This window comes from Hordeum vulgare, chromosome 6H (genome assembly GCF_904849725.1).
Source record: "Hordeum vulgare subsp. vulgare chromosome 6H, MorexV3_pseudomolecules_assembly, whole genome shotgun sequence".
In the NCBI taxonomy this organism is placed as follows: domain Eukaryota; kingdom Viridiplantae; phylum Streptophyta; class Magnoliopsida; order Poales; family Poaceae; genus Hordeum; species Hordeum vulgare.
Genome location: NC_058523.1, coordinates 54,460,527 through 54,532,615, shown reverse-complemented (window position 1 = coordinate 54,532,615; position 72,089 = coordinate 54,460,527).

The window sequence follows — 72,089 nt, the reverse complement described above, 5'->3', positions numbered from 1 at the left end:
GCCAAAACCAAGCACTTCTCCCATTGCAAGAAGCATAGATCAAGCTGGCCAAACAAAACCCACAACTCGAAGAGAATTACAAGTATATGAAATCATGCATAAGAGAGATCAGAAGAAACTCAAATTAGATTCATAGATAATCTGATCATAAATCCACAATTCATCGGATCTCAACAAACACACCGCAAAAGAAGATTACATCGGATAGATCTCCATGAAGAACATGGAGAACTTTGTATTGAAGATCCAAGAGAGAGAAGAAGCCATCTAGCTACTAGCTATGGAACCATAGGTCTATGGTGAACTACTCACGTATCATCGGAGAGGTCATGGTATTGATGAAGAAGCCCTCCGTATCCGAATTCCCCCTCCGGCAGGGCACCAGAACGTGCCCCAGATGGGATCTTGCGGAGACAGAAGCTTGCGGCGGCGGAAAAGTACTTTTGATGATCTCTTGATTTTTTTCTGGAATTGTCGGGAATATATAGGCGAAAGACCTAGGGCATAGGTGGCCTAGGTAGCCCACAAGCCTGGGAGGCGCGGGCCCCCCTGGCCACGGCTAGGGGGCTTGAGGGGTCCTGATGACCCACAAGTATCGGGGATCAATTGTAGTCCTTTTGATAAGTAAGAGTGTAGAACCCAACGAGGAGCATAAGGATCTGACAAGTGGTTTTCAGCAGGGAAATATCTGCAAGCACTGAAATTGTCGCTAACAAGTGATTGTGTGGTGAGGTGATTCGTAGCAAGCAACAAGTAAGAAAAGGAGCAATGGTGTAGCAAAGTGGCCCAATCCCTTTTGTAGCAAGGGACAAGCCTGGACAAAGTCTTATAGGAGGAAAAACGCTCCCGAGGACACACGGGAATTTTTGTCATGCTAGTTTTCATCATGTTCATATGATTCGCTTTCGTTACTTTGATAGTTTGATATGTGGGTGGACTAGCGCTTGGGTACTGCCCTTACTTGGACAAGCATCCCACTTATGATTAACCCCTATCGCAAGCATCCGCAACTACGAAAGAAAAATTAAGACAAAGTCTAACCATATCATTAAACTAGTGGATCCAAATCAGCCCCTTACGAAGCAACACATAAACTAGGGTTTAAGCTCTTGTCACTCTAGCAACCCATCATGTACTTACTACTACCCAATGCCTTCCTCTAGGCCCAAATAATGGTGAAGTGTTATGTAGTCGACGTTCAATAACACCACTAGAGGAAAAACAACATACAACATATCAAATTACCGAACGAATACCAAATTCACATGACTACTATTAGCATGACTTATCCCATGTCCTCAGGAACAAAAGTAACTACTCACAAAGCATAATCATATTCATGACCAGAGAGGTAATGAGTAGCATCAAGGATCTGAACATAAACTCTTCCACCAAATAATCCAACTAGCATCAACTACAAAGAGTAATCAACATAAAAGTACCAATCGGAGTCGTGAGACGGAGATTGGTTACAAGTGATGAACTAGGGTTTGGAGATGAGATGGTGCTGATGAAGATGTTGATGGTGACGAGTCCCCTCCGATGAGAGGAGTGTTGGTGATGACGATGGCGACGATTTCCCCCTCCGGGAGGGAAGTTTCTGGAGCAGGATCGTCCTGCCGGAGCTGTAGATTGGTTCTGCTCAAGTTCCGCCTCGTGGCGGCGGCGAAACCACGAAAAAGATCCTCCTTGATTTTTTCCTGGACGAAACCCTCCATATAGCAAAAGAGGGGGCAAGTGGGCCAGCAGGGTGCCCACAATCCCCCATGGGGCGACCTGGGGGGTGGCCGCACCGCGCAGGCTTGTGGACACCACCTGGCGCCCCTCTGGCACTTCTTTGGCCCAGTATTTTTTATAAATCGGGAAAAAATCCTCGTTGATTTTTACGGCGTTTGGAGATGCGTAGAATAGGTATCTCAAACTTGCTCCACTTTCAGGCCAGAATTCCAGTTGCCGGTATTCTCCTTGCAAAATAAGAGAGAAAAGGCATAAGAATAGTACCGTGGAGTGAAATAACAGCCCAAGAAGCGATAAATAACAACATGAAAACATGATGCAAAATGGATGTATCAACTCCCCCAAGCTTAGACCTCGCTTGTCCTCAAGCGAAAGCCAAGCTCAATAAATATGTCCACATGTTTAGGGAGAGAGGTGTCGACAAAACAAGATACGAACATGCATGCATCATGATCAAGACCAGAACAACAATACCAACATATAATCTCTCATGCTAAAGTGATAATTCCTTCACAAAGTAAAGAATGGATCAAGAACCTTACCGAGAAGTAACAACCGATAGCCTTTAGTCATTGAAGCAATTCCAATTTATCACAACATCAGAAAGAGTCAAATAAGAGCTTGTAAAGCAAATCCACATACTCAATCATTCTTTCGTTCTCTACAATTGCTACAACCCACGTGGTACTCATGAGATCAAAGTTTCAGCTGGACACAGAGAAAGATAGGGGCTTATAGTTTTGCCTCCCAACTGCTTACCTCAAGGGTAATGTCAACAATAATAATTCATGAATGCCTACCTCCAAGTTGACATATGAATATAGATCTTTCCCAAGCATATGACGGTAGCCAAGATAAAGGCGAAATAGGGAATTGGTGAAGATCACCATGACTCTTTCAAGGGCAAAAAGTAAAGGTACAAGATAGGCCCTTCGCAGAGGGAAGCAAAGGTTGTCATGCGCTTTTGAGGTTTGGATGCATGTCCTCTTAGTGCGGAGGAACATCACTTTATATTGCCCCATGTGATAAAAAACTTTATTATGCAGTCTGTCGCTTTTATGTCTTCCTCATCACAGGTTCGTATAAAGATTATTTTCCACACACTAATATATCATACATATTAGAGAGCAATTTTTATTGCTTGCACCGATGAAAACTTACTTGAGGGATCTTATTCAATCCATAGGTAGGTATGGTGGACACTCATGGCAAAACTGGTTCGAAGGTTTATGGATGCACAAGTAGTATCTCTACTTGGTGCGGGAGGTTTTGGCTAGTATGAGGTGGAAGAAATCGTCACATGCTAAGGGATCTCTAGTCATATAACATTGTTCAGAGCCAAGCAAACACAATTCATTATGTTGTCTTCCTTGTCCAACATCTACTTCTAGGCATGTAATAGTTTAGTGAGTGTTCACAATCATAGATGGTGTCAGAGATGATATATTTATATTGAACCTCTACTTCTTTATCACTTCCTATTAATTGCAACAATGACCAATGTCTATGTTTGCCTACCCTCAACAAGTTTCAATCCTCATTCTTTTTATATGTGAAGCCATCACTTCCCATAAGATCATTACATGATCTTTCATGCTTTTGTTCTATTCTCACTCTTTTGATCATGGCAAGAGGCAAAGCCCTTCAACTAAGACACTCTTTATTATATGGCTCACGAGATCGAATACATCGGGGGTGACACAAAGAAAAACTCAAGACTAAAACACTAAGACTTTTAAAATACTAGAGAAAAAGAAAACTGAAAAGGAAAACTAAAACAAAGGTAAAGGCAAAAGATGTGATGGTGATACGATACCGGGGCAACTCCCCCAAGCTTGGCATAAGCCAAGGGGATTGCCCATACCAATGCTCAGTTGTCTTCCTTTGGCGGTGATGGTGGAGTTGTTGCAACTTGAGTTTGATCCTCCGTCTTTCAAGGCATAGGCGCTCCATCATGGAAAGATGAACGAGTCTCCGGAATCCTCAAATCTGCACCCAGCCTTATGGATTTAACTCTATACTCATACTCATAGTTTTGGTTCTGCAGGTCATAGATCTGGGCTTGGAGTTGATCAATCCTGTCATAGAGCCTGGAGAGGTGCTTCCCAATGTCATTAGCATCAATCCTGTGCTTGTTGGTGAACTCCATGATCATCATGTGGTTGGCGTTGAGTCCACGCTCCACCATCCCTTGGCACTTGAAGACTTGTTGCTCCATTGCTTCGAGCCTCGTCTCCACACTTCCGGTCTTCTTAGGCCCCTCAACATCACGAATGTGCAACATCACGGATGTGCAACATCCCCTCACGCATCTCGATAGATTGAGGGTGTTGCAGCACTCCCGTGAGGTAGGGATTGATGACCTTCTCGAAGATCTTGTCCTTCGGAGCTTTTGGGGAAGTCATAGCGATCTCCGTGATGCAAAACGGAAGAAATCTCCCTGATGCAGAGGTCAGACCAAACGGGAGTATATATAATGATTTTTCCAGACCAGAAGGAGTACCCTGCACGAAAACAGAGTCCGGGAGGCGCACGAGGTGGCCACAAGCCCTCACGACGCGGCCAGGGGGTGGGCCCGTGCCGTGCAGGCTTGTCGCCTTCTCGCGCACTTTCCGTACTACTTCCAATTTTTGTATTTTTTTCAAATATTCCAAAATGGAGAAAATTTCCTACTGGAAAAGTTTTGGACTCTGTTTTCTTACCGAATCACATACTTCTTCGTTTTCGGAGTCTAAAACAGGCTGATAAACATCCCTTAGGTATTCCTCCGGAGTTATGGTATTGATGATATTGCTTTCAACATTTATGGGAGTACCTGAGATATAATGCTTGATTCTTTGCCCATTTACAACTCTCAGACAATTACCTTCCGTGTTGTTGATCTTGATAGCACCGGAACTATATACTTCCTCAACAACATAGGGACCTTCCCATTTAGAGAGAAGCTTTCCTGCAAAGAATCTTAAACGAGAGTTATATAGCAAGACATAATCACCTACATTGAGCTCACGCTTTTCTATCCTCTTATCATGCCACCTCTTAACCTTCTCTTTGAACAGCTTGGCATTCTCATATGCCCGAGTTCTCCACTCATCAAGCGAGCTAATATCAAATAACCTCTTCTCACCGGCAAGTTTGAAATCAAAGTTGAGCTCTTTGATTGCCCAATAAGCTTTATGCTCTCGCTCAAGAGGTAAATGACATGCTTTACCGTACACCATTTTGTACGGAGACATGCACATGTGATTCTTATAGGCAGTTCTATAAGCCCATAGTGCATCATCGAGCTTCTTAGACCAATTCTTTCTAGACCTGTTGACAGTCTTTTGCAGAATCAGTTTAATCTCTCTATTGCTTAGCTCTACTTGATCACTAGACTGAGAGTGGTAGGGAGACACAATTCTATGGTTGACATCGTACTTAGCAAGCATTTTACGGAAAGCACCATGAATGAAGTGTGAACCACCGTCGGTCATTAGATATCTAGGGACTCCAAATCTAGGGAAAATAACTTCTTTCAGCATCCTGATAGAGGTGTTGTGATCAGCACTACTAGTGGGGATAGCTTCTATCTACTTAGTGACGTAATCAACATCAACTACGATATGAGTATACCCGTTGGATTTTGGAAAAGGTCCCATATAATCAAAGCCCAGACATCAAATGGTTCAATGACAAGTGAATAGTTCATAGGCATTTCGTGACGTTTGCTAATATTACCCATTCTCTGACATTCGTCACAAGACAAGACAAACTTACGGGCATCCTTGAAGAGAGTGGGCCATTATAAACCTGATTGCAATACCTTGTGTGCAGTTCTATCTCCCGCATGGTGTCCTCCGTAGGCCTCGGAGTGAGACTTCTGTAGGATCTGTCCCTGTTCATGTTCAGGTACACAATGTCTAATAACACCATCTACTCCTTCCTTATAAAGGTGAGGATCATCCCAAAAGTAATGTCTCAAGTCAAAGAAGAATTTCTTCTTTTGCTGGTACGTGAAACTAGGTGGTATGTATTTGGCAACGATATAGTTTGCATAATCAGCATACCATGGTGCACTACGTGAAGCATTGATGACATTCAATTGCTCATCGGGAAAGCTATCATCAATAGGTTGTGGGTCATCAAGAAAGTGTGAATAGTGACTTTGGAATCAACTATGTAAGACCTGAACTTTTCACATGCAAACACGACTGCTAAAAATTCCTTCTCCGTAGTAGCATAGTTTCTCTGGGCACTGTCTAGAGTTTTACTAGCGTAGTGAATAACATTCAGCTTCTTGTCAACTCTTTGCCCTAGAACAGCACCAACAACATAATCACTAGCATCACACATGATCTCAAAAGGTAAGTTCACATCAAGTGGTTGAACAATACGTGCAGTTATCAAGGCCTTCATAAGTATTTCGAAGGCTTCCTCACAATCATCGTCAAAGACAAAAGGAATATCCTTTTGCAAGAGATTGGTAAGAGGCCTAGAAATCTTAGAGAAGTCTTTAATTAACCTTCTATAGAAACCAGCATGACCAAGGAAACTTCTTATACCTTTGATATCTATGGGGTATGGCATTTTCTCGATTGCATCAACCTTAGCCTTATCGACTTCAATACCTATTTCAGAAATTTTATGTCCTAAGACGATGCCTTCATTAACCATAAAGTGGCACTTCTCCCAATTCAAGAGAAGATTGGTGTCTTTACATCTCTGCAAGACTCGATCAAGGTTGCTGAGTGCTGCAGCAACAAAAGTCCTTCCCTGGCGCATAGGAATTCCTCTTGTTACTTCTCTAGTTTGCGTCGGTTTTTCCCTTGAAGAGGAAAGGGTGATGCAGCACAGGAGTAGTAAGTATTTCCCCCAGTTTGAGAACCAAGGTATCGATCCAGGAGGAGGGCCTCGTCAAGTCCAAAGTACCTGCGCAAACACAAACAAGCTTGCACCCAACGCTTCAAAGGGGTTGTCAATCCCTTCAAGATTGTTTGCAAAGTGAGATATGACGGCGGAAAGTGCAACGAAGTAAAAAGTGTAAGGCTGAAAATATGGTGTGGAGTAGACCCTGGGGGCCATAGTGTTAACTAGAGGCTTCTCTCATAATAGCAAATATCACGGTGGGTGAACAAATTACTGTCGAGCAATTGATAGAACCGCGCAAAGTCATGATGATATTTAAGGCAATGATCATACATATAGGCATCACGTCCAAGACAAGTAACATCTACTACTATTACTCCACACATCAACCGCTATCCAGCATGCATCTAGTGTATTGAGTTCAAGACGAACAGAGTAACGCCTTAAGCAAGATGACATGATGTAGAGGGATAATCTCAAACCAATGATGAAAACCCCATCTTTATACCCTTGATGGCAACAACACGATGCGTGCCTCGCTACCCCTTCTGTCACTGGGTGAGGTCACCGCATGGTATGAACCCAAAACCAAGCACTTCTCCCATTGCAAGAATCATAGATCTAGTTGGCTAGACAAAACCCACAACTCGAAGAGAATTACAAGGATACGAAATCATGCATAAGAGAGATCAGAAGAAACTCAAATAAGATTCATAGATAATCTGATCATAAATCCACAATTCATCGGATCTTGACAAACACACCGCAAAAGAAGATTACATCGGATAGATCTCCATGAAGATCATGGAGAACTTTGTATTGAAGATCCAAGAGAGAGAAGAAGCCATCTAGTTACTAGCTATGGACCCGTAGGTCTATGGTGAACTACTCACACATCATCGGAGAGGTCATGGTGTTGATGAAGAAGCCCTCCGTGTCCAAATCCCCCCTCCGACAGGGCACCAGGACGTGCCCGAGATGGGATCTTGCGGAGACAGAAGCTTGCGGCGGCGGAAAAGTACTTTCGATGATCTCCTGATTTTTTGGGATTATTAGGGAATTTATAGGCGCAACCCCTAGGTCAGGGGACGCTCAGGGGGCCCACAAGCCTGGATGGCGCGGCCTCCCCCTGGTCGCGGGGTGGGAGCTTGTGGGGCCCCTGGGGCTCCCCTGCCTTGGCTCCCAAGCTCCCCGATCTTCTTCCATTCCAGAAAAAATCTTTTCGGGAATTTTCTTCCGTTTGGACTCCGTTTCAAAATCTCCTGTGAAAGGGGTCAAAAACATGGAAAAACAGGAACTGGCACTTGGCACTGAGTTAATAAGTTAGTTCCAAAAAAAATATATAAAAGGCATTCAAAACATCCAAAGTTTGACAAGATAATAGCAGGAAACCATCAAAAATTATTGATACGTTGGAGACGTATCAAGCATCCCCAAGCTTAACTCCTGCTCGTCCTCGAGTAGGGAAGTGATAAAGAATGAATTTTTGATGTGGAATGCTACCTAGCATAGTTGTCCTTTGCAACTTCTTTCAAGTGACATGAATGTTAAGATCCGTAAGATTCAAAACAATAGTTTGCTATTGACATAAAAACAGTAATACTTCAAGCAAACTAGCAAAATAATCATGAACTTTTAAAATAACAAGGCCAAAGAAAGTTATCCCTACAAAATCATATAGTCTGGCTATGCTCCATCATCCTCACACAAGTAATGTAAATCATGCACAACCTCGGTATTGGCCAAGTAATTGTTTTCACACTCTTACTTTCTCAAACTTTTTATAACTATCACGCAATACATAAGCGCGAGCCATGGATATAGCACTAAAGGTGTAATAGAGTGTGGTGGTGGTTATGAGACAAAAAGGAGGAGATGGTCACATTGACTCGGCATATCAATAGGCTATGGAGATGCCCATTAATAGATATCAATGTGAATGAGTAGGGATTGCCATACAAATGATGCACCAGAGCTATAAGTATGTGAAAGCTAAAAAGGAAAACAAGTGGGTGTGCATCCAACTTGCTTGCTCACGAAGACCTAGGGCAATTTTGAGGAAGCCCATCATTGGAATATACAAGCCAAGTTATATAATGAAGATTCCCACTAGCATATGGTAGTGACAAAGCAAGAAGCTCTCAATCATGAAGAACATGGTGCTATCATGAAGCACAAGTGTGGAAAAAGATAGTAGCATTGTCCCTTCTCTCTTTTTCTCTCTTTTTTCATTTGGGCTCTTAGGCCTCTTTTTTTTCTTTTCTTTTCTTTTCTCTTTTTTTTTGTTTTTGTTTTTGGGCTCTTTGGCCTCTCTTTTTTCCTCAGATGGGACAATGCTCTAATAATGATGATCATCACACTTTTATTTACTCACATCTCAAAGATCACAATGATGATGACTCCATAGGAAATGCCTCCGGCAGTGTACCGGGATGTGCAACGATCTAGCATGGCGTATGACGTTGAAACATCTCGCTAGCTATCTTACGATCATGCAATGGAAATATGAGAGTGACGGCACAAGTCATGAGACGGAACGGTGGGAGTTGCATGGCAATATATCTCGGAATGGCTATGAAAATGCCATAGTAGGTAGATATGGTGGCTGTTTTGAGGAAGGAATTTGGTGGGTTTGTGCACCGGCGAGAATTGCGCGGCACTAGAGAGGCTAGCAATGGTGAAAGGTGAAAGTGCATCTATACCATGGGTTCACATTAGTCATGAAGAACTCACATACTTCTTGCGAAAGTTTTTATTAGTAATCGAAACAAAGTGCTAAACGCATACTCCGAGGGGAAGGGTTGGTAGGTGTAAACCATCGCGCGATCCCGACCTCAACACAAAGGATGACAATCAATAGATCAATTATGCTCCGACTTCCTAACATAGCGGTTCACCATACGTGCATGCTACTGGAATCACTAACTTCAACACAAGTATTTCTAGATTCAAAACACCCTACTAACATAACTCTTAATATTACCAAATCCATGTCTCAAAACTATTTGAGAGGAATCAAAACTTCTCTTTCTACTCAATGCACATGAAGATGGAGGTTTTTGCATCCTCTTTGGGTATCTATCACTTTTGGGACTACTTTCATAGCATAAGACAACTACCAAATCATGCACCACCGTGCTCTAAAAGAAATAAGTGAAGCACATAGAGCAAAAGTATCTAGCTCAAAAGATATAAGTGAAGCACTATGAGCATTCTAGGAAAAATCATGATGAGTGCATGTCTCTCTCTCTCAAAAAGGTGTGCAGCAAGGATGATTGTGACACAACAAAAATAAAAGACTCCTACGATACAAGACGCTCCAAGCAAAAACACATATCATGTGGTGAATAAAAATATAGCTCCAAGTAATGTTACCGATGGATTGAAGACGAAAGAGGGGATGCCTTCCCGGGGCATCCCCAAGCTTAGGCTTTTTGGTGTCCTTGAATTTGGCTTGGGATGCCTTGGGCATCCCCAAGCTTGAGCTCTTTCCACTCCTTATCTCTTTGTCCATGAGAACATCACCCAAAACTTGAAAACTTCACAACACAAAACTTAAACAGAAACTTGTGATAACATTAGTACAAGAAAACAAACTACCACTTCTTTTGGTACTGTAGAAAACTTTAATTCTATCTATATTGAGGATGGGCTACTGTATTCTCACTTTTCCATGGCTAGTACCCCCCCCCCCCGATACTAACCATAGTTTCATCAAAACAAGCAACCAACTCAACAAAAACAGAATCTATCAAAAACAGAGTAGTGTGTAGCAATCTGTATACTTCGTATACTTCTGGTACCTCAATAAATCTGAAAACTTACGAAGGCCTGGGCAAAAAGCATAAAAACGAGCAGCAAAAAGAATCAACTCAAAATCTATTTTTGAATAAAAATGAAAAATCATCTCGTGAGCGAAAAGTTTCTGTCTTTTTCCAGGAGGATCAAAAACCATTACCAAGACTAGTTATAAAGGTTTTGCTTGGCTCAAGCACAAAAAGAAACACAAAAAGAAACACAAAAAACACAATCACAATAGAATTATCAAAGTGTGGACGCAACAAAACAGAAATAAAAAGATAAATTCATTGGGTTGCCTCCGAACAAGCGCTATTGTTTAACGGCCTTAGCTAGGCATAGAAGCGATAGAATCACGTATCGTCGTCTTTGGTGCTCAAACCATAAGTGGCCCTCATCATGGATTCATAAGGCAATCTTATTTTCTTTCTAGGAAAGTGTTCCATTCCCTTCCTTAAAGGAAATTGAAATCTAATATTCCCTTCCTTCATATCGATGATAGCACCGATAGTCCTTAGGAAAGGTTTACCAAGAATAATGGGGCATGTAGGATTGCAATCAATGTCAAGCACAATGAAATCCACGGGTACATAGTTCCTATTTGCAATAATAAGAACATCATTGATCCTTCCCATGGGTTTCTTGACAATAGAATCAGCAAGATGCAAATTAAGAGAACACTCTTCAATCTCATTAAAACCCAGAACATCACATAAAGACTTTGGAATCGCAGAAACACTAGTACCCAAATCACACAAAGCATTGCACTCATAGTTTTTTATTTGGATTTTGATGGTAGGTTCCCACTCATCATGAAGCTTTCTAGGGATAGAGACTTCCAATTCAAGTTTCTCTTCAAGAGATTTTATCATAGCTTCGACGATATGATCGGTAAAGGCCTTGGTTTGGCTATAAGCGTGTGGAGAGTTTAACATGGATTGCATCAAAGAAATGCATTCAATCAAGGAAAAACTATCGTAATTGAATTCCTTGAAATCCACGGTAGTAATTTCATTACTACTCAAAGTTTTAACATCTTCTACTCCACTTTCAATGCTTTTAGCATCAAGATAGATGGACTCTGAATCATTGGGGAACTTTTCAACCAAAGTGGATTCATATCCAGCGCCACAATCATTCGGTTTGACACAAGAAAACAAAGATTCAATGGGAGTCACACCAAGCACTTGAAGATCTTCGTGATTCTCATCACGAGAACACACCTTTTTAAGCCATTCATGTCTAGCACGAATTTTGACGGTTCTTTCTTGGCTCTCAATCATGGAAACACGCATAACTTTCAAAGTTTCATCCATGTTGATTTTGGGAGGAGCACATCTAACTTTCAAAGCATCAACATCACAAGAAATTCTATCAACGCTCTTAGCCAAGTCGTCAATTTTGAGTAGCTCTTCCTCTATGGACGCATTGAAAATCTTTTGAGAGTTCATGAACTCTTTGATATTACTCTCTAGATCAGAGGGTAATCTATTGTAATTTCCATGAGTATTGTTGTAGGAGTTGCCAAAGTTATTAGAGGAGTTGCTAGGAAAAGGCCTAGGAACATAGTTTCCTCTAAAAGCATTGTTGTTGCCAAAGTTATTCCTACCAACAAAATTAACGTCCAAGCTAGCGCTGCTACTCTCAATCAAAAAAGACAAAGGCATGTCATTAGGATCCGAAGGAGCACTTCTACTAGCAACCAAATTCATTAACTCGTCCATCTTAGCACTCAACGAGTTAATTTCCTCTATAGCGTGTACCTTCTTACTAGTAGGTGACCTTTCAGTGTGCCACTGAGAGTAGTTTGTCATGATGTTGTCTAAGAGCTTTGTGGCTTCTCCTAACGTGATTTCCATGAACGTTCCACCTGAGGCGGAGTCCAAGATATTCCTAGAAGCGAAATTCAAGCCAGCGTAAAAGATTTGAATAATCATCCAAAGGCTCAAGCCATGAGCGGGACAATTTCTAATCATTAATTTCATTCTCTCCCAAGCTTGTGCAACATGTTCATGATCAAGTTGCTTGAAATTCATGATATCATTATTGAGAGAGATGACCTTAGCCGGCGGAAAATACTTGGATATATAAGCATCTTTGTGTTGGGGAACGTTGCATGGGAAACAAAAATTTCCTACGCGCACGAAGACCTATCATGGTGATGTCCATCTACGAGAGGGGATTTCTGATCTACGTACCCTTGTAGATCGCACAGCAGGAAGCGTTAAGAAACGGATTGATGTAGTGGAACATCCTCACGTTCCTCGATCCACCCCGCGAACCGTCCCACGAACCGTCCCGTGATCCGTCCCACGATCTGCTCTGATATAGTGCCAAATGGACGGCACCTCCGCGTTCAGCACACGTACAGCTCGACGATGATATCGGCCTTCTTGATCCAGCAAGAGAGACGGAGAGGTAGATGAGTTCTCGAACAGCGTGACGGCGCTCCGGAGGTTGGTGGTGATCTATCTCAGCAGGGCTCCGCCCGAGCTCCGCAGAAATACGATCTAGAGGAAAAACCGTGGAGGTATGTGGTCGGGCAGCCGTGGCAAAGTTGTGTCTCAAAAACCTTCAATACCTCTAGTATATATAGGAGGGAGGGAGGGGAGGAGGGACCCTCAAAACCTCAAGGTTTGGCCGAAATTGGAGGTGGAGGAGTCCTCCTCCAATCCTACTTGGAGTAGGATTCCACCTTCCCACTTGGAAACTCTTTCCACCTTGTGTTTTTTCCTTCTCAAACCTTATGGGCCTTAGTGGGAACTTATTCCAGCCCACTAGGGGCTAGTTTATCTCTTCCCATAGCCCATGAGACCCCTTGGGGCGTGACACCCCTCCCGATGGTCCTTGGCACCCCTCCCGGCACTCCCGATACACTACCGATGAGCCCGAAACTTTTCTGGTGACCAAAACAGGACTTCCTATATATCAATCTTTACCTCCGGACCATTCCGGAGCTCCTCGTGATGTCCTGGATCTCATCTGGGACTCCAAAAATCTTTAGGTTACCAACACCTATAACTCAACTACGCATAAAACATCGCCGAACCTTAAGTGTGCAAACCTTGCGGGTTCGAGAACTATGTAGACATGACCCGAGAGACTCCTCGGTCAATATCCAATAGTGGGACCTGGATGCCCATATTGGATCCTACATATTCTACGAAGATCTTATCGATTGAACCTCAGTGTCAAGGATTCATATAATCTCGTATGTCATTCCCTTTGTCCTTCGGTATGTTACTTTCCCGAGATTCGATCGTCAGTATCTGCATACCTATTTCAATCTCGTTTACCGGCAAGTCTCTTTACTCATTTTGTAATACAAGATCCCGTGACATACACTAAGTCACATTGCTTGCAAGGCTTGTGTGTGATGTTGTATTACTGAGTGGGCGCCGAGATACCTCTCCGTCACACGGAGTGACAAATCCCAGTCTTGATCCATACTAACTCAACGGACACCTTCGGAGATACCTGCAGAGCATCTTTATAGTCACCCAGTTACGTTGTGACGTTTGATAGACACAAGATATTCCTCCAGTGCCAGTGAGTTTTATGATCTCATGGTCATAGGAACAAATACTTGATACGCAGAAAACTATAGCAATAAAACGACACGAGCAATATGCTACGTTCATAGTTTGGGTCTTGTCCATCACATGATTCTCCCAAACTAATAGACGTAGCATGTTGATCGTGTCATTTTGTTGCTACTGTTTTCTGCGTGTCAAGTATTTATTCCTATGACCATGAGATCATATAACTCACTGACACCGGAGGAATGCTTTGTGTGTATCAAACGTCGCAACGTAACTGGGTGACTATAAAGATGCTCTACAGGTATCTCCGAAGGTGTTAGTTGATTTAGTATGGATCAAGACTGGGATTTGTCACTCCGTGTGACGGAGAGGTATCTCGGGGCCCACTCGGTAATACAACATCACACACAAGCCTTGCAAGCAATGTAACTTAGTGTAAGTTGCGGGATCTTGTATTACGGAACGAGTAAAGAGACTTGCCGGTAAACGAGATTGAAATAGGTATGCGGATACTGACGATCGAATCTCGGGCAAGTAACATACCGAAGGACAAAGGGAATGACATACGGGATTATACGAATCCTTGGCACTGAGGTTCAAACGATAAGATCTTCGTAGAATATGTAGGATCCAATATGGGCATCCAGGTCCCGCTATTGGATATTGACCGAGGAGTCTCTCGGGTCATGTCTACATAGTTCTCGAACCCGCAGGGTCTGCACACTTAAGGTTCGACGTTGTTTTATGCGTATTTGAGTTATATGGTTGGTTACCGAATGTTGTTCGGAGTCCCGGATGAGATCACGGACGTCACGAGGGTTTCGGGAATGGTCCGAAAATGAAGATTGATATATAGGATGACCTCATTTGATTACCGGAAGGTTTTCGGAGTTACCGGGAATGTACCGGGAATGACGAATGGGTTCCGGGAGTTCACCGGGGGGGGGGGGGGGCAACCCACCCCGGGGAAGCCCATAGGCTTTGGGGAGACACACCAGCCCTTAGTGGGCTGGTGGGACATCCCCAAGGGGGCCTATGCGCCAAGAGAAGGAAATCAAAGGAAAAGAAAAAAAAAGAGGGAGGAAGTGGGAAGGGAGGGGGACTCCTCCCACCTAACCAAGTCCAACTCGGTTTGGGGGGGGGGGGGAGTCCTCCCCCCCTTGGCTCGGCCGACCCCTTTAGGGTCCCTTGGACCCCAAGGCAAGGTCTCCCTCCCTCCTCCTATATATATGGGGCTTTTAGGGCAGATTTGAGACGACTTTCTCACGGCTGCCCGACCATATACCTCCATAGTTTTTCCTCTAGATCGCGTTTCTGCGGAGCTCGGGCGGAGCCCTGCTGAGACGAGATCATCACCAACCTCCGGAGCGCCGTCACGCTGCCGGAGAACTATTCTACCTCTCCATCTCTCTTGCTGGATCAAGAAGGCCGAGATCATCGTCGAGCTGTACGTGTGCTGAAAGCAGAGGTGCCGTCCGTTCGGTACTAGATCATGGGACTGATCGCGGGATTGTTCGCGGGGCGGATCGAGGGACGTGAGGACGTTCCACTACATCAACCGCGTTCTCTAACGCTTCTGGTGTACGATCTACAAGGGTACGTAGATCACTCATCCCCTCTCGTAGATGGACATCACCATGATAGGTCTTCGTGCGCGTAGGAAAATTTTTGTTTCCCATGCGACGTTCCCCAACAGTGGCATCATGAGCTAGGTTCATGCGTAGATGTCTTCTCGAGTAGAACACAAAAGGTTTTGTGGGCGGTGATGTGCATTTTGCTGCCCTCCTTAGTCTTTTCTTGATTCCGCGGTATTGTTGGATTGAAGCGGCTTGGACCGACATTACTCGTACGCTTACGAGAGACTGGTTTCATCGTTACGAGTAACCCCCTTTGCTCAAAGATGACTGGCAAGTGACGGTTTCTCCAACTTTAGTTGAATCGGATTTGACCGAGAAGGTCCTTGGATGAGGTTAAATAGCAACTCATATATCTCCGTTGTGGTGTTTGCGTAAGTAATATGCGATCCTACTAGATACCCTTGGTCACCACGTAAAACATGCAACAACAAAATTAGAGGACGTCTAACTTGTTTTTGCAGGGTATGATTGTGATGTGATATGGCCAACGATGTGATGTGATATATTGGATGTATGAGATGATCATGTTGTAATAGAAATATCGACTTGCATGTCGATGGTACGGCAACCGGCAGGAGCCATAGGGTTGTCTTTATACTAACATATGTGCTTGCAGATGCGTTTACTATTTTGCCAGGATGTAGCTTTAGTAGTAATAGCATAAGTAGCACGACAACCTCGATGGCAACACGTTGATGGATGATCATGGTGTGGCACCGGTGACAAGTAGATCGTGCCGGTGCTTTGGTGATGGAGATCAAGAAGCACGTGATGATGGCCATATCATGTCACTTATGAATTGCATGTGATGTTAATCCTTTTATGCACCTTATTTTGCTTAGAACGACGGTAGCATTATGAGGTGATCTCTCACTAAAATTTCAAGACGAAATTGTGTTCTCCCTGACTGTGCACCATTGCTACAGTTCGTCGTTTCGAGACACCACGTGATGATCGGGTGTGATAGACTCAACGTTCACATACAACGGGTGCAAAACAGTTGCGCACGCGGAACACTCGGGTTAAGCTTGACGAGCCTAGCATGTGCAGACATGGCCTCGGAACACATGAGACCGAAAGGTCGATCATGAATCATATAGTTGATATGATTAGCATAGGGATGCTTACCACTGAAACTACTCTCGACTCACGTGATGATCGGACTTGGGATAGTGTAAGTGGATCATGAACCACTCAAATGACTAGAGAGATGTACTTTTTGAGTGGGAGTTTAGCATATAATTTGATTAAGTTGAACTCTAATTATCTTGAACATAGTCTAAGTCCACTTTGAATATATTTGTGTTGTAGATCATGGCTCACGCGACAGTCATCCTGAATTTTAATACGTTCCTAGAGAAAGCTAAGTTTAAAGATGATGGAAGCAACTTTGTAGACTGGGCTCGTAATCTTAAGCTAATCTTACAAGCTGGAAAGAAGGATTATGTCCTTATTGCTGCGCTAGGAGATGAACCACCCGCTACGGCTGATCAGGATGTTAAGAACGCTTGGTTAGCGCGTAAGGAGGACTACTCAATAGTTCAATGTGCAGTCTTGTATGGCTTAGAACCGGGACTTCAACGTCGCTTTGAGCGTCATGGAACATTTGAGATGTTCCAGGAGTTGAAGTTTATCTTTCAGAAGAACACCCGGATCGAGAGGTATGAGACCTCCGATAAATTCTATGCTTGCAAGATGGAGGAAAACTCATCTGTCAGTGAACATGTGCTCAAAATGTCTGGGTACTCAAACCATCTAGCTGAACTGGGGATTGAACTCCCGCAAGAAGCTATCACTGACAGAATCCTTCAATCACTACTGCCAAGCTATAAAGTCTTTGTGTTGAACTACAACATGCAAGGGATGAACAAGTCTCCCGGTGAGTTGTTTGCGATGCTGAAAGTCGCAGAGTCTGAACTCCGTAAAGAGCATCAAGTGTTGATGGTGAGCAAGACCACTAGTTTCAAGAGAAACGGCAAAGGAAAGAAGGGCAATTCGAAGAAGAGCGGCAAGCCTGTTGCCAATCCACCGAAGAAGCCCAAAGCTGGACCTAAGCCTGAAACAGAGTGCTTCTATTGCAAGGGTATGGGTCACTGGAAGCGCAATTGCCCCACGTATCTGGCAGATAAGAAGGCGGGCAAAGAAAAATCAGGTATATTTCATATACATGTTATTGATGTGTACTTAACCGGCTCTCGTAGTAGTGCCTGGGTATTTGATACCGGTTCTGTTGCTCACATTTGCAACTCGAAGCAGGAACTGCGGAATAGACGAAGGCTGGCGAAAGACGAAGTGACGATGCGCGTAGGAAACGGTTCCAAGGTTGATGCAATCGCCGTCGGCACAGTGTCACTTCAACTACCATCGGGATTAGTGATGAACTTAAATCATTGTTATTTAGTGCCTGCGTTGAGCATGAACATTATATCTGGATCTTGTTTATTGCGAGACGGTTACTCTTTTAAATCTGAGAATAATGGTTGTTCTATTTCTATGAGTAACATCTTTTATGGTCATGCACCGAATGTGAGAGGATTGTTCATATTGAATCTTGATAGCGATACGCATATACATAACATTGAGACCAAAAGAGTTAGAGTAAACAATGATAGCGCCATATTTTTGTGGCACTGCCGCTTGGGTCATATTGGTGTAAACCGCATGAAGAAACTCCATGCTGATGGACTTTTGGAGTCACTTGACTTTGATTCACTTGACACGTGCGAACCATGCCTCATGGGCAAGGTGACTAAGACTCCGTTCTCCGGAACAATGGAGCGTGCAAGTGACTTGTTGGAAATCATACATACCGATGTGTGTGGTCCAATGAGCGTGGAGGCACGCGGCGGATATCATTATTTTCTCACCTTCACTGACGACTTAAGTAGATATGGTTATGTCTACTTGATGAAGCACAAGTCTGAAACATTTGAAAAGTTCAAGCAATTTCAGAGTGAAGTGGAAAATCATCGTAACAAGAAGATCAAGTTCCTACGGTCTGATCGTGGGGGTGAATATCTGAGTTTCGAGTTTGGTACTCACTTAAAACAATGTGGAATTGTTTCGCAATTAACAGCGCCTGGAACACCACAGCGTAATGGTGTGTCCGAACGTCGTAATCGTACTTTGTTAGAGATGGTGCAATCTATGATGTCTCTTACTGATTTGCCGTTATCATTTTGGGGTTATGCATTAGAAACAGCTGCATTCACTTTAAATAGGGCACCATCGAAATCCGTTCAGACGACACCATACGAACTGTGGTATGGCAAAAGGCCAAAGTTGTCGTTTCTTAAAGTTTGGGGATGTGATGCTTATGTCAAAAAGCTTCAGCCTGAAAAGCTGGAACCCAAAGCGGAAAAGTGCGTCTTCATAGGTTACCCAAAAGAGACAGTTGGGTACACCTTCTATCTCAAATCCGAGGGCAAAGTGTTTGTTGCTAAGAACGGAACTTTTCTTGAGAAGGAGTTTCTCTCGAGAGAATTGAGTGGGAGGAAGATAGAACTTGACGAGGTTGTCGAACCTCTCATCCCTCTGGATGGTGGCGCAGGGCAAGGGGAAACCTCTGTCGTTGCGACGCCAGTTGAGGAGGAAGTCAATGATGATGATCATGAAACTCCAGTTCAAGTTTCTGTTGAACCACGCAGGTCGACGAGATCACTCGCTGCTCCAGAGTGGTACGGTAATCCCGTCTTATCAATCATGTTGTTAGACAACAATGAACCTGCAAATTATGAAGAAGCAATGGTGGGCCCAGATTCCAACAAATGGCTAGAAGCCATGAAATCCGAGATAGGATCCATGTATGAGAACAAAGTGTGGACTTTGGAGATACTACCTAAGGGCCGCAAGGCTATTCAGAACAAATGGATCTTTAAGAAGAAGACGGACGCTGACGGTAATGTGACCGTTTATAAAGCTCGACTTGTGGCAAAGGGTTTTTCACAAGTTCCAGGAGTTGACTACGATGAGACCTTCTCACCCGTAGCGATGCTTAAGTCCGTCAGAATCATGTTAGCAATAGCTGCATTTTTCGATTATGAAATCTGGCAGATGGATGTCAAAACGGCGTTCCTTAACGGTTTCCTTAAGGAAGAGTTGTATATGATGCAACCCGAAGGTTTTGTCGATCCTAAAAATGCTGACAAGGTGTGCAAGCTCCAGCGATCCATTTATGGACTGGTGCAAGCATGTCGGAGTTGGAACAAACGCTTTGATGAGGTGATCAAAGCATTTGGGTTTATACAAGTGGTTGGAGAATCTTGTATTTACAAGAAAGTGAGTGGGAGCTCTGTGGCGTTTCTGATATTATATGTGGATGACATATTACTGATTGGAAACAACGTAGAGCTTTTGGAAAGCATAAAAGGTTACTTGAATAAAAGTTTCTCTATGAAGGACCTAGGAGAAGCTCCTTACATTCTAGGCATTAAGATCTATAGGGATAGATCAAAGCGCCTGATAGGACTTTCACAAAGCACATACCTTGATAAAGTTTTGAAGAGGTTCAAAATGGAACAGTCCAAGAAAGGGTTCTTGCCAGTGTTACAAGGTACGAGATTGAGTAAGACTCAGTGCCCAGCAACTGATGAAGATAGAGAACATATGCGCTCCGTCCCCAATGCTTCAGCCATAGGCTCTATCATGTATGCAATGCTGTGCACTAGACCGGATATTAGCCTGGCCATAAGTATGGCAGGTAGGTTCCAGAGTAATCCAGGAGTGGATCACTGGACGGCGGTCAAGAATATCCTGATGTACCTGAAAAGGACTAAGGAGATGTTTCTCGTGTATGGAGGTGACGAAGAGCTCGCCGTAAAAGGTTACGTCGATGCAAGCTTTGACACAGATCCGGACGACTCTAAGTCGCAAACCGGATACGTATTTATTCTTAATGGGGGTGCAGTAAGCTGGTGCAGTTCCAAGCAAAGCGTCGTAGCAGATTCTACATGTGAAGCGGAGTACATGGCTGCCTCGGAGGCGGCTAAGGAGGGTGTCTGGATGAAGCAGTTCATGACGGATCTTGGAGTAGTGCCAAGTGCACTGGATCCAATAACCTTGTTCTGTGACAACACTGGTGCCATTGCCTTAGCAAAGGAACCAAGGTTTCACAAGAAGACCAGACACATCAAACGACGCTTCAACCTCATCCGCGACTACGTCGAGGAGGAGGATGTAAATATATGCAAAGTGCACACGGATCTGAATGTAGCAGACCCGCTGACTAAACCTCTTCCACGGCCAAAACATGATCGACACCAGAACTGTATGGGTGTTAGATTTATTACAATGTAATTCACATGGTGATGTGAGGGCTAGATTATTGACTCTAGTGCAAGTGGGAGACTGTTGGAATTATGCCCTAGAGGCAATGATAAATGAAGTTATTATTATAATTCCTGTATCAAGATAATAGTTTATTATCCATGCTATAATTGTATTGAATGAAGACTCATTTACATGTGTGGATACATAGACAAAACACCGTCCCTAGCATGCCTCTAGTTGGCTAGCCAGTTGATCGATGATAGTCAGTGTCTTCTGATTATGAACAAGGTGTTGTTGCTTGATAACTGGATCACATCATTGGGAGAATCACGTGATGGACAAGACCCAAACTAATAGACGTAGCATGTTGATCGTGTCATTTTGTTGCTACTATTTTCTGCGTGTCAAGTATTTATTCCTATGACCATGAGATCATATAACTCACTGACACCGGAGGAATGCTTTGTGTGTATCAAACGTCGCAACGTAACTGGGTGACTATAAAGATGCTCTACAGGTATCTCCGAAGGTGTTAGTTGATTTAGTATGGATCAAGACTGGGATTTGTCACTCCGTGTGACGGAGAGGTATCTCGGGGCCCACTCGGTAATACAACATCACACACAAGCCTTGCAAGCAATGTAACTTAGTGTAAGTTGCAGGATCTTGTATTACGGAACGAGTAAAGAGACTTGCCGGTAAACGAGATTGAAATAGGTATGCGGATACTGACGATCGAATCTCGGGCAAGTAACATACCGAAGGACAAAGGGAATGACATACGGGATTATACGAATCCTTGGCACTGAGGTTCAAACGATAAGATCTTCGTAGAATATGTAGGATCCAATATTGGCATCCAGGTCCCGCTATTGGATATTGACCGAGGAGTCTCTCGGGTCATGTCTACATAGTTCTCGAACCCGCAGGGTCTGCACACTTAAGGTTCGACGTTGTTTTATGCGTATTTGAGTTATATGGTTGGTTACCGAATGTTGTTCGGAGTCCCGGATGAGATCACGGATGTCACGAGGGTTTCCGAAATGGTCCGAAAACGAAGATTGATATATAGGATGACCTCATTTGATTACCGGAAGGTTTTCGGAGTTACCGGGAATGTACCGGGAATGACGAATGGGTTCCGGGAGTTCACCGGGGGGGCAACCCACCCCGGGGAAGCCCATAGGCTTTGGGGAGACACACCAGCCCTTAGTGGGATGGTGGGACATCCCAAAGGGGGCCTATGCGCCAAGAGAAGGAAATCAAAGGAAAAGAAAAAAAAAGAGGGAGGAAGTGGGAAGGGAGGGGGACTCCTCCCACCAAACCAAGTCCAACTCGGTTTGGGGGGGGGGGAGTCCTCCCCCCTTGGCTCGGCCGACCCCTTGAGGGTCCCTTGGACCCCAAGGCAAGGTCCCCCTCCCTCCTCCTATATATATGGGGATTTTAGGGCAGATTTGAGATGACTTTCTCACGGCTGCCCGACCACATACCTCCATAGTTTTTCCTCTAAATCGCGTTTCTGCGGAGCTCGGGCGGAGCCCTGCTGAGACGAGATCATCACCAACCTCCGGAGCGCCATCATGCTGCCGGAGAACTCTTCTACCTCTCCGTCTCTCTTGCTGGATCAAGAAGGCCGAGATCATCGTCGAGCTGTACGTGTGCTGAACGCGGAGGTGCCGTCCGTTCGGTACTAGATCGTGGGACTAATCGCGGGATTGTTCGCGGGGCGGATCGAGGGACGTGAGGACGTTCCACTACATCAACCGCGTTCTCTAACGCTTCTGCTGTACGATCTACAAGGGTACGTAGATCACTCATCCCCTCTCGTAGATGGACATCACCATGATAAGTCTTCGTGCGCGTAGGAAATTTTTTGTTTCCCATGCGACGTTCCCCAACATTGCTCGTAGCAATGAAACCAGTCTCTCGTAAGCGTACGAGTAATGTCGGTCCAAGCCGCTTCGATCCAACAATACCACGGAATCAAGAAAAGACTAAGGAGGGCAGCAAATCGCACATCACCGCCCACAAAAACTTTTGTGTTCTACTCGAGATAACATCTACGCATGAACCTAGCTCATGATGCCACTGTTGGGAACGTTGCATGGGAAACAAAAAATTTCCTACGCGCACGAAGACCTATCATGGTCATGTCCATCTACGAGAGGGGATTTCCGATCTACGTACCCTTGTAGATCACACAGCAGGAAGCGTTAAGAAACGCGGTTGATGTAGTGGAACGTCCTGACGTCCCTCGATCCGCCCCGCGAACCGTCCCATGATCCGTCCCACAATCCGCTCCGATATAGTGCCGAACGAACGGCACCTCCGCGTTCAGCACAGGTACAGCTTGACGATGATCTTGGCCTTCTTGATCCAGCAAGAGAGACAGAGAGGTAGATGAGTTCTCCGGCAGCGTGACGACGCTCCGGAGGTTGGTGGTGATCTATCTCAGCCGGGCTCCGCCCAAGCTCCGCAGAATTACGATCTAAAGGAAAAACCGTGGAGGTATGTGATAACCCACAAGTATAGGGGATCAATTGTAGCCTTTCTCGATAAGTAAGAGTGTCGAACCCAACGAGGAGCTAAAGGTAGGACAAATATTCCCTCAAGTTCTATCGACCACCGATACAACTCTACGCACACTTTACGTTCGCTTTACCTAGAACAAGTATGAATCTAGAAGTAGTTTGTAGGAGTGATAGGAAAGGCTTGCAAGAAAGTAAAGAACACGTAAATAAAACTAGGGGCTGGTTAGATAAAGAAACAACTACGAGTGTCTAACGAGTGTGGAAAAGTGGTGGTAGGAGTTGCGGAATTGTCCCTAAGCAATTGACTACATTACTAGATCGATAGCAAGTATCATGTGGGAGAAGCCTCTGCTAGCATGTCATCCCTTACTTGGAATTCTATGCACTTATGATTGGAACTATTAGCAAGCATCTGCAACTACTAACGTTCATTAAGGTAAAACCCAACCATAGCAATAAGATATATTGGTCCCGTTCAATCCCATATGCATCAATTTCTATGCTAGGTTTGAAGCTTCTGTAACTCTAGCCTGCCAATACATAGTCCTATCAACATACAACTTACCCTATGGTGTGATCCACGCGCGCTATCATATGATGGACACCAAAGGACAACAACATAACCACAAGCAAATTAAACCAACCATAGCAATTCATCAATCACCGATAGGACAACGATAATCTACTCATACATCATAGGATAGCAACACATAATTGGATAATAATATGTAGCATATAGCACCATGTTCAAGTAGAGGGTACAGCGGGTTGCGGGAGAGAGAACCGCTGAATATAGATGGGGGAAGATGATGGAGATGTTGGTGAAGATGACGGAAGTGTTGGTGTAGATCACCGTCACACGATGATGTCCCGGGCGGCGTTCCGGCGCCACCGGGAGAGAGGGGGAGAGAGCCCCCCTCCTTACTCTTATTTCTTGACCTCCTCCCTAGAATGGAGAAGGGTTTCCCCTTTGGTCCATGGTATCCATGGCAGCGGAGGGCCGAGAGCCCCTCCGAGATTGGATCTCTCTCTCTGTGTCCTTCTGTTTCTGCGCTCCCACATTCCGCGTTTCACCGTTTCTTAAATTACCGGAGATTCGTAACTCCGATTGGGCTGAAATTTAAACACGATTTTCTTCCGGATATTATCTTTCTTGCGGCGAAAGAAGGGCTCCAACCGCTTTAAGGAGTGGCCACAAGCCTGCCAGCCGCCGCCGTACCTCCTGGTGGCGGCTACAGGGCTTGTGGGCCCTCCGTTCATCGCCTCGCGTTGATTCTTCTTCCCAAAAATCATAAATATTCCAAAAAAAATCGCCGTAAGTTTTTATTTCGTTTGGACTTCATTTGGTATGGATATTCTGCGAAACAAAAAACATGCAACAAACAGGAACTGGCACTGGGCACTGGATCAATATGTTAGTCCCAAAAATAGTATAAAAAGTTGCCAAAAGTATATGAAAGTTGTAGAATATTGGCATGAAACAATCAAAAATTATAGATACGACGGAGACGTATCAGCATCCCCAAGCTTAATTCCTGCTCGTCCTCGAGTAGGTAAATGATAAAAAAGATAATTTTTGATGTGGAATGCTACCTAGCATAATCTTGATCATATAATCTAATCATGGCATGAATACTAAAACACGAGTGATTCGAAGCAATAGTCTATCATTTGACATAAAGACAATAATATTTCAAGCATACTAACAAAGCAATCATGTCTTCTCAAAATATCATGGCCAAAGAAAGTTATCCCTACAAAATCATATAGTCTGACTATGCTCCATCTTCCCCACACAACGTATTTAAATCATGCACAACCCCGGTTTTAGCCAAGCAATTGTTTCATACTTTAGTGTTCTCAAACCTTTTCAACATTCACGCAATACATGAGCGTGAGCCATGGACATAGCACTATAGGTTGAATAGAATATGGTGGTCGTGGAGAAGACAAAAAAGGAGGAGATAGTCTCACATCAACTAGGTGTATCAACGGGCTATGGAGATGCCCATCAATAGATATGTATGTGAGTGAGTAGGGATTGACATGCAACGGATGCACTAGAGCTTATAAGTGTATGAAAGCTCACAAAAGAAACTAGTGGGTGTGCACCCAACTTGCTTGCTCACGAAGACCTAGGGCAATTTTGAGGAAGCCCATCATTGGAATATACTAGCCAAGTTATATAATGAAAATTTCCCACTAGAATATGGAAGTGACAACATAGGAGACTCTCTGTCATGAAGATCATAGTGCTATTTGAAGCACAAGTGTGGAAAGAGGATATTAGCAATTGTCCCTTCTCTCTTTTCTCTCATTTTTTTTGTGGGCTCTTTGGCCTCTTTATATATATATATATATATATATATATATATATTATTTTGGTGGGAATCTTTGGCCTCTTTTTTATAAATGGGCTTCGCTGGCCTCTTTTATTTCCTCACATGGGACAATGCTCTATTAATGATGATCATCACACTTACAACTCAATACTTAGAGCAATGATGACTCTATATGAAATGCCTTCGGTAGTGTACCGTGACAATGATCTAGCATAACAATGACATCAAAAAATGAACAAGCCATGGAAACATCATGCTAGCTATCTTACGATCATGCAATGGCAATATGGAAGTGGTGGCGCATGTCATGAGACGGAACGGTGGTAGTTGCATGGCAATATATCTCAGAATGGCTATGAAAATGCCATAGTAGGTAGGTATGGTGGCTGTTTTGAGGGAGGCTATATGGTGGGTGTAATGCACCGGCGAAAGTTGCGCGGTACTAGAGAGGCTAGCAATGGTGGAAGGGTGAGAGTGTTTATAATCCATGGACTCAACATTAGTCATAAAGAACTCACATACTTATTGCAAAAGTCTATTAGTGATCGAAACAAGGTTCTACACGCATGCTCCTAGGGGAAAGGTTGGTAGGAGTTAACCATCGCGCGATCCCGACCTCCACACAAAGGATGACAATCAATAAATAAATCATGCTCCGACTTCATCACATAACGGTTCACCATACGTGCATGCTACGGAATCACAAACCTTAACACAAGTATTTCTTTGAATACACAATTACTCACTAGCATGACTCTAATATCACATATTCATGTCACAAAACTATTGCAAGGAATCAAACATATCATATTCAGTGATCTACAAGTTTTATGTAGGATTTTATGACTAACCATGTGAATGGCCAACTCCTGTTAACTCTCTAAATAGGTATAAGTGAATCATGAGAGTTTAATTCTTTCTATAAAAGATATGCCCTGCTCAAACAAATATAAGTGAAGCAAAAGAGCATTCTACAAATGGCGGTTTTCTATGTGTAGGGAAACAGGGAATCCAAACTTCAAAAGATATAAGTGAAGCACAAGAAGCATTCTATAAAGCCAACCAAGGACTATATCATACCAGCATGGTGCATAAAAGAAAAAGGAAAAAAATAAACACAAAAGACGCTCCAAGCATTTGCACATATCATGTGACGAATTAAAATATAGCTCCGAGTAAAATTACCGATAGATTGTAGACGAAAGAGGGGATGCCTTCCGGGGCATCCCCAAGCTTAGACGCTTGAGTCTTCCTTGAATATTATCTTGGGGTGCCTCGGGCATCCCCAATCTTAGGATCTTGCCTCTCCTTATTCCTTCATCCATCGTGCTTTCACCCAAAACTTGGAAACTTCAATCACACAAAACTCAACAAAACTTTGCGAGATCCGTTAGTATAATAAAATAAATCACCACTTTAAGTATTGTTGTGAACTCATTCTAAATTCATATTAGCATTATATCTACTGTAATCCAACTTCACCATGGTTCATACCCCCCGATACTACCCATAGATTCATCAAAATAAGAGAACAATGCATAGAAAACAGAATCTGTCAAAACAGAACAGTCTGTAGCAATCTGTATAATCCGTATACCTCTGATATCTCAAAATATCTGAAAAATTACGAACATCTGGAAAATTTGCATACCAATCAGAAGAAAAAAGAATCAACTCAAAAGCTCTTCCAGAATAAAAAAAATGAAAATTAATTTCGAGAGCAGAAAGTTTCTGTCTTTTCTCAGCGTAATCAAACAACTATCACCCAAACTAACCGTAAAGTCTTTGCTTGGCACATTATTTTTTTAAAACACAAAGGAATTGTACAAGGGGATAATTATTTTTGTGAGAAACTTCCATGAAAAATTCTACAGTGTTTCCGTGAGCATGAACACAAGTGTTCAAGGTCGACCCTCACTTCCGCAATGCACCACCTTTCAATCGCTTCTCTTTTTGACAAATTTTAAGTTCCCCTCTATATTTTTTTTGTTTTGAAACTAAATAAAAGCACTCAACAGAAATAAATGACTCTCTAAAACTTCCGGGTTGTCTCCCAGGCAGCGCTTTCTTTAAAGCCATTAAGCTAGGCATAAAGTGTTCAAGTAATGGATCCACCCGGATCCCAAGGTATATCAAAGCCAATTTTAATTAGCAATGATTTCAAATTTAGTAGTGAACACAAGGTGCCATATATCAAGCAATTACGAAGTCTAACTCTATTACTATGCATTGGCATGTCATAAAATAACAATTCATGCACATCAAGTAAAGGCCAATACATAGCATAAGCAGATTCTTGCAATTTTATCGTATTGGAAACATAGAGAGGTGGAAATGTAGTTCCTCTCTCATAATAATTGCAAGTAGGAGCAGCAAGCACATGCATATTATATTCATCAAAATCATCATGTGTAACATAAGGAACTATAGCTAGCTCATCTTCATAAGCATCATTCATATTGGCATCATGGCCACAAGCATAGCAAGCATCAAGTTCATCAAAAGGGATATTTCAAACGAATCCAAGGGATCATAGCATTCATCCTTCGGTAAGAACGAAGGGAAATTAAATAATGTATGAGTAGAAGAGTTACTCTCATTAGAAGGTGGACACGGGTAGCTAGTCCGTTCTTCCTCCTTTTGTTCTTTGCTCTCCTCGTCATCTTTTTCATCTAATGAGCTCACAATTTCAGCATTTTCTTCTTCCATAGTTTCCTGCAAAATAATAGTCTCTTCTTGGGCAGCATAGGATTTCTCCTTAAATCATTCAATATGGGCATTATATTCATAATTAGTATAACAATAACGAAGCATAGCCAAATTTTCAGATCGGTAAGGAGCATCATCATTATCATCATACCTTTTAAACAGAGCCTCAATTTCATAAGCACCCATAAAAGCAACAAACTCTTCTATTTGATCCACATCATAGTAATCATATATACCATTAGCATAAGAAGCCAAGGTTCTATGATCATTAAACTCACAAGAAAAGGGAAGGTGTGGAGCCTTCATCCTAGAGCAACAAGTAACACCATGTCTCTTGCATAGTTCCCAAGCATACCATTTCAACAAATGGATTTGATCCCACAAAAGTTTCCCTTTTTGAGTCAAGTGATAATCCCTAAAGTATTCATGTTGATCCAACGTGTATCCCATTATATAATTGAATGGGGCTTTCTCAGGATTATTAAAGAAGTATATAATATTTTCCACGTAACGAGCATCGAGAGTTTTAGGAGGTTCCCCATCTCCATGAGTAGCAAGTACACCTAATGTTTTTGGTATTTCGTGTTCCATATCCATAACTAAAGATAGAGAACAACTTAGAACAGCAAATAAATCTACTTAGTGATAAAGCAAACAAGCACACACGAGAATATTCACCCCACGCTATCTCAACCCGGCAACGGCGCCAGAAAAAGGTCTTGATAACCCACAAGTATAGGGGATCAATTGTAGCCTTTCTCGATAAGTAAGAGTGTCGAACCCAACGAGGAGCTAAAGGTAGGACAAATATTCCCTCAAGTTCTATCGACCACCGATACAACTCTACGCACACTTTACGTTCGCTTTACCTAGAACAAGTATGAAACTAGGAGTACTTTGCAGGAGTGATAGGAAAGGCTTGCAAGAAAGTAAAGAACACGTAAATAAAACTAGGGGCTGGTTAGATAAAGAAACAACTACGAGTGTCTAACGAGTGTGGATAAGTGGTGGTAGGAGTTGCGGAATTTTCCCTAAGCAATTGACTACGTTACTAGATCGATAGCAAGTATCATGTGGGAGAGGCCTCTGCTAGCATGTCATCCCTTACTTGGAATTCTATGCACTTATGATTGAACTATTAGCAAGCATCCGCAACTACTAACGTTCATTAAGGTAAAACCCAACCATAGCAATAAGATATATTGGTCCCGTTCAATCCCATATGCATCAATTTCTATGCTACGTTTGAAGCTTCTGTCACTCTAGCCTGCCAATACATAGTCCTATCAACATACAACTCACCCTATGGTGTGATCCACGCGCGCTATCATATGATGGGCACCAAAGGACAACAACATAACCACAAGCAAATTAAACCAACCATAGCAATTCATCAATCATCGATAGGACAATGATAATCTACTCAGACATCATAGGATAGCAACACATCATTGGATAATAATATGTAGCATAAAGCACCATGTTCAAGTAGAGGGTACAGCGGGTTGCGGGAGAGTGAACCGCGGAATATAGATGGGGGAAGATGATGGAGATGTTGGTGAAGATGACGGAGGTGTTGGTGTAGATCGCCGTCACACGATGATGTCCTGGGCAGCATTCCGGCGCCACCGGGAGAGAGGGGAAGAGAGCCCCCTCCTTCTTCTTCTTCCTTGACCTCCTCCCTAGATGGGAGAAGGGTTTCCCTTCTGGTCCATGCTCTCCATGGTGGTGGAGGGGCGAGAGCCCCTCCGAGATTTGATCTCTCTCTCTGTGTCCTTCTGTTTCTGCGCTCCCAGATTCTATGTTTCACCGTTTCTTAAATTCCCGGAGATCCGTAACTCCGATTGGGCTGAAATTGTAACACGATTTTCTTCCGGATATTACCTTTCTTGCGGCGGAAGAAGGGCTCCAACCACCTTAAGGACTGGCCACAAGCCTTCCAGCCGCCGCTGTACCTCCTGGTGGCGGCTACAGGGCTTGTGGCCCCTCCTGCATCGCCTCGCGTTGATTCTTCTTCCCAAAAATCATGAATATTCCAAAAAAATGCCCGTAAGTTTTTATTACGTTATGACTTCGTTTGGTATGGATATTCTGCGAAACAAAAAACATGCAACAAACAGGAACTCGCACTGGGCACTGGATCAATATGTTAGTCCCACTAATAGTATAAAAGTTTGCCAAAAGTATATGAAAGTTGTAGAATATTGGCATGAAATAATCAAAAATTATAGATACGATGAAGACGTATCAGTATGTGGTCGGGCTGCCGTGGCAAAGTTGTGTCTCAAAAACCCTCAATACCTCTAGTATATATAGGAGGGAGGGAGGGGAGGAGGCAGCCTCAAACCCTGAAGGTTTAGCCGAAATTGGAGGTGGAGGAGTCCTACTCCAATCCTACTTGGAGTAGGATTCCACCATCCCACTTGGAAAGTCTTTCCACCTTGTGTTTTTTCCTTGTCAAACCTTATGGGCCTTAGTGGGAACTTATTCCAGCCCGCTAGGGGCTGGTTTATCTCTTTCCATAGCCCATGAGACCCCTTGGGGCGTGACACCCCTCCCGATGGTCCCCGGCACCCCTCCCGGCACTCCCGGTACACTACCGATGAGCACGAAACTTTTCCGGTGACCAAAACAGGACTTCCTATATATCAATATTTACCGCCGGACCATTCCGGAGCTCCTCGTGACATCCTAGATATCATCTGGGACCCAAACAACTTTCGGTTACCAACACCTATAACTCAAGTACGCATAAAACATCGCCGAACCTTAAGTGTGCAGACCCTGCGGGTTCCAGAACTATGTAGACATGACCCGAGAGACTCCTCGGTCAATATCCAATAGCGGGACCTGGATGCCCATATTGGATCCTACATATTCTACGAAGATCTTATCGATTGAACCTCAGTGTCAAGGATTCAGATAATCCCGTATGTCATTCCCTTTGTCCTTCGGTATGTTACTTGCCCGAGATTCGATCGTCAGTATCCGCATACCTATTTCAATCTCGTTTACCGGCAAGTCTCTTTACTCGTTCCGTAATACAAGATCCCGTGACATACACTAAGTCACATTGCTTGCAAGGCTTGTGTGTGATGTTGTATTACCGAGTGGGCCCCGAGATACCTCTCCGTCACACGGAGTGACAAATCCCAGTCTTGATCCATAGTAACTCAACGGACACCTTCAGAGATACCTGTAGAGCATCTTTATAGTCACCCAGTTACGTTGTGACGTTTGATACACACAAGATATTCCTTCGGTGCCAGTGAGTTATATGATCTCATGCTCATAGGAACAAATACTTGACACGCAGAAAACTATAACAATAAAACGACACGATCAATATGCTACGTTCATAGTTTGGGTCTTGTCCATCACATGATTCTCCTAATGATGTGATCCCGTTATCAAGTAACAACACTTGCCTATGGTCAGGAAACCTTGACCATCTTTGATCAACGAGCTAGTCAACTGGAGGCTTACTAGGGACAGTGTTTTGTCTATGTATCCACACAAGTATTGTGTTTCCAATCAATAAAATTATAGCATGGATAACAAAAGATTATCATGAACAAATAAATATAATAGTAACTAATTTATTATTGCCTCTAGGGCATATTTCCAACACTTTGCACTTATCGCAAGAATCGATACTATCTTTGGGCAAAGAAGAAAACCAAGTTTTTGCGCGATCTCGCAACGAGAAAGGAAAAAAGTTTCAATTTAATCACGTCATTATCCACATCTTTTTTCTTTTGCATATCGCAAAGCTCAATGAAGGTATTGAGATGGGATGCGGCATCTTCACTAGGAAGGCTAGAGAATTTCTCTTTCATAACAAGATTCAGCAAAGCGGCATTGATTTCGTATGACTCCGCACTAGTGGCGGGAGCAATCAGAGTACTAATAAAATCATTATTATTAGTATTCAAGAAGTCACAAAGTTTGGTGTTTTCGTTCATGCTGACTTCAGCAAGCAAGCAAGCACACAAGCAAACAAAGAGCAGGCGAGAAAAAGGGCGAACGAAATGGCAAACGAAAAAGGCAAATTGGTGAAGTAGGGGAGAGGAAAACGAGAGGCAACTGGAAAACAAAGTAAATGCAAGAGATGAGTTTGCGACACCTACTTGGATGAGTTCTTGACTTCATCTTCCTCCCCGGCAACGGTGCCACAAATTCTTCTTCTGCGGCAACAAAAGTCCTTCCCTGTCGCTTAGGAATTCCTCTTGTTACTTCTCTGGTTTGCGTCGGTTTTTCCCTTGAAGAGGAAAGGGTGATGCAGCACAGGAGCAGTAAGTATTTCACCCAGTTTCAGAACCAAGGTATCGATCCAGAAGGAGGGCCTCGTCAAGTCCAAAGTACCTGCGCAAACACAAACAATCTTCAAAGGGGTTGTCAATCCCTTCAAGATTGTTTGCAAAGTGAGATCTGACGGCAGAAAGTGCAACGAGATAAAAAGTGTAAGGCTGAAAATTGTTGAAATATGCCCTAGAGGCAATAATAAATTAGTTATTATTATATTTCTTAGTTCATGATAATCGTTTATTATCCATGCTATAATTGTATTGATTGGAAACACAGTGCATGTGTGGATACATAGACAAAACACTGTCCCTAGTAAGCCTCTAGTTGACTAGCTCGTTGATCAAAGATGGTCAAGGTTTCCTGACCATAGGCAAGTGTTGTCACTTGATAACGGGATCACATCATTAGAAGAATCATGTGATGGACTAGACCCAAACTAATAGACGTAGCATGTTGATCGTGTCATTTTGTTGCTACTGTTTTCTGCGTGTCAAGTATTTGTTCCTATGACCATGAGATCATATAACTCACTAACACCGGAGGAATGCTTTGTGTGTATCAAACGTCGCAACGTAACTGGGTGACTATAAAGATGCTCTACAGGTATCTCCGAAGGTGTTCGTTGAGTTAGTATGGATCAAGACTGGGATTTGTCACTCCGTGTGACGGAGAGGTATCTTGGGGCCCACTCGGTAATACAACATCACACACAAGCCTTGCAAGCAATGTAACTTAATGTAAGTTGCGGGATCTTGTATTACGGAATGAGTAAAGAGACTTGCCGGTAAACGAGATTGAAATAGGTATGCGGATACTAACGATCGAATCTCGGGCAAGTAACATACCGAAGGACAAAGGGAATGACATACGGGATTATATGAATCCTTGGCACTGAGGTTCAAACGATAAGATCTTCGTAGAATATGTAGGATCCAATATGGACATCCAGGTCCCGCTATTGGATATTGACCGAGGAGTCTCTCGGGTCATGTCTACATAGTTCTCGAACCCGCAGGGTCTGCACACTTAAGGTTCGACGTTGTTTTATGCGTATTTGAGTTATATGGTTGGTTATCGAATGTTGTTTGGAGTCCCGGATGAGATCACGGACGCCACGAGGGTTTCCGGAATGGTCCGGAAACGAAGATTGATATATAGGATGACCTCATTTGGTTACCGGAAGGTTTTCGTGCATTACCGGAAAAGTTTCGGGCTCATCGGTAGTGTACCGGGAGTGCCGGGAGGGGTGCCGGGGACCATCGGGAGGGGTGTCACACCCCAAGGGGTCTCATGGGCTATGGGAAGAGATAAACCAGCCCCTAGTGGGCTGGAATAAGTTCCCACTAAGGCCCATAAGGTTTGAGAAGGAAAAAACACAAGGTGGAAAGAGTTTCCAAGTGGGAAGGTGGAATCCTACTCCAAGTAGGATTGGAGTACGACTCCTCCACCTCCAATTTCGGCCAAACCTTTAGGTTTTGAGGCTGCCTCCTCCCCTCCCTCCCACCTATATATACGGAGGTTTTAGGGCTGATTTGAGACGACTTTTCCACGGCAGCCCGACCACATACCTCCACGGTTTTTCCTCTAGATCGCGTTTCTGCGGAGCTCGGGCGGAGCCCTGCTGAGACAAGGTCATCACCAACCTCCCGAGCGCCGTCACGCTGCCGGAGAACTCTTCTACCTCTCCGTCTCTCTTGCTGGATCAAGAAGGCCGAGATCATCGTCGAGCTGTACGTGTGCTGAACGCGGAGGTGCCGTCCGTTCGGTACTAGATCGTGGGACTGATCGCGGGATTGTTCGCGGGGCGGATCGAGGGACGTGAGGATGTTCCACTACATCAACCGCGTTCACTAACGCTTCTGCTGTACGATCTACAAGGGTACGTAGATCACTCATCCCCTCTCGTAGATGGACATCACCATGATAGGTCTTCGTGCGCGTAGGAAAATTTTTGTTTCCCATGCGACGTTCCCCAACAAAAATATGGTGTGGAGTAGACCCTGGGGGCCATAGTGTTCACTAGAGGCTTCTCTCACAATAGCAAATATCACGGTGGGTGAACAAATTAGTGTCGAGCAATTGATAGAACCGCTCAAAGTCATGACGATATCTAAGGCAATGATCATACATATAGGCATCACGTCCGAGACAAATAGACCGATACTTTCTGCATCTACTACTATTACTCCACACATCGACCGCTATCTAGCATGCATCTAGTGTATTGAGTTCATGACGAACAGAGTAACGCCTTAAGCAAGATGACATGATGTAGAGGGATAATCTCAAACCAATGATGAAAACCCATCTTTTTACCCTTGATGGCAACAACACGATGCGTGCCTCGCTACCCCTTATGTCACTGGGTGAGGTCACCGCACGGTATGAACCCAAAGCCATGCACTTCTCCCATTGCAAGAATCATAGATCTAGTTGGCCAGACAAAACCCACACCTCGAAGAGAATTACAAGGATATGAAATCATGCATAAGAGAGATCAGAAGAAACTCAAATAAGATTCATAGATAATCTGATCATAAATCCACAATTCACCGGATCTCGACAAACACACTGCAAAAGAAGATTACATCGGATAGATTTCCATGAAGATCATGGAGAACTTTGTATTGAAGATCCAAGAGAGAGAAGAAGCCATCTAGTTACTAGCTATGGACCCGTAGGTCTATGGTGAACTACTCACGCATCATCGGAGAGGTCATGGTGTTGATGAAGAAGCCCTCTATGTCCGAATCCCCCCTCCGGAAGGGCACCAGGACGTGCCCCAGATGGAATCTTGCGGATACAGAAGCTTGCGGCGGCGGAAAAGTACTTTTGATGATCTCCTGATTTTTTGGGATTTTTAGGGAATTTATAGGCGCAACCCCTAGGTCAGGGGACGCTCAGGGGGGGCCACAAGCCTGGATGGCGCGGCCTCCCCCTGGCCACGTGGTGGGGGCTTGTGGGGCCCCTGGGGCTCCCCTGCCTTGGCTCCCAAGCTCCGTGATCTTCTTCCGTTCCAGAAAAAATCTTTTCGGGGATTTTCTTCCGTTTGGACTCCGTTTCAAAATCTCCTCTGAAAGGGGTCAAAAACATGGAAAAAACAGGAACTGGCACTTGGCACTGAGTTAATAAGTTAGTTCCAAAAAAATATATAAAATACATCAAAACATCCAAAGTTTGACAAGATAATAGCATGAAACCATCAAAAATTATAGATACATTGGAGACGTATCACTGAGGCAATCATCAAAAGAAGACCCGTAGACGGAGAAGTCATCCATGAAAACCTCAACAATCTTTTCACAAAAGTCAGAGAATATAGCCATCATACATCTTTGAAAGGTAGCAGGTGCATTACATAGGCCAAAAGGCATACGTCTATAAGCAAAGGTACCGAAAGGGCAGGTGAAAGTGGTTTTCTCGTGATCAGATTGTGCAACTGGTATTTGGGAGAAACCAAAATAACCGTCTAGAAAGCAGAAGTGTGTGTGTTTAGACAGTCTTTCTAGCATTTGGTCGATAAAAGGCAAAGGGTAATGATCTTTCCTAGTGGCTTTATTCAATTTCCTAAAATCGATCACCATCCTATAGCCAGTAATAATCCTCTGTGGGATCAATTCATCCTTATCATTAGGGACAACGGTAATACCTCCCTTCTTAGGGACGCAATGCACCAGACTCACCCAATCACTATGAGCAACAGGATAGATAATACCTGCTTCCAGGAGCTTTAGTATTTCTTTTCTTACTACCACTTTCATCTTAGGATTTAATCTCCGTTGATTATCGGCAACTGGTTTGGAATCAGGATCATTTTTAATCTTGTGCTGGCATAAAGTGGGACTAATGCCCTTAAGATCATCAAGAGTATATCCAATAGCAGCACGGTGCTTCCTCAAAGTTTTTAATAACTTCTTTTCTTCATGCTCTGAGAGGCTAGCACTAATAATAACAGGGTATATTTCTTTTTCATCAAGATAAGCATACTTAAGAGTATCTGGCAACTGTTTAAGCTCGAACACAGGATCACCCTTTAGTGGGGGTGGATTCCCAAGCAGTTCAACAGGCAAATTATTCTTAAGGATAGGATATTGTTCTAAGACGACTCTATCTATCTCATCCCTTTCATCCATATGCATATCATTTTCATGCTCAAGCAAGTATTGCTCTAAAGGATCAGTAGGAGGCACGACAATAGAAGCTAGGGCAATAGTTTCATCCTTACTAGGCAACTCCTTTTCATGAGGTTGTCTACCAAACTTGGAGAAATTGAACTCATGTGACACACCTTCAAAGCCAACAGTGATAGTTTGCTTCTCACAGTCAATATGAGCATTGACGGTATTGAGGAAGGGTCTGCCAAATATGATGGGACAAAAGCTATCTTGTGTGGTAGCAAGAACGAGGAAATCAACAGGATACTTCGTTTTACCACACAAGACTTCAACATCTCTAACAATTCCCATCGGGCAGATAGTATCTCTATTGGCAAGCTGAATAGTGACATCAATGGGTTCTATCTCGACAGTTGCAATCTCGTCTTTAATTTCATCATATAAGGATTGAGGTATTGCACTAACACTAGCACCCACGTGATACGTCTCAAACGTATCTATAATTTTTAATGATTTCACGCTGTTATCTTGCCTTCTTTGTATGTTTTATGTACCTTTTTATATCTTTTTGGGACTAAATTATTAATTCAGTGCCAAGTGTCAGTTCCTGTTTTTTCCGTGTTTTTGACTCTTTTCAGATCTGATTTTGGAGCGGACTCCAAACGGAAGAAAAACCCCGAAATGATTTTTTCCCGAACGGAAGAAGTCCAGGGAGCTTTTGGGCCAAGCCAGGTGGGCTCCAGGGAGCACACAAGCCCCCACTCCGCCACCAGGGGGGCGGCGGTGGGCAGGCTTGTGGCCTCCCTAGCCGCCCCCTGACCTAGGTATTTGGCCTATAAATTCCCAAATATTCCGCAAAAACCCAGGGGAGCCTCGAAAATACTTTTCCGCCGCCGCAAGCTTCCGTTTCCGCGAGATCTCATCTGGAGACCCTTCCCGGCACCCTGCCGGAAGGGACTTTGGAGTTGGAGGGCTTCTTCATCATCATCATCACCCTTCCAATGACTCGTGAGTAGTTCACTTCAGACCTACGGGTCCATAGTTAGTAGCTAGATGGCTTCTTCTCTCTCTTGGATCTTCAATACAACGTTCTCCATGATCTTCATGGAGATCTATCCGATGTAATCTTCTTTGGCGGTGTGTTTGTCGAGATCCCATGAATTGTGGACTTGTGATCAGATTATCTATGATATATATTTGAGTCTTTGCTGATTTCTTATATGCATGATTTGATATCCTTGTAAGTCTCTTCGAGTCTTGGGTTTTGTTTGGCCAACTAGATCTATGATTCTTGCAATGGGAGAAGTGCTTGGTTTTGGGTTCTGCCATGTGGTGACCTTTCCCAGTGACAGTAGGGGCAGCAAGGCACACATCAAGCAGTTGCCATCAAGGGTAAAAAGATGGGGTTTTTATCATTGGTTTGAGATTATCCATCTACATCATGTCATCTTGCTTAAGGCGTTACTCTGTTCTTATGGACTTAATACACTAGATGCATGCTGGATAGCGGTCGACGTGTGGAGTAATAGTAGTAGATGCAGAAAGTATCGGTCTACTTGTTTCGGACTTGATGCCTATAGAAATAATCATTGCATAGATATCGTCACGACTCTGCACGGTTCTATCAATTGCTTGACAGTAATTTGTTCACCCACCGTCTACTTGCTTTCATGAGAGAAGCCACTAGGAAACACTACAGCCCCTGGGTCTATTCACATCCATCGTTTAAAACTCCGCTTTTACTTTGCTTTGTTGCTTTGTTGCTTTCAGTTCTCACTTGGCAAACAATCTATAAGGGATTGACAACCCCTTCATAGCGTTGGGTGCAAGTTTTTGTGTTCGTGCAGGATCTTGAGATGCTCCTCCGCCGGATTGATACCTTGGTTCTCAAACTGAGGGAAATACTTACCTCCGCTGTGCTACATCATCCTCTCCACTTTGAGGGCACACCAACGCAGAAGGATTCCTGGTGTCGTCAACGTGCCCATTTCTGGCGCCACTGGAAGGTCTTTTCTGCAGTAGCATAACAGACATCAGAAGCATTTCTGGCGCCGTTTCCGGGGATACACATCAAACATCAGAAGTATTTCTGGCGCCGTTGCCGGGGAGGAGAAATCAAGATCTATCCAAGTAGGTCTCACAAACTCTTCTCTTGCATTTACTTTTGTTGCCAGTTGCCTCTCGTTTTCCTCTCCCCCACTTCACATTTGCCGTTTTGACTCGCCTTTCTCCTTCGTCGTTTTCTCTTGCCCTTGCCGTTTTCCTTTGCTGGTTTCTTGCTTGTTTGTTTGTTGAAGACATCATGTCTGAATACACCAAACTTTGCGACTTCTCGAGCACTAATAATAATGATTTTATTAGTACTCCGATTGCTCCCGCCACGAGTGCGGAATCGTATGAAATCAACGCAGCTTTGCTGAATCTTGTTATGAAAGAGAAATTCTCTGGCCTTCCTAGTGAAGATGCCGCATCCCATCTCAATACCTTCATTGAGCTTTGCGATATGCAAAAGAAAAGAGATGTGGATAATGACGTGATTAAGTTGAAACTTTTTCCTTTCTCGTTGCGAGATCGCGCAAAAACTTGGTTTTCTTCTTTGCCTAAAAATAATATTGATTCTTGGGGTAAGTGCAAAGATGCTTACATATCCAAGTATTCTCCGCCGGCTAAGATCATCTCCTTACGTAACGATATCATGAATTTCAAGCAACTTGATCGTGAACACGTTGCACAATCTTGGGAGAGGATGAAGTTTATGATTAGAAATTGTCCTGCTCATGGCTTGAGTTTGTGGATGATTATACAAATCTTTTACGCTGGCTTAAATTTTGCTTCTCGCAATATCTTGGACTCCGCCTCAGGTGGAACGTTCATGGAAATCACTTTAGGAGACGCTACAAAACTCCTAGACAATATCATGACCAACTACTCTCAGTGGCACACTGAAAGGTCGCATGCTAGCAAAAAGGTGCACGCTATAGAAGAGATTAACTCGCTTAGTGCTAAGAGGGACAAGTTGATGAATTTAGTTGCTAGTAGAAACGCTACCGTAGATCCTAATGACATGCCACTATCTTGTTTGATTGAGAGTAGCAACTCTAGTTTGAACGTGAATTTTGTTGGTTGGAACAATTTTGGCAACAACAATGCTTTTAGAGGAAACTATGTTCCTAGGCCTTTTCCTAGTAACTCCTCTAACAATTATGGCAATTCCTACGGCAACACTTATGGAAATCACAACAAATTACCCTCTAATCTAGAGAGTAATATCAAAGAGTTCATCAACTCTCAAAAGATTTTCAATGCGTCCATAGAGGAAAAACTACTCAAAATAGACGATATGGCTAAGAGCGTTGCTAGGATGTCTTGTGATATTGATGCTTTGAAAGTTAGATGCGCTCCTCCCAAGATCAACTTGGATGAAACTTTGAAAGCTATGCGTATCTCCATGAATGAGAGCAAAGAAAGAACCACCCAAATTCGCGCTAGACATGAATGGTTTAAAAGGGTGCGTTCTAGTGATGCAAATCACGAAGATCTTAAAGTGCTTGGTGTGTCTCCTCTTGAATCTTTGTTTTCGCGTGTCAAACCTACTTATGGAGGGGCTGGATAAGAATCCACTTTGGTTGAAAAACGCCCCGATGATTCGGAGTCCACCTATCTTGATGATAAAGGTGTGGAGAGTGGAGTAGAAGAAGTCAAAATTTTGGGTAGTAATGAAACTCCCACTTTGGATTTCAAGGAATTCAATTATGATAATTGCTCCTTGTTTGAATCCATTTCTTTGATGCAATCCATTGCAAACTCTCCACATGCTTATAGCCAAAGCAAAGCCTTTACCACGCATATCGTAGATGCTATGATGAAATCTCTTGAAGAGAAGCTCGAACTAGAAGTCTCTATACCTAGAAAACTTCATGATGAGTGGGAACCTACTATCAAAATGAAGATCAAAAACTATGAGTGCAATGCTTTGTGTGATTTGGGTGCTAGTGTCTCCGCGATTCCAAAGTCTTTATGTGATATTCTTGGTTTTCATGAGAATGAAGAGTGTTCTCTTAATTTGCATCTTGCGGATTCTACTGTCAAGAAGCCCATGGGGAGGATCGATGATGTTATTATTATTGAAAATAAGAACTATGTACCCGTGGATTTCATTGTACTTGACACAGATTGCAATCCTTCATGTCCCAATATTCTTGGTTGACCTTTCCTAAGGACTATTGGTGCTATCATCGATATGAAGGAAGGGAATATTAGATTTCAATTTCCTTTAAAGAAGGGCATGGAGCAATTTCCTCGAAATAAAATAAGATTGCCTTATGAATCTATGATGAGGGCTACCTATGGTTTGAGTACCAAAGATGACTATACGTGATTCCATCACTTTCGCCTAGCTAAGGGCGTTAAACAAAAGCGCTTGTTGCGAGGCAACCCAACGAATCTATCCTTTTTCTTTCTGTTTTGTGTTTTCCACACTTTCATAATCCTAATATGATAGTGTTTTTTGTGTTTATTTTTGTGTTTGTGCCAAGCAAAACCGTTATGATTAGTCTTGAGGATGATCGTTTGGTCATGCTGGAAAAGACAGAAACTTTATGCTCACAAAAAGAATTTTCTTTTTTTATGTAAGAGCTTTTGAGTTGATTCTTTTTTCTTCTGATTGCTACGCAAATTCTTCAGACTTTAGTAACTTTTCAGAATTTTTGAAGTACCAGAGGTATACGAAACATACAAATTGCTACAGACTGGTCTGGTGTTAACAAATTCTGTTTTTTTTGTGTTGGTTGCTTATTTTGATGAAACTATGGATAGTATCGGGGGGTATTAGCCATGGAAGATTGAAAGTACAGTAACCCAACATCAGCACAAGTAGAATTTAAGTTTGCTACAGTACCTAAGGAAGTTGTGGTTTGCTTTCTTGTACTAATGTTATCACGAGTTCCTGTTTAAGTTTCGTGTTGTGAAGTTTTCAAGTTTTGGGTGAAGTTCTTATGGACAAAAAGATAAAGAGTGGCAAGAGCTCAAGCTTGGGGACGCCAAAGGCACCCCAAGAGATTCAAGGATGTCGTAAAAGCCTAAGCTTGGGGATGCCCCGGGAAGGCATCCCCTCTCTAGTCTTCAATCCATCGGTAACGTTACTTGGGGCTATATTTTCATTCACCACATGTTATGTGTTTTTGCTTGGAGCGTCTTGTATCGTAGGAGTCTTTTATTTTTGTTGTGTCACAATCATCCTTTCTACACACCTAAGAGAGATACATGCACACACCGTGATTTTGTCGAGCTTCACTTATATCTTTTGGTAGACAATTCAGCTCACATGTGCTTCACTTATATCTTTTGAGCTAGATACATTTGCTCTATGTGCTTCACTTATATCATTTAGAGCACAGCGGTGCATGGCTTGGTAGTTGATCTATGCTTCAAAATTAGTCTCAAAAGGGGTAGTTATCCAAAGGGATATGAAAACTTCCACCTTCATGTGCATTGAATAGTTAGAGAAGTTTGATTCATCTCAATTAGTTTTGAGCTGTGGTTATGGTAATATTGAAGTCATGCTAGTAAGGTGTTGTGGATCTAGAAATACTTGTGTTGAAGTTAGTGATTCCCGTAGCATGCATGTATGGTGTACTGCTATGTGATGAAATCTGAGCATGATTAGTATATTGATTGTCATCCTTTCCGTGGCGGTCGGGATCACGCGATGATTTATACCTACCAACCCTTCCCCTAGGAGTATCGTTGAATGCTTTGTTTCGATTACTAATAAAACTTTTGCAACAAGTATATGAGTTTTTGAGGACTAATGTTGAGTCCATGGTTTAGATGCACTTTCACCTTGCACCATCACTATCTTCTTAGTGCCGTGTAACTTTCGCCGGTGCACAAAACCCACCATTAGCCTCCCTCAAAACAGCCACCATACCTACCTACTATGGCTTTTTCAAAGTCATTCCGAAATATATTGCCATGCAACTACCACCATGACATGTGCCACCACATCTACTTTGCCTTTGCACGATCGTAAGATAGCTAGCATGATGTTTCCATTGATGTCTATGCCATGATAGATCATTGTCACGGTACACTACCGAAGGCATTCCATATAGAGTCATAGTTTCTCTAAGTTTTGAGTTGAAAGTGTGATGATCATAATTATTGGAGCATTGTCCCATGTGAGGAGATAAAAGAGGCCAAAGAAGCCCATAAAAAAAGAGGCCAAAGATCCCACCAAAATAAATATATATATATATATATAAATGAGAGAAAAAGAGAGAAGGGACAATGCTACCACTTTCCACACTTGTGCATATTAAGCACCATGATCTTCATGATTGAGAGTCTCTCGTTTTGTCACCACCATATAGCTAGTGGGAAATTTTCATTATATAACTTGGCTTGTATATTCCAATGATAGGCTTCCTCAAAATTGCCTTAGGTCTTCGTGAGCAAGAAAGTTGGATGCACACCCACTAGTTTTCTTTAAGAGCTCTCACATACTCGTAGCTCTAGTGCATCATTTGTATGGCAATCCCTACTCATTCACATTGATATCTATTGATCAGCATCTCCACAGCTCATTGATATGCCTAGTTAATGTGACTATCTTCTCCTTTTTGGTCTTGCGACCTCCACCACATTCCACACCATCTATAGTGCTATAACCATGGCTCACGCTCATGTATTGCGTGAGAGTTGAAAATGTTTGAGAAAGTTAAGGTGTGAAACAATTACTTGGCCAATACCGGGGTTGTGCATGATTTAAATTCGTTGTGCAATGATGATAGAGCATAGCCAGACTATATGCTTTTGTAGGGATAACTTTCTTTTGGCCTTGTTATTTCGAAAGTTCATGATTACTTTGCTAGTTTGCTTGAATTTTTATTGTTTCCACGTCAATGGCAAACTATTGTTTTGAATCTAATGGATCTGAACATTCACGTCACATAAGAGGAATTACAAAGGACACCTATGCTAGGTAGCATGAAAGCATCAAAAATTCATTCTTATCACTTCCCTACTCGAGGACGAGCAGGAGTTAAGCTTGGGGATGCTTGATACGTATCAAACGTATCTATAATTTTTGATGATTTCACGTTGCTATCTTGCCTTGTTTGTATGTTTTATGTACCTTTTTATATCTTTTTGGGACTAACTTATTAATTCAGTGCCAAGTGCCAGTTCCTGTTTTTTCCGTGTTTTTGACTCTTTTCAGATCTAATTTTGGAACGGAGTCCAAACGGAAGAAAAACACCGAAATGATTTTTTTCCCGAACGGAAGAAATCCAGGGGCTTTAGGGCCAAGCCAGGTGGGCTCCAGGGAGCCCACAAGCCCCCACTCCGCCACCAGGGGGAGGCGGCGGCGGGCAGGCTTGTGGCCTCCCTGGCTGCCCCCTGACCTAGGTCTTTGGCCTATAAATTCCCAAATATTCCGCAAAAAACCAGGGGAGCCTCGAAAATACTTTTCCGCCGCCGCAAGCTTCCGTTTCCGTGAGATCTCATCTGGAGACCCTTCCCGGCACCCTGTCGGAAGGGACTTTGGAGTTGGAGGGCTTCATCATCATCATCATCGCCCTTCCAATGACTCGTGAGTAGTTCACTTCAGACCTACGGGTCTGTAGTTAGTAGCTAGATGGCTTCTTCTCTCTCTTGGATCTTCAATACAAAGTTCTCCATGATCTTCATGGAGATCTATCCGATGTAATCTTCTTTGGCGGTGTGTTTGTCGAGATCCGATGAATTGTGGACTTGTGATCAGATTATCTATGATATATATTTGAGTCTTTGCTGATTTCTTATATGCATGATTTGATATCCTTGTAAGTCTCTCCGAGTCTTGGGTTTTGTTTGGCCAACTAGATCTATGATTCTTGCAATGGGAGAAGTGCTTGGTTTTGGGTTCTGCCATGTGGTGACCTTTCCCAGTGACAGTAGGGGCAGCAAGGCACACATCAAGCAGTTGCCATCAAGGGTAAAAAGATGGGGGTTTTATCATTGTTTGAGATTATCTCTCTACATCATGTCATCTTGCTTAAGGCGTTACTCTGTTCTTATGGACTTAATACACTAGATGCATGTTGGATAGCGGTTGACGTGTGGAGTAATAGTAGTAGATGCAGAAAGTATCGGTCTACTTGTTTCGGACATGATGCCTATAGAAATAATCATTGCATAGATATCGTCACGACTCTGCATAGTTCTATCAATTGCTCGACAGTAATTTGTTCACCCACTGTCTACTTGCTTTCGTGAGAGAAGCCACTAGTAAACACTACGGCCCCCAGGCTATTCACATCCATCGTTTGCAACTCCGCTTTTACTTTGCTTTGTTACTTTGTTGCTTTCAGTTCTCACTTGGCAAACAATCTATAAGGGATTGACAACCCCTTCATAGCGTTGGGTGCAAGCTTTTGTGTTTGTGCAGGATCTTGAGATACTCCTCCGCCGGATTGATACCTTGGTTCTCAAACTGAGGGAAATACTTACCTCCGCTGTGCTACATCATCCTCTCCACTTCGAGGGAACACCAACGCAGAAGGATTCCCGGTGTCGTCAACGTGCCATTTCTGGCGCCAGTGGAATGTCTTTTATGCAGTAGCATAACAAACATCAGAAGCATTTCTAGCGTCGTTGTCGGGGATACACAGCAAACATCACCACGTCACATAAACCATGATAACAATGATCTCCTATCTTAACAGAAACAACAGGCGTGCCAACAACAGGCCTATGTTTGTCTCTAGCATGTGGTTTAGCAATTCTAGCGGCATCTTCACAGAAGTGAATATCATGGCCATCAACATTGTCGGACAGGAGATCTTTGATAATAGCTATGCTAGGTTCAACTCTAATTTGCTCACGGGTGTAGGTGTTCTATTGTAGCCCCTATGTATCACAGTTGAAGCTTTAGAATGATCCTTGATCCTAACAGGGAAAGGTGGTTTCTCAATGTAAGCACTAGGAACAATAGGATCATTGTAGGCAATCAATTTCTCTTCAACTAGATTGGGTTTAACTACATTGACTTCTAAGGGAGGGTGATATTTAAACCACTTCTCTTTGGGGAGATCAATATGAGCAGCAAATGATTCACACAATGAAGCTACTATCTCACAGTCAAGTCCATACTTAGCGCTAAAATAACAAAAAGTATTTGTTTCAACAAAGGATTTAACGCAATCAAACTTGAAATTCATACCTGACTCCTTACCTTGTTCAAGCTCCCAATCTTCAGAGTTGCATTTAATTCTCTTCAATAAATTCCATTTGAAGTCAATATCTCTCTTCATATAAGAACCAGTACAAGAAGTGTCAAGCATGGTGCGATCATCATGAGAAAGCCGAACATAGAAGTTCTGAATGATAATTTCTCTCGAGAGCTCATGGTTGGGGCATGAATATAACATTGATTTAAGCCTCCCCCAAGCTTGAGTGATGCTTTCTCTGTCACGAGGCCAAAACTTATAAATATAATTCTGATCACGATGTACTAGATGCATAGTATAAAACTGTTGATGAAATTCCAATTTCAACCGATTGTAGTTCCATGATCCAGTATCATCACATAGCCTATACCATGTCAATGCCTTATCCCTCAAAGATAAGGGAAAGACCTTCTTCTTGACCTCATCCTCGGGCAAACCTGCAAGCTTAAATAAACCACAAACTTCATCTACATAGATTAGATGCAAGTCTCGATGTGATGTTCCATCTCTTGTAAAAGGATTAGCGAGCAGTTTCTCAAGCATACCCGAAGGAAATTCATAGCAAATATTTTCAATAGGTGCAGAAGGTTGAGGAGAAACTCTTTGTGCTTCCATTCGAGGTGAAGATACCCCGAACAAGCCCCTCAAAGGATTAGTTTCCATAGTGACAAGTGACAATAAATTTCAGCACACTATATGAATGTTTCCTTAGCAAATTCCACTTACCAAAGGCGCTTCACTCCCCGGCAACGGCGCCAGAAAAGAGTCTTTATGACCCACAAGTATAGGGGATATATCGTAGTCCTTTCGATAAGTAAGAGTGTCGAACCCAACGAGGAGCAGAAGGATCTAACAAGTGGTTTTCAGCAAGGTAAAATCTGCAAGCACTGAAATTATCGGTAACAAGTGATTGTGTGGTGAGATGATTCGTAGCAAACAACAAGAAACAAAAGTAGCAACAGTGCAGCAAAGTTGCCCAATCCCTTTTGTAGCAAGGGACAAGCCTAGACAAAGTCTTATAGGAGGAAAAACGCTGCCGAGGACACACGGGAATTTCTGTCATGCTAGTTTTCATCATGTTCATATGATTCGCGTTTGTTACTTTGATAGTTTGATATGTGGTGGACCAGCGCTTGGGTACTGCCCTTACTTGGACAAGCATCCCACTTATGATTAACCCCTCTCGCAAGCATCCGCAACTACGAAAGAAGAATTAAGACAAAGTCTAACCATAGCATTAAACTACTGGATCCAAATCAGCCCCTTACAAAGTAACGCATAAACTAGGGTTTAAGCTTCTGTCGCTCTAGCAACCCATCATCTACTTACTACTTCCCAATGCCTTCCTATAGGCCCAAATAATGGTGAAGTTTTATGTAGTCGACGTTCACATAACACCACTAGAGGAAAAACAACATACAACACATCAAAATATCGAACGAATACCAAATTCACATGACTACTATTAGCATGACTTATCCCATGTCCTCAGGAACAAAAGTAACTACTCACAAAGCATAATCATATTCATGACCAGATAGGTAATGAGTAGCATAAAGGATCTGAACATAAACTCTTCCACCAAATAATCCAACTAGCATCAACTACAAAGAGTAATTAACACTACTAGCAACCTTACAAGTACTAATCGGAGTCGCGAGACGGAGATTGGTTACAAGTGATGAACTAGGGTTTGGAGATGAGATGGTGCTGATGAAGATGTTGAATGTGACGAGTCCCCTCCGATGAGAGGAGTGTTGGTGATGACAATGGCGACGATTTCCCCCTCCGGGAGGGAAGTTTCCCCGGAAGGATCGGCCTGCCGGAGCTCTAGATTGGTTCTGCTCAAGTTCTGCCTCGTGGCGGAGGCGAATCCTCCGAAAAGCCTCCTCTTGATTTTTTTCAGACCGAAACCCTTCTTGTAGCAAAAGAGGGGGGCCAGTGGGCCAGCAGGGAGCTCACAAGCCCCCTAGGCGCCGCCAGGGGGGTGGCCGCGCCTAGCAGGCTTGTGGCCACCTGCTGGCGCCCCTCTGGCACTTCTTCGGCCCAGTATTTTTTATAAATCCCGAAAAGAAACCTCATTGATTTTCACGGCTTTTGGAGTTGCGCAGAATAGGTATCTCAAACTTGCTTCTTTTTCAGGCCAGAATTCCAGCTGTCGGCATTGTCCCTCTTCATGTAAACCTTGCAAAATAAGAGAGAAAAGGCATAAGAAATGTACCTTGAAGTATAATAACATCCCAAAGAGCGATAAATATCAACATGAAAGCATGATGCAAAATGGACGTATCAGTACTACATAGAGATTATCATTCATGCATAACTATGTGGGGACCCCTACACTATAGAACTTGGTTTGCATATTCCAATGATGAGCCTCCTCAAATGAGCTCTAGGTCTTCATGAGCAAACAAGTTGGATACACCCCCACTAGTTCCATTGGATAGCTTACCTTAGCTCATATGTGCATCCGTTACATGGCAATCCCTACTCCTCACATCATATCTATCATTTGGCTTTCTCTCGCCTATGGTTGTCCTCGTTGATGTGAGCCTTTCACACCTTTTTGTCTTCCTTCCCCATCATTATTCTATTTGCCATCCTAAGTGCCAACATATCTTGCTTACGCTCATCCATTGCATGAGTGCTCAAAGTCAAAAGGGAGAGGGTCATTTTGACTTGTGCCTCACTAGTGGTCTAGGGATGAGTCAAAATGAGATTCCGAAGGAGACCAGGTGTGAAATTCTAGTAGATTGAGTTCTCAATTAAAAAAATATTTTATGATCTCAAACAATATCCCACTTCTTGCACACAAACACCATTTGGAGACATTCGAGTCACGGACAGTGAGAGCTCTTGCACCTTTATGTTCTTACTTTGTTAAACTCAATACTAGATATAGACTCTTGCTTGTTATTGTCTTGACTTGAATTGCATATCTCACTTGCTTTACTTTGAAGTTCTTATATGTGTGTTACCATGTCACCACATAAATTATGGTGTTATCATTTATCTACTCGAGGACGAGCAGAAATTAAGCTTGGGGATGTTGATACGTCCCAGACGTATCTATAATTTCTGCTTGTTCCATGATCTTTTGGGTGACATTATTATATGTTTTGCTACACTTTTATATCATTTTACACACATTTGGACTAACCTACTAACTCAGTGCACCCAGTGCCAGTTTCTGTCTGTTGATGTCTATTTTGCAGGGCTTTTACCCAATTTTCCGAAGCCCACAAAAATCCAGAAAAATATATAAAAAATCAGCGAAACAGAAGCTTCCGGATCACGGAAGATGGGCCAGAGGGGGCCAGGGGCCTCCCAGACGACCTGCTGGCGCGGCCAGGCACTAGGCGCTCTAGGAGGCCGCCTGGGTGGGTCCCACCTCCTCCGTCGCCCTCCTTTGGCCTATATTTAGAGTCCCGAGAGGAAACCCTTCGAGAACTTCTGGAATCGCGAATTTCTCCATCGTTCCGCCGTCGCAGCGCTTCCGAGATCGGGAGCGTCACGAGACCTCTTCCCGACACCCTGCCGGAGGGAAGATTGACCTCCGGGAGCTTCTCCATGCCATGGACGCTTCCTGGACGTGTCGTGAGTAGTCCTCCTTGGACCATGAGTCCATGACCAATAGCTATGTGATGTCTTCTCTCCAATCTTGTGCTTCAATGGTTAGTCCTTGTGAGCTGCCCTACATGATCAAGGCATCTATGTAATTCTCTTGGTATTGCTATGCTCGATTTGTTGGGATCCGATGGATTATGAGATTATGTTCATATTGTTATGAGTTATATATTTGATTATCCTTTTATATTATGTTCCTTAGTGATTCATGCACGTTCTTCGTTGCTATTTATTGCTTTGGCCGAGTAGTAGATTGTAACTCCAAGAGAGAGCGTTATTCATGATTGTGGGTTCATGCCCCTCGATGTCTAGCTTGAGTGACAGAAACATTAGACTAGGGGATGTGCTGGTTGCCACCAGGGAGAAAACAACGGTGCTTGTGACAACGGTTGCAAGGATTATTTACCTTACGCATAGTTCGTTAATGCAGTTGTCCGTTGCTTTGAGTTTATACTTCGGGTGGGACTTGCAACTTAATACCGGCGAGATGTTCTGGATAGATATCTCAAGGTGGATGATTAGTAAGTATATGTTGATGAATAAACAGTCTACTTGTCTTGGCGTACTGCCCATTACTATTGAACCTCTAACTATCAAGTAGCATAATTAGCATTGCGGTGCGATCATAATTCTGTCAATTGCCCAACTGTGATTTGTTTACCCAAGCATAGTTGTTTATCGTCTTTTGGGAGAGAGACATCACTAGTCAACATCATGTGACTCTAGTCCATATCACCATCATTGTTTACACCTCCATCATTTACCGCTTTCATTTACTTTTCCATTGCAATCACTTATACTTTCCCGCTTGTGTTTTGATCCTTTGCAAACTACAAGGCCGGAGAGATTGACAACCTCTGTGTACTTGTTGGGGGCAAAGTTATTTGTTGTGTGTGCAGGTCCACATCTTCTGCTAGCGCTAGGGTGGAAGACACCTACTTGTTGAGCCTAGGAGTCCTCCTGGTTCGATAAACCTTACAGTCTCCGTGCAGGGGAAATATGATGTTGACTACATCTCCACCTTCCACTTGGGTAACCAACGAGGGGCGAGATGTATATCCATCAACTCGTCAGCAGCAGGCGACCCTGAAATGTCTTGGAGATGGCTTATCTTCGCTTTGGGTATACCCAGGGGTAATAGCCCCATCACAACGCATCATCTACTTGTTACTCCACAATGATTTCCCTTAGCCCCATAACATGGTGAAGTTCCATGTAGTCTACGTTCACATGACACCACTAAAGGAAGTAAAAATATACATATCATCAAAATATCGAACGAATACAAACTTTATATGATTACTTATAATCAGACTTCTCCCATGTCCTCAGGAATAATAGTAACTACTCACACCTCATCAACATGTTCAACATCAGAGGTATAATAATAATGATTAAGGATCTGAACATAATGTCTTCCACCAAGTAATCCAGCTAGCATCAACTGCAAGATGTAATTAACACAAATAGCAACCCACATGTACCAGTCTGAGGTTTTGAGACAAAGATTGAATACACGAGATGATCTAGGGTTGAATATGAGATGGTGCTGGTGAAGATGTTGATGAAGATTGGTCCTCCCACGAAGGAGGAAGTGTTGGTGATGACGATGGCTTCGATTTTCCCCTATCAAAGAGGAATTCCTCCAATAGAATCGCTCTGCTGGAGAGCAAAAGGGCATGTGCGCATGTTTCCACCTCGAGACGGCGACACTTCGTCCCGAAAGTTATCTCAGAACTTTTTCTAGGGCAAAACACGCCATATAGGAGAAAAGGGGCGTCGGAGGGCCAACAGGGCCCCACAAGCCATCAGGGCGTGGCCCCGGGGGGGGGGGGGGCTTGCTGGCTTGTGGCCAGTTGGCTGCCGCTCTCCGGTGTATTTTCGACCCAATAAATCTCATATATTCTAGAAAAATTCTTCGTGAAGTTTGAGGTCATTTGGAGGAACTAGAATTTTCTGCCTTTTCTCGGTTTCTCGGTCCAGAATTCCAGTTTCGAGATACTTCCCTCATTGTGATGTACCTTGCACATTCAGAGAGAAAAGACATAAGCATAACATAATAACAGGGAATGAATATGACAAATATCAATAAAGATTCATGATGCAAAATTGACATATTAGGGCGCGGACAGAGTATCTTTCCTCTTTCATGCTAAAAGGACAACAAGCTGATATCCTTCCCCAAGGCGAGCCCCGAGGCCTCCCATTTCGGTGCAAGGAGACCAATGTGGCGCTACACGTCAGGATGAGCATCATCGGCGAGCCCACGAGCGTGTCATGGACGACGCCTTTGTAGAGTGAAGAGCACCTTTTGTCAGGATAGACTCGGCACTTGTCCCCCTTTGAATGTTCGCCCTCTGTCTGCACTTCTCCTGCTGATATTTTGGGGTAAAGGGGACTAAGGCAAGGACAAGAGGGGCACAACTGCCACCGTAGAGAGAGATCTACCGACCCATCAATCATTGAGCTCTTGCTCTCCCGGGAAGCCCTTCTTCCACCTCAAGCTTTGTAACACTTGTGGAACCTTGATATCAAACACACAAAGCAGGAGTAGGGTTTTACACCACATGGTGACATGAAACTGGGGTAAATCTCGTGTCCTTATCGTGCCTCGTGTGTGTACCTTCGCCATGGTCGCGGTTAAGGCGTAGATTGCGGAGAAATCCCTAGTGTTTGAAGTAGGGTTCTTGAAAGATTTTCCTTAGGCCCAAAACCAATCTCCGACAGAGTTAACCCAAAAGCTTTGTTTTTTTTCTTTTGGAGCAACAACCCTTAGGAGAACACGCCTAATGGTAAAAATGTGCATCATAAAAATGAACAACTTAGAAACACTAAGATCTTGTACAATGCTACTCCCTCCGTTCCTAAATATAAGTTCTTTAAAAACTTCATTAGAAAACTACATACAAAGATAAATGAGTGGATCTACATTCTAAAGAATGTCTACATACATCCGTATGTAGTCTTATAGCGAAACATCTAAAATGACTTATATTTAGGAACGAAGGTAGTAGATGCTTAAGAAGAGGCTTAGAAAAATAAAATATGTTTTTCAAAGCATCCGTGACTATTTTCTACGTGAGGACTGCCTAATTAAGCATATATTCCTCCATAAATAAACACTCATGTGTAAGAAAACACTCATTTTTATTTTTAAGCATATTCTCTTAACACGAAGATTGGTATTATGTGCGGTTAATAAAATACTATTCCTACAAGTATGAACCTGTCAAGTCAAAATTAGCTCGTTGGGATTTTATTCCGAGGAGTGGACGGCCGCAACAACGCCACGTCAACAAAGCAACACCGGCGAGGACGAAAAGAGCGTCACGGCATATATGCGTCACCACCTCACGAAAAGGAAAGAAGAGAGAGCAGCGACGTGTTGTCGATTTTTCGGGGCGATGAACTCCTCATCACCTCGGCTGTGCGTCACCACTTCAGATGCGTGGAGAGATGGGGGCGGCGTAGGGAGGGGAGAGTGTGCACGGCAAGGCATGGGCTGACGGCAAGATCAGGAGAGATGAGGGTCCACGACGGGAGGGGGCTCCGACGAAGAAGTAGGGAGGCTGCGCATGTCACCGACTTGGCCTCGCAGAGGGGAAACGGAGGGCCTGCACCTAGAGGGGAGATGGGGGCCGACGATTTGGTATGGCCGGCAACAAGGTTGGGGAGGATGGGCATGGGCGCCAGAGTACAGGTGGTGGGGAGGGCGCGGCGGTGGAGTAACGTTGTGTTGGAAAGGAAAGCGGATGATTGCTGGAGGGGGCCTTTCACCGTTTATGTATACTAGTTGAATGCCCGTGCGTTGCCACGGGACAACAAAACTAAAACAACTCTGTCAGAGTCATCATAATGGTATCTCAATAGCACGTATGGAGTGCCCTGCATAATGATTCGCAACCTTCAAGTGCAAAATCGATCCATTATTTTTTGAGGAAACATGTATTGTTTTCTATGTAGTGTTCTCAGAACACTTATGCATATTCGATTTTGCATTTGTCCTTAGATAATAAACACGGTCCATTCATTTGCACATGCAACAGATCCTTTTTGTACAACTGGGGTAGAAATTCAGCCAATACCAGCAAATATGGCATAGATAACATCTCCTTTTAGAAAAGGAAACCAAATCTAATAGGTTCATGCTCAGTCTCGAATTCGAGTTGACCAAACCATAGTCAAATCAAAATGTAGCACCAGACTGGATTGAGCGGTTAACTTCAGCCACTATATCTTTTTCCCATCCTAGAATCTCAAACTTTGGAAGCCACAAAATCAGTAACAAAATCAACCAATCAGATATGACGGGGTGAAGTCCTAATAACTAACTGGGGTGGCATGAATCATTTATACGTGGTAGCAGATGACAAGATGGTGCACCAAAGATAATACTTCACAAAGAACAACTTGATCAGGCACAAAGACCTGCACATGCGCAAGCGATGGGAATCAACACATATAATTTAACTTGAACCTACCTCAACCATGAGGGAATAGGAGCACTGCTCCTTCCCTTGAGTGGCTGCTCGCTTTGGTTTAGCTTGCTCCAGCACAACAGAGAACCTACCTCAACTCATTGTGTGGCATAGATTAATCTAATTTCTCCTCCTAGTACTAAAAATAGGACTATGTGGCTTAGCAAGTTAAGCTAATATACATCAGAGAACAAACTAATTTCACCAATTAATTATTGTAATCTCTATAAAATGCAAAACTCTACGTATGCTACATATTGTATTCGATATGGTACTGCTAAAGTGATTCTAATATGAAAAAATATTGATCAGAGTGCAAAAACCTCTAGAAGGGAAATTAAAAAAAAACATCTTTGCCACCAAGAGTGTAAAAAAGGATAGTGACACAAAATTGATAGCAGTACAATTAAATGGCTCAAACTCATGTGTCGGAGGTCCTAAAAGTAACAAGACTTGTATTCAGGAAATAACAAAATTCAGTAATATAGCTAAAGCATAAAAATGAATTAAAGATATAACTATGGATGGATTAAAGAACCAAATGGCTAGCTGATAGAGAGAAATTTCATATGCATTCTATTTTTTAAGCTGAGTTCCAGGTGCATTATTAGTCAATCAAAAGAGCCTAAACATACAAGCAGATTTAAGCAAACTAATTTAGATCATCAATAACCTTATAATTCTCAGGGTTACAATGGAGTGGGAACATTTCGTGGAACATGCAGAAGGTAGACATACTTGTGTGCACCTCATCCAAAAAGAAGAAATTAAAATTGTACCTTGTCAAGTTCACATTTGTTTTGAACACCATATGCTACTAAATAGAACAAAGCTTTCACGATAAGAAATTCACCTGCCTATCAAGAGTTGTTCTAGGCCAATATAGGTAAGGAAGAATAAGAACTTTCCATCAGGAGTTGTTCTAGGCCAGCATGATCTGTACACTGTCATATGAAGAATTGACATCTCCAGACAACAACTCCACACATTTATCACAAGAATATTGCAAGGCCACTGGAATAAACAAAAATTGAAAAAGCATCGACACTTGAGGGCCAATATTTTTACATTATATTATGAACATCAGTATTAACAAATTCTCATTCCATGAATAGACTGTAAACAACTGACGGCATTTAATTAGTCAGATCCAGTACAAATCAGAACTTGCTTGGGTGCTCCACAATTTCCTTGCCGAAACTATACTTGCTCTAGTAGAAACCAAATTGCTAGAAATTTATTTATCAAAGAATAATATATTTTTTGCAAGTTATCAAAGCATAATATAATTGAAAGAAGTTACAATACTTGATTTCTTATCGTTAATTTCTCCTAACTACCAAATCACTTCTCTCTGACTTCAGTTTTACAAATAAATTGCTGAACATAACATGCTTCTACAAAATATAAAGGCTCTAGTTAATATATAATACATAGTGAACTTTCGGAAGCTTGACATATTAGAATTAAATCAAATTACCTCAACTGTAGTGCCGTGGTGCTTCACCGGTAGTCTTGTTCAAAGTCAAATTTCTCTCTAAACTCTACCAACATAGTGAACTTTCGGAAGCTTGACATATTAGAATTAAATCAAATTACCTCAACTGTAGTGCCCTGGTGCTTCACCGGTAGTCTTGTTCAAAGTCAAATTTCTCTCTAAACTCTACCAACATAGCGTGACAACAAGCAAGAAGCATGTAAGCAAACATTAAAAAAGAGAAGACATTATCCCCATCAAAGAAAGCAACACTGCATCTGCATAACTAATAAGCAACCTATCAAGCAGGCACATGTGATATGTCCATCTTCAATCTATATTTTCTTCCAACTAAATAGTTGCTCTGACAAACTCATATTTCTCGGAATTTTCTTAGTATGACCTATATCCTTCATGATTATTTTGATATATGTCTTGTATATATATATATATAAGTCAAATGCTCTAACCATTTGCACACTGAAAACACTGAAATCACACAGGACACCCATGGCATTACACTCCAGAATGATTAAAACATGTAAAATTAATTAACAATATTAGTGACAAGATCAGGTCATAAACCATACTTATTACAAGTAAACCACTATAATTGTAATTCGAAAAGCTTTATTATTGATGAAACCATATGAAACAGCAAGCGCAGATGGGAAATGAGTCTATGGCTCCACGCTAACTACAAACATGTACTTACATAATAGTATCCAAAGTGAATCCGTGTTCATGCCAAAAGTAAAAAAATAAAAGAGGCTCAACAATACTGGAATACATTTAGAAAAGGTCCTCTTGCCTTAAGAGTGACAGTAAGCAGAGGTGACAGAATATGATCCAATGACTTGCAAAACTATATTGATGAACAATTTACATAACAATGCTTGTCCTGAGTGACTTATCCTCGTGATGTTGTACGCTTGCTTCTCACCCACCAGGATGGTGATGCGTACACTCGGGCTCGCCCGAATAATGAATCATGCATAGAGAAATGATCCTCCCTGGAAACCGATAAAAACAACAGTTTCACTCATTTCACCCGAATAATGAACAGTATACATTTATACATGAAGAAACAGTTTTCTTTTACTACCAACAGATTAATCGAAGTAAATAAAGCACCTTTTGCTCTGATCATTCCTTACTTATCTCTGCTATGACCCACCTTTTGCTCTTTAATCTCGTTCTTTTTCTGGGTACCAAGTCTGAGGCTTACATTTTTTCTTTGCCCATAGTTGTAATCAACAAGCACCTTGTGGCGCCAATTTCCCATGAACTTGATTGCTCGGGCTGCTGCACTGTAGCGACCCGACTCAAGATGAGTCAAGCCTCTATGTATATGTGCCATCCCTGGATCAGTATGCTGGCACACACAGTACATCAATGTATATATCAAAGTGCAATCACATGTAAATAGCGTAAAACTGATATATACCTTAAATATCTCAGCGGAAGCAGTCAAGGGAGTGGAGTCCCAATAAACACCAACGGCAAGTTGAGTGTAAACCGTAACCCTGAATCGTACTCTTACTCGTCGAAGAAAAATATCTGCAACATAAGACAAGTCAGCATATTGAATATGCCGGCAAGTCACATAAGAGAGGGGTGAAAAGTAATCATCTATACTATATGCATATATGGCAAGTGGGGCAATAAGTTTTTAGCGAAAAGCAAGTTTTCTCCTACATCAAGAGAGGGCTAAAAGCAAAATGTTACTACATTGTTGGTTGTTAACGAGATGGTTCCGCCAACCAGTTCTCGTACCCGAGTTGCCAATATATATAATGGTGTTGAGAAATCCAGATAACTTCAGTTCCTTTGGCTCAAGTTGTCCATGACCGTGGACACGGCTAATCGATTAGGTTTGAGTACTCTGCAGAGTTTTGCACACGTTCCCCACAAGATTTGATCGCCTCCGAGTATGTCCTCGCACTTCAGGGTGTTTGAAGACCGGATGATCAAAACATGGTCTTTCAACGGGTCCCTCTGAATCCCTGTCGGTGCCCATCCATTCCTACCGTTCTTCTACATCTGCTAGCACCGCCTGTCCAGAGTCGCCGCGTTGTACAACCAAGCCAGAGCCCATAATGACTTGTGGCTGTGCAGGTAAGCCTTGGGTCTTGAAAATATCCGTCCGTCTCTTTGAGCCTGGGTGAAGCTTTCTGCAGGATGTCATGGCCGAACCCAGCATCCCGGGTCATCCACTGGGTTCTCCACGGAGCCGATCAACTGTCCTTCACCCAGAGTTGCATTGCGTCCGAGGTCTTGAAAATCTTGTCTTAACCGGTCTTGATTATTTAATCAACCTCGCATCACTCGTGTTATGCACTCAACCGAATTCCCGTCTACTCAAGCATAGCAATATGAAATTTTTCGTCCTGGGGCCAAGTATCGGGGTTGTTGGGTGCCTACCACATGACACTACAAACTATACTAAAATTTCCAAGTACCTACTCAGCATGCAATTGGGCATAGGATGGTAGAACTACGATGCATAAAACATAGGTGATAGTATGATCAAAGTGACTTGCCTGGTGATGTTGACGAAGAAGAATTTCTCGAGAAATAACTTGATAGACTACTCGTCACTCTCCGATGAAATCTATATAACAAACATATCATTCACATAAGCACTCATACTAGCAATCATTCTAGCAATCAAAACAAAAGAGAGAGCGAATAGGAAACCGAAAGAAACTTCAAATAAGACTAGGGAGTCTTCTACTACGTCAAACACTAAATAGTTTTTGTCTAACGGAAAATAATAACAGGGAACTAAGATATAAATTTAACTAAGATAAAATAAAGTATTTTTCACAAAACTATTTGAAAGTATTTCCGAACGGGATTTGAAACAGTGGAGAAACCAATTGCAAGTTACTAAGGAACTAGAATTGATTTCATGAAACAAATACAAATAAAATAAAAACTTGTTGCAAAACTACTGTTTAACTAACATAAACAAAACAATAATCTTTCTGAAATAATAAATAAAATATTTTAAAACAAAAATAGAAAAGGAATTAGCCGAAATCCTAAAAGAGGTGAAACAGAAATTGTTTCACAAGAAACACTGAGCTAAAATACTCAAACAAATCTGAAATTTCTACCACTGATAAATAATATCACTAGTGATCAGTAGCAAAAAGAATCAAATTAAAAGATATTTTTAAACATAGACAAATTATATGTTTTTAAAAACTACAGGAAATTTGTGAGCTACTGGAAAAAGAATCAACTCTATTGGACTTATGGATCAAAAGTTATGGGCTAAACAAGATTGGAACTTTTCTGTTTTTGGAACTAAATCTGAAAAATAAAACAAACAGGGAATCCATGTGGCAGCTTCTGATTGGCTGATGGGTGTGCGTAACTCTTTAAGAAAAACCGAAAAGGTATGCCCCTATGTAATCTACACCGTAGATCCTGATCTAGTAGGCAAACTAAAAAACAGGAGGAGGAGGAGTCTTACCATGGATGAATGCAGCAGTGGCTGCTCCGGCGATGGGGAGCTGCGCCGGCGGGGGAAGAGGGCACTCTGCCGGGGTGGGGTCGATCTCCCACAGGGGAGGGGCCGGCGAGGCTCCAGGGAAGGTTCGGCAGGGAGGGGGCTGCAGGGGGGCGACGGGGTGGAGTTTCCTGGCGAAGAGCTCCTGGTCGGGGCGAGGTGGAGGAGCAGCAGCTCCGGGCGAGGCTGCAGGGCGAGGGGTGGGGGGGTGGGGCGGCGGAGGAGGGGCCGAAGTGGTGGGGAGGCGCGGCAGGGAGGGGAGGGTGCAGGGGCGATGGGGTGGGGCTCCGGTGAGTTCTCTGGTGGCCGACTCCAACGAGGTGCAGGGGGAGGAGGAGGTGGGGAGAGGCGGTGGTTTCAACGGGAATGGAACGAGGAGGCCATGGGGGTTCTTATAGAGGCGATGGGAGGTGCTGGGAGGGAAAGAGCTTCGCGAATCCCGGAGGTGAAGATCTCTCTGTCCATGGCTAAGGAAAGCTCCTGTGACGTGGGGAAGAAACAGAGGAAGAAGATGATCCTCTGTTGGGCAAGTTTAGGAAACCTCTTAATGGGCGAGCAAGAGTTTCCAAAAAGTGATTCCTTTCCTATTTTTAAAACTAGGAAACTAAAACGATAAAAGGGAATTCAAATCAATTCGGAATAAAGAGTTTCTATATACTAAAATTATCAGAAAAATAAAATATAAATGATGGGCATTTTTTCACGGCAAAAATAAAACTTCAGAAAAAATTATTTTCACAAAATTGCCTAAAAGATTTATTTTCTTTTGCAAATAATTTTCAAATGACCCTCTAAGTTTTAGGGTTCAAATAACTTTCAAAATGCCCGTGGGTTTGAGGGTCATGTTCCTCCTCTCTTTTCTGTTTGACAGAATGTATTTCCCGGCATTTCTTGCACGAAGAAACAAATAGAAATGCAAAAGAATTCAAATGCAAATATCTCCGTTCAAATTCTTTATATTTGAAGAAGTCATGTCATCTTCTCTCTTTGCTTTTAAAAGACTGATTTGAATTCACCGGAGAAGGGGAAAGTCATTTTATTCCCTCTCATTCAAAAGTTTTGAAAAGTTTCAAATTTCCACTCAAGTTTCAATCACACAAGCAAACAAACAAACAACTAATAATTATTATATTAACATTCCAAAATTTATAATTTTGGGATGTTACATGCACTATTCATCGAGGTTGCTCCATTTTTGCATATGGGACTTGACAGCAATTTCTAGCCAGATGCAGCGCCCAGCTCCTCTCTTGTGGGGAAAAACTTAACTAATGATATATACCCCCCTTGCTCAAGTTCATGCGCAAAGTAGCGGTTTAGAGAGGTAGCTTCTCAAACAATGTCTCCAACATGAACCTGCCGGAAAGATCGAAACCGCCGAGCATTACATAAGCATGAAAAGATGAATGTGAAGGTCAGGTGTATACTATAATCATGACACAAATAAAAAGCTCAGTAGTAAAGATTCATTAGACATGCTTTTGAAAATAACAACTAGTGAGACCCATACATGCGCAAGACAAACTGAAGCCATAGTATTACTGAAATATAAATTCAGAAATAGGCAAATAAAATTTGTTCAGTTCAGTTGACAAAAGCATGAATTAAAATAAATTGTCACTAAGTAAGCTCTTGTTCCTATAACCACTTAATATAAAGAACCCCATGTGGTGATTTGCCACGCCAAGGCTGAACGCCACTGAACATCTCAAGAATGCTGCACGCAAAGCCCCATGAGTCTGTCTGGTAACTAATTGGACCTCTGATGTTTGGTTGCCATTGCTCTGGGGCCATGCCTCCCAACCCAAGAACCTTTAAACCCTCGAGGAACTTCAAATCAAACCCAAACCATAGAGGAATCAGCGATCCAGACAAACAAATCACCAAAGCCAGATCCCCCGTGGTCCGTAATTCACAAATCTGAGACCCCTCGAAACCGACCACCATCTAAACCCGTCGGACCCGCACGAACACTCCACACGCGCACGGATAGCAGAGGTGAGGGCTCACCATGGGGAGTAGAACTCGACGAGGATGAAGGGGTGCTTGGCGATGGCGTCATCGAAGTTATCGGCGTGCAAGGTAAGCACGGCCTCGGAGGCCGCGGCCTCCTCCGCCCTGGACTCCTCCTTCAACGGCGACAGCAGTGGGGTGACGGTGGGCATTATGGAGCGAGCAAGGCAACCCTCTCCTCCTCGGTGCCTTGGTTGTGCTCCTCCCTCTCTTTGGTGGCGATGATTTTTGGCAGGAGAGAGATGAGATCGGGAACGAGGGGTGGGGAGAGGGGACTGGGATCAGGTGACATGCCTCTTGGCAGTCACGGCGTAACATGAGCCCTCCCATCCACCGTTGCTTTTCCATCCAACACCATTGATTGCCCCAAGTGAAGCAACACTTAGCAGTTTTGACGAGATGAGACAAAGCAGGTGAGAAAGAGGAATAGGCGAGCTCCTCTGTTCTTTCCCGCGCACGCTGCATCAGCGCCGCACCGCCGTTGAGGAAATCGACTACATCGCCGGTGGCGTCCACCACCGGGCCGTCGAGATCCACCACCAGGCCGCCGCAAGGGAGTGGACGAGGGGTTGGGTGGAGGTGCACCGCACAGATGGCGATGGGTTCGGCGCATCGCGCGGGCGAGGTGAGTGAGGGGGCCAGGGCTGACCTGCCGCGGAGGTGCTCGAGGGGGCCGGGGCTGAGCCGCCGGGGAGGTGCTCGAGTAGGGCCGGGGCTGAGCCGCCGTGGAGGTGCTCGAGCAAGGCTGGGGCTGAGCCGCCGAGGAGGTGCTCGAGCAGGGCGGGGGCTGCCGCGGAGGTGGTCAAGGGGGCATTGGAGTCGAGCAGCTGCGGAGGTGCTCCACGGGACACTGGGGCTGAGCCATTTGCTGCTTCTCCATCTGAACATTTGCTGCTTCTCCACCTGAACATAATCTACAGAGAGGTTCACAGGTACGAAGTCACAACCTTCCTTTGTTTTGTATTAATTTCTGTCTAAGGATATTTAGGCCAGAATATAATCTTCTTAACCATTGTTTCACATACGAGCTAGTTTTTTCTCTAATATACATGTCATTTTGAATTTTGGCAGAATGTGGATATGATGCAATTGTGAAATTGTTGTGCAATGGCACAAATTGACAAGAGGATACCTCAAGTTGGTTTGAGATTCAAAGATTCAGATGAGGCATGGTTGTTTTGGGTACAATATGGGGGCCATATAGGCTTTGACGTGAGGAAAAGATGCACCAACAAAAGAAAATTTGATGGAAAGGTGACTTCATGCAGATTTGTTTGTTCCAATGAGGGTCTTAGAAGGAAATGTCAAACCGAACGTGAGCCAAAGCGTTTTAAGCTGAAACAAGAACCAGTTGTCTAGTTCGGATGGTTATTACATTGGATCGAGGGACAGAAAATTATGAAATTACAGAAGTTGTGTTGGAACATAACCACTGCCTTCAATTGCCACAAACCTGCCACTTGTTGGCCTCACAAAGGAAGATTTCAGAACTGCAAGCTTTCGAGATAGAAAGCGCTGATGATTCTGGAATTATGCCAAAAGCCGCACATGAGTTTGCTTGTCGTAAAGTTGGTGGACCGCTTAACCTTGACTATACTTGCCGCGACCAAAAGAATCATTTGTGAAGCAAGCGACAGAGAGAGTTGGCTTTTGGACAGGCTGGTAGTATGTTAAAGTATTTTCGTGACAAAGTTGCTGAGAATCCGTCATTCCAATATGCTTTGCAGCTCGATTGTGAGGAGAATATTGCCAACACATTCTGGGTTGATGCTAAAATGTTACTTGATTATGCACACTTTGGTGATGTTGTCACATTTGACAATACATTTGGCACAAATAAAGAGTACAGACCATTTGGTATTTTTCTTGGGCTCAATCAGTTTAGAGAAACCACCATTTTTGGTGCTGCCTTGATGTTTGATGAAACACGTGACTCATTTATATAGCTCTTTGAGAGTTTTCTAGCTGCACATAATGGAAGACAACCGAAAACTGTTTATATGGATCAAGATATAGCAATGGGAAAAGCTATAGAGCATGTCTTCACACAATCATATCATGGATTGTGCACCTTCCACATAATGCAAAATGCTGTCAAACATTTATCTCCAATGAACGGCGAAGAGGAAGATGAAGTGGAAGAGAGAGTTGGAGTGGAAGATGAAGAAAAGGAGACTCACTTCTCTCTGATTTTAGTGCATGTATGTATGACTATGAGGACAAGACAGAATTTGAAGAAGCATTTGATAATATGAGACAAAAGGTGCAGAAGCAAACTTGGCTAGATAGTATCTACAAGGTGAAAGAACAATGGGCTGAATGCTATATGAGAGATGTCTTCAGCTTGGGAGTGAGGAGTACACAACTAAGTGAGAGCTTCAATAATGCATTGAAGAATCATTTGAAATCAGATTTTCATATTATTCGATTCTTGATGCACTTTGAGAGGACGATTGAAGTTAAAAGAAGAAAGGAATTGGAATCTGAATTTGATGCTAGGAAAAAGTTACCAAGAATCAAAATGTGCACACCTATGTTGATGCAAGCAAGCAAAGTTTATACCAAAATTATTTTTGAAGCTTTCCAAGGTGAGTATGAAAGATACATGGCTGCATGTTGTAGAGTATTAGATGAAAATAACAAATTTGGAGTTGCTATTGGGAGTTTGCATGGTGATTTACAGTTCGAGGAGGAGCGCATAGTGGTAGGTGATCCTTTGACCCAAACCATTTCGTGTAGCTGTGGAATGTTCAATAGGACAGGAGTATTGTGTGGACATGGTCTCAAAGTTCTTGATTTGCTGAATATAAAGACATTGCCAACACATTATGTCTTAAAGAGATGGACTAGAGAAGCACGCAATGGAAGTATACAAGATAGGCAAGGAAGGAACATTGTAGAAAATCCCCAACTAGAAGCTCAACTTCGGTACAAGGATTTGTCTCATAAGTTTCACAATTTGGCACATAAAGCAGCCAAGTATTTAGAATGTTGTGTGCTATTGGAGAATGCACTTGATTCCGTTGCTCCACAAATAGAGGATAAACTCAATGCAACTACTAGTGCTATGAATGGACCATGTAAAGACAAGGAAAATATTGAACCAAATGTGCAGCAAACAAATGAGTTTCTTTGTTCCGCACAACTAAAGAAAAAAGAGGTTCCATCAAGAAATTTAAGGAGAAAGAAAACTTGGCTTGACAAGTTACTCAAGGGGAGGCGCAAGTCGAGTAAAGCTGTCACACCAGCAAAAAAAGGAGCAAAGGTATGTTGTAATTTACATGATTTGTCGACAAATACTTAGCCATGGACAGGGGTGCGTGGAAGTTAGCTATCCACGTTCCAGAGCCATGACTTGGTTTCGAGATCTTATGGGTTTCAACTCTAGCCTACCCCAACTTGTTTGGGACTGAAAGGCTTGGTGGTTGGTGGTGTTCGTTGTTCAATTCTAAACTAGTTACTTTCGTTTTCACTAGAAGCAGCAAAAGAAAAAAGATGGTATAAAGCCTCAAGTGGAAGTGGAGAAGGATGACAAGAACAAAGGGGCAAACTTGGAGTTTCAAGAGTGCAATGCAATCTTCAGTTTCACCCAACTTTTGACAGCTCCAACTTGTGATGTTTAGGATTTGTTTTAGCATATGCAAGTCTTCTAGATAGTATTTTGGACAGAGTTAACTATAGTTGGGGCTAACTATAGTCTTTTGTGGCCTAAGTGTACAAGTAGAACGGTCTATTTTGTGTACTCTGATGATTTTCTCAGTAGCAAGCCTTATTGCTGGGGAATTTACATGTTGAGTACTGCTAGTGGCAGCATGTAGTTTGTTGAAACATACTTGGCTGATCCATTTGGTTGATGCATGCTTGGTTGAAACTGTACAAGAGCTTCTAATTTCAATTATAAATGCCCTTGTTTTCTTTTAGTGTGGAGCTTTTTCTCTTTGCATCACTGCTGGCCATTGGATGTGGTATGGATGGCTGATACATGCTCGCATGTTACAGTGTGACTGCCTGTGGGCAAGTCACCTGATCTCAGTCCGGGGAGAGGTGGGGGTGGTACGTGTTTGTGTGGCGGCAGTTTTTTTTCTAGCGACAAAGGGTGGGAAACATGGAGTCGTTCTCTCGTGCGGCGGGATGTAGCGATTTTTTTACTGCGTGCGATGGATGGATGAGGGTTTTTCCTGTGAACCAGATTTTTGAGATTTTTTTTGTATTTAATCGATTGGTTTACGAAGGGATGAGAAAAAATAGGTGAAACCACTAGCGGGAGGAAGTGGGGATCGTATGAGGTCGAACCATCACGACGGCAGATCCCCCTTTAATAGTAGAGACATATAAGTACAAGCAAAAGAGCCCGTGCGTTGCAACGGGAGAGAAAATAACACGCATTCTTAATCCAATAACCACGACTCAAGATATTAATAGGTCCACGTCTTTTAGTTCCAAATGGCATCACATTGATGTTACCGATAGTGATCTGACTGCTCACACAACGAAAACATGTTTGAATATGGCCAGTCCTAAGGTCTCTCTCCTTCTTGGTGATGCTCACAAATATTTGCATTATGATGAAAATAGCAAAGTATGTTTTATTAATTAATATAGCATATGCGTAAGAGTATTATTTTTGTCTTGCTAATATATTTGGTTTGTATTTGTAATCCAAGTGAAGTCTTAATTTGGTTCCAAAAATATTAGACAACTCCATCGAAAATAATCAGTTTGTAATCCAAGTGAAGTCTTAGTCCACCACCCCTCCCACCACCGCCCCTCCTGCCACGGCCCCGCCCTCCTCCAACTTCAGATCCAACGCGCACCCTGATGTATTTCTTAACCCCATCGTTGTGTTCCACTGTGTCTGTGACCAAAAACTTGAAGTTCTTCTTAAAAAAATTGTGCACCCACTACAAGCAAATAAACGCTCCAAATCAGACAGTTCCCCCAATTCAGCCACACAAAAAAACATTCAGCGCCTGGGAACAAAAACTATCGATCGGTTAGCTTTGTCGGCATCGGGCGAGAGCATAATCGGCGACAATTCACCCTCGCCGCCGGCTGCGACCTTCCCCAGAAGCCCCCTCAGAGCGCGACAGTCTGCCTCACCACAGAGCCCGCTGAACAACTCAAGAGCCTTGGAGTGGTCGGCGTCGGCCGCCGGCGCCACCTTCTTATCCTCCTTGGCATCCACGCACTGCAATGCATGGACCGTAGGTGAAACCGGGGCCGGGCGCGCGGAATCGCTGAGCAGACGTCGTAGGGAGACGCGAATACCTAGTCGGGGAGATCGAGGGAGGTGAGGCAGACGACAAAGCCGTCGCGGGCGACCTCGTGGATGATGAAGTCAGAGTACCAGTGCTCGAGGACGTCGCGGAAGCCCGGGAGGGAGGAGGTGAAGCAGGAGATGCCGACCTCGGCCTCGGTGACGGAGCTCGAGCGCGCCATGGCCGACGAAACGACCTCCCCAACGCCGCCTTGCCTAATTGCGTCCCCATGCCCGAGCGCTGCGGGAGGATCTCCTCCCCCGCCAACTTCTCTGCCGGCGATCCCATCTCCCTTCTTCGCGCAACCCACCTCTGGCCACCGGAGCGGGCGTGTGTGGATAAGGCGCCGACAGCAAACAAAGAGGGATGTTTCTGTAAAGTGAAATATTATTTCTTTAAAAAAAGACCGCGGGTTGATTTCTCAAAACCAGAAGGTTTTTTTTCAAAAACGGCGGCGGTGGGTTTTTCTACAAAAGCAATAGCCTCTTTATTATTAGGTAAAGATAACGATACTAAACCGGCAAGGCTTTGATTTTTCTCAATTTTTTGACTTTTTTTTACTGCTACATGAGATTTACCGCCGAAGACCGCCGAAATATCTTGACCTGGGCGAGCGTCCATCGTTATTTTTTCCCCACTACTCAAAGCAACGCTTCGAGAAGGCCCCCGCCCGTCTCCTGTCCGCCCCACTCCCATCTCTCTTAGACTCTCCTCCTCTCTCTCTGGCCATTGCTGGCACGAGCGATCACAGCACGGCGGCGACGTGCCAGCAACAGCGCTAGGCAGCAGGACAAGCGGCGCACCAGCATGGTGTTGTCTCCCTCCCTTGACTCCCCTGCAGCATCCCTCTTCCTCCACCATTACGTGCAGCCGGGATTGCGACCCTGCTGCGCTCCGACCTCACCATGTTTCCGCCGCTTCCGTTGTGCCGTTGTCAATGGCGCGGGCTCCCTTGGGTGTTCATGTGCCTTCACCATCAATTTCTTGCCGTGGCCACACCACACGGTGGGGACTGGCGGATGCTGACGACGTGCGACCCACGACGGCCGTGCAGCTTGAGCCTCCATCACCACATGAACTCCTCCCCCTCCTATGTAGATGACCAAATTAGTTCTTTTTTCTTCTCTAACTTTTCTCACAGTTTAGAATTGGGGATCAGAGTTACATGCATCAACTATTGATTTCAGGCAGAAGATGCAGAGACACAAAAATTGGCTTGTGCCGATGCGGCCAATAAGTATGATCAGAAATAAATTTCCCACATAAAAGAGTGGCTTTAATGGGATCGACGTCGATTTTCTAAGGCTGGTCACAATGAAGAGTAACATAAGGTAGGAACCTACACGCTTTCTTAAACTATGTTCCTACCTACACAATGGGGAGTAACATGTATGTAGTGTCATGCAACAATGCATTTATTAGGCTATAGACTCATTGTTTCTTGGAGTGTGTGATGTTCCGGTAACTTAGCTAGTTACCACAAGCACCTCTCTCTTCACTAAATACGTGCCACATAAGCAAAATTGTATTGGAGTGTGTGATGTTACTGCTAAGTTCCTCCCCATTGTGACCAGCCTAAAATTTTAGGTGAGCCAAGAGATCATTGCCAAAGAGATATCTTCTTGATGGGTGTCCGCGCCTTTCAGTTCACGAGCTCGCAATGCAATTTGGGAATGGTCAATCTTCCTTTATTGGTCCAGTTATCACTGTTGTCAAACAAGGTCGTTCTTCCTTATTTCTGAACACCTATCTAGCAATTGGTTTAGTTAGCACTATTTGCAATTTTAAGATATTTATCTATCTTTCGCTTTAATTGTCAAGTTATATGGAGAAAAGTGGCTTTATTGCAGTGAGACATCCATCTTACCAATGTAAAGAGAGGTCTTCCTCGGTACACCCCCCCTAAACGTATAAGGGCAGTATGGTCATTGCACGTTCTGTACCGTATCTGTCGTGCCGTCCGCCCGCCCGTCGTACATACGCCACATCACCCATGCGTCGGCGGTTTGGTTGAAAAAAAAACTAACTCCATCAACCCCGACTCCGCCGACGCGACGTCTCGCCGACGTGGCTCACCCCCCCCCCCCCTCGCACGTCTCCGCCGACGTCGCAAGTCCAGCACATGTCGCCTCCACCGCCGACGTCTCGTCTCCGCCGCCGCCGGTACGCCGCCGCACACGTCTCCACCGGGGACGTGACCCTCTCCCTCCGCTTCGACGCCGGCGGTTGCGGTGACCGACGTGGCATCGACGTCGAACGATGTCGATCAACCCTTCGACGATGGACAGTAAGTTTTTCCATTTAATCCATACAATTTTTCACGATTTCATTGTACATTGATACAATACCTATTGAAAGGTTTATTAATAGATCAAGACAACACCGGATATGCTGGCGATGACTCTAGTAGTGATGATGAATCTTCGTCATTGAATGCAAATAAATCACTCGGACACAACTATATGAGTCAGGATGAATCATATAGTGGTAATGTAAGTGTTGTGTACGTTGACTATAAATAATGAAAATATAAGTTATTACATTAACACTTACAATTGCTATTGAATTTAAATAGGTGCATGCTAATGATGACAATGACGATTATGACAGCGATGATCAATCTTATGCTGAAAGTGGAACCCAGGTATGTTTTAAATATATTGTTGTATTATTACTAACATACAAATTGTATTACCACTTACACTTTTGAATCTGTACAGAGAAATGCCGATGGTGACGCTGAGACGAGAACCTTACATGATGACAATGATGAGAATGATGACAATAATGAGGATGATAACAATGATGAGGATGGTGATAATGATGTGGATGATGATAATGATGAGGATGATGACAATGCATCTAATGAAGGAAATATGAACGAATTAAGTTATATTACATGTTCAAATTACTCATGAAAACTAACATATCAAAAGACTGACGAACATGGTGATATGTCTTATTTTGCAGGGGGATGTTGATGGTTCTAACGGGAACGATGAGCATGTTGGCGATCTTGATTTTGACCTTGACATCAGCTATGATGAATATCAGCAAGAGACATTGGATAGGCATTGGGAAGTCATGGCAAAGACATTCAGGTCAGAAGGAGAGGCGTACATGTTCTATAACCAGTACGCCAAAGATCGTGGATTCAGTATCAGGAGGGACTTGAAAAGATTTGGAAAAGGTTCCCAAAAAGTTTTACGCATGAGGGGGTATCTCTGTTCCAGGGCAGGAAAACGACAGGCAAAAATTTTAACCATGGAAGGCCGGACCCGCAGACTGAGACCGGAGAGTCGATGTTTCTGTGAAGCCCATTTAAAAGTGAAGCTTGATAGAAAGAGTGGACTTTGGTATGTCAGCAGTTTCTTCGATGATCACAGCCATGTTCTTGCAAAACCGGACGAAGTCCCTTTCCTACGGTCTCACAATGTAATCAAAGATTTACAGAAAGCAGAGATTTTAGCTATGGCAGGAGCTGGGATAAGAAAGCATATCATTTTTGATAACTTTGTCAGCAGGTACGATTCGTACGCTAAGACGCGGTTTGGAAGGACGAAATTGTATAATATGTGCTACATGGAGAAGATGAAACTGCTTGTCCAAGGTGATGCTGACACTGCTATAGGAATCATGTTGGCTAGAAAGGACAGGGATCCGGATTTCTTCTTTGAGCATACCGTTGATGCTGAAGGTAGGCTGAACAACCGGTTCTGGTTTGATTTGCAATCACGTCGGGATTATCTTGACTATGGTGATGTCACTGTGTTCGACAGTACGTACAATATGAATAGGTATGGAATGCCATTTATCCCTTTTGTTGGTCTCAACAATCACCGTTGCACTATGGTTTTTGCATGCGCCATTTTTTCAGATGAGACTGAAGGTACGTATGTTTGGCTGCTAGAGACGTTTTTGAAAGCTAACTGCCAGAAGAAGCCCCAGTCTGTAATTACTGATGGAGATGCAGCGATGATAAGGGCTCTCAGGAAGGTGCTTCCTGACGTGTGGCATCGTCTATGTTCATGGCATATTGAAAAAACATGCAGAAACACCTCCATCACAAGTCATTGAAGGAATTCAGGTCACTCTTGTACTACGCCACCACACATGCAGTTTTCAAGGAGAGATGGGTCACGTTTGTTCAGAAATGGCAGACGGAGAAAACAAAAACATGGCTCCATAGGATGTACATGAAGAAGAAGCTTTGGGCTGCATCATATTTGTCTGGTGAGTTATTTCTTGGTATGCGTAGTAATCAGAGTAGCGAGAGCCTGAACTCATGCCTGCACCTACATTTGAACTACGGTATGACAATTGTTGATATGATTGTACATTATGAGAATTGCATCATGCGCGTGCGCGAGAATGAATCGCATGACGATTGCGTGGCCTCACAGACTCTATCAGTAGCAGTGACTGAGTGTAAGACCATTGAGGTGTTTGCTGCCAAAGCATTCACGAAGGCAAACTTTTACATCTTGCAGGAAGATTTAAAAAAGGTACATCAGCTTGAGGTAATTGATAGATTAAGAGGAGCAGACAGTCACAGATTCGTGGTTGCTTGGAAAAATAACAGGGATCATAGGTTTAATATGGACTACGCACCAGGTAACTCTGCAGAAACTATAAAGTGCAGTTGTCGAAGTATGACTCGCAAAGGCCTTCCTTGCAAGCATATTCTTCATGTTTTGAATGCACTCAACTTACCTGCAATACCTAAGTGTTGTATCCTGCGACGGTTCACGAAGAAAGCAAGATCTGGATTGCCCATGAAGCGCACCAGCGATCTGTTTTCATGGGGTTTGATGGGTAAGGAGGCCAGAGCTAGATATAGTACGTTGAGCAGTGTATCTGCAGAAGCTGCTCATATCGCATGTCATAACCCATTTTTATTCGACAAGATGCTGGCAGCAATGAAAGAAGTTATAGCGAATAAGGACATCTTGAATAATGAAGAACCCGGTCAGCAAAGCTTTGTGAGTAATGATGAATTTCAGCCTAAGCAGAATCATATTCTTATTCATGATCCAGTGAAGGTGTCCACAAAAGGGGCACCTAAACAGAATATTAGAGGTCAGGGTAGGAATGCTCCTGAGGTGACCAAAAATGGAAGACCAAAGGCATTTAATGAGAAAAACGGACGTCTATGTAGACTATGCAGACTTCCAGGTCATAACAAGGCCACTTGCAACCAAAATCTAGAGTACGTATCATGTTTGTTATTTTACTTATGTTGTTTGGTTTCGGTAATTATTTTCTTATAACCTATAATTTATTTCATGCAGTAATTGGGGTTGAGGACAGAAGCGGTGTTACTGTAATCTTTAGATTTTTATATCTGCAATAATATTGTGTTACATAAGACAATATGTATATGTTTTTCTTGTTATTTAAGATAATACGTATATGTTTTTCATGTTATATATTGTTCATTTTATATAATACAATACTACGAGCACTTTAGGCCACATCGATTGTGCTATTTTTAAAATGCAAAATGCATGTACCGACGCCATGACGGCGCTGTGTGTTCTGGGTGAAAACCCGTCGCGTCGACCGCATGCGCTGACGTCAGGCGGGAACAGTTAACCCCGTCGCGCCGACTGCATGCGCCGACGTCAACGCGGGGCCGCAGACCCCGTCATTTTCTGGGCAAAAAACATCGT